Genomic DNA, 72,089 nt, shown 5'->3' on the forward strand with positions numbered 1-72,089 from the left:
ATGTAACAATTTGTTAAAATTTGTGGGATGCAGAAAAACAGGTCTTTTTACTTTTTTTATTATTTTTTTTATGTTTATTTTTGAGAGAGAGACACAGTGCAAATGGGGGTGGAGCACAAAGAGAGGGAGACACAGAATCTAAAGCAGGCTCCAGGGTTCAAGCTGTCAGCACAGAGTCCGATGTGGGGCTCAGACTCACAAACTGTGAGATCATGACCTGAGCAGAAGAAGGGTTTATAACTGACTGAGCCACCTAGACGCCCCTTAATTTTTTTAAGTATATTTATTTATTTTAAGAAAGAGAGAGCATGCACAAGCAGGAGAGGGGCAGGGAGAGAGAGAATCTCAAGCAGGCTCCACACTGCTGGCATGGATCCCAAGGGCTCAAATCCACAAACCATGAGATCATGACCTGAGCTGAAATCAAGAGTAGGATGCTTATCTGACTGAGCCACCCAGGCGCCCCATGAAAAAACAGATCTTAAAGGAAAATTTTATATAACTAAATGCATATATTAGACAATAAGAAAGATCTAAAATCTATAATATAAGCATGCATGTTAGTAAAATAGAAAAACAAATTAAATCTAAAGTAAGGAGAAGAAAAGGAATAATGAGATAGATACAGATATTTAGATAGATATAGATCCCTTGACATGTAGATGATAGATCTATGGATATATCACATATCGAGATCTGGATAGACATATGGTAAGTAGATGCTAGATTAGATGATGATAGATGACAGATAGAACATACATATATACACAATAGAGATGGAGATAGATATCTAGATAGATATAGATCTATATCTAAATATAGCTATAAATTTGTCATATAAATATATCACATATATATTGATAAATGATAAATGATACATACACACATACATACTAGACATATTTAGGTAGATCTCTATCTAGATACACATATATGTATCATATAGATATATCACATGTATATATTGATAACTAAATGATAGATAATAGATATATGATATCACATTTTCTTTATCCATTCATCCATTGATGGACACTTAGGTGATTTTCATATCTTGGCTATTGTGAATAATGTTGCAATGAACATGAGGGTGTATGTATCTCTTTGAGATACTGATTACATTTCCTTTCAGTATATACCCAGAATTGAGAATGCTGGATCATATGGCAGTTCTATTTTTAGTTTTATGATGATGTTTGTTTGCACAGGTGCAAATGGTCTTTCCATCTTCTTCATCTTCTGTGATACTCCTCTGGAAAAAGAATTTATGATAGGTTTACTCTCAATCATCTTCCCAGGTGTAGTTCCTCCCCAAAGAGGGGAGTGTTGGCAGACTGATTTCCCAGAAGTTGCTGCTTTTAGTCATACAAAGGAAGCTCTGAAAAGGCTTCTTTCTGTTGAATTTATGAATATCAAATCTCTTCAGCTTAAAAAAACCTTCATACCAATTTTGTGGTCCTGAGTGGGCCCATACTTCCTTAAAAAAAAAGTTTAGACATAAAGATCCCTCAACTCCTTACCAGCTGGCATTTTCTCATCCTCAGCAATGTGAGGATCTGACCTCAGCAGCTGTCCTCACTATTCTACCTAGCAGCAGCAACAGCCCTGAAGTTTGAGCTGAAATCCTGTACATAATTGAAGTTCTGTTAACTCCATTTGAGGCATTTCTTCCAAAAATCCTCTCCTGCCTATTATTTTTCCCTTTATTTTTGAGATTCCCACCTACTTCATACCTGGAAGAGAACCAGGAGGACTGCACCCAAGAGGCAGGTGGATTGGTGGCCTTTATATACTTCATCCTTAATCTGCCCAGTCCCAGCGACATAGTCCATACCCTCTTGAAGGGCTTTTTTTTTTTCAACTGTCTTCTCACAGAGACTGTCACTCTCCTTGATCATTTAAGTAGTGTGCCTATGGACAACCTCCAAGACTTGTAGTAGAGGAGAGCAGATGTTTAGAACAGGGAGACAGAGGGCTGATGGAGCCATGTGTCCCTCCGTTACTTGCTGTCCATCTGGGAAAACAGGCAAAGCAGTGTTCTCTCAAGGACTCCTGGCCTGTTCCTCCTATAACCTTCACCACATCTTTCCACCTCTGATATCATTTCCACATCAGTGATTTTAGAAAAATAAATTCTCCCCTCCTATTCCCCAGGATCCTGCACAAATCAGAAGAAATGATAAATGTTAAATCAATATGATAAGTCAAAAAACTTTGTGCAAGTGGTGAGGAAAGTAGGTTCTAGATCAATGGTTCTCAACCAGGGTGCAGTTTTGCACCCAGGGACGTTTGGCACTGCCTGAGACATTTTTCACTGTAATAACTTAGAGTGGATACTACTGGCATCTAGCAGATAGATGCCAGAGAAGCTGCTAAACATCTAACCATGTACAGGAAAACCTCCCACAACAAAGATCTTGTCTAAAACATCAACAGTGCCAAGACTGAGAGACCCTGCTTTAGACCCAGATTTCTTGGGCTAGATCCCAACTTTGCCCTGACTAGCTATGTGACAACAGGAAAATTATTTAACATCTCTATGCCTCATATTCCTCATTCAAAAAATATGGATATTAATACTCATGTGTAAAATAGGGATATCATTGTGTTAATAAATGAAGATGACCAAAATGAGAACAGACAAAAGTTATTTATTTAGAGCTTGCTATAGCAAGGGAGTTTGCCAGCATCACTTATATTTTGGCAGGTCTCAAAGACAGGCAGAAGAGTGGAAGAGATTTACAATAGAAAAAAGGGAAGGCTTCAGATATGCCCTGGTTGGATCTTGTTGACATGAGGGAAGCTTGAGGCAGGATAACTAGACATGTGTCCTATGTGATTTGGCTTTCTCTGGTTGGTCCTAAGTTGAAAACAAGAACAAAAATTAGGGAAGCTCTCAGCTATTGACCAAGTCTTATTTGGGTCTTTAATTCTACAGAGGTTGTGCTTTGGCTTCCTGGACTGATATTCTGCAGACTTTCATTTTATATATAGTCTAGCCATTGTTTACATATTCAGTGACTTGTTATTATAAGTCCTTGAGAAAGTAGTAAGGAAGGTTTTAAAAATAGGTCATATACAAAGATGCTATATGGTATCCAAGGGCTGAGGAGAGAATTTAAGAAAGAACACACTTAGAAGAATAGCTCCTTTCAAGGCTGGAGTTCAGGCCTCATTGGGGAAGATGCAGTTACCCACTGGAGAACAAAAAAAGTTCACTGTTTTTCCCAGGCCTGAGCTAGTCTGCAGTCACCAGGAAAGTAGGTAGCAACTGGGACACAGGTGAGCTGCTGCTGGTTGACAAAACATGGACATGCAGGGGGTGTTGGGGCCTGGAGCATGTGGTGTCTATATTGGGAGGACTTCCAAAAGGCAATCACCAGACTGGGTTATAAAGTTACTAGGGGACCACCAGATGTTCTCCCATACACACCACTGAAACCTTCCTTCTAGAGGGCCCTCCAGCACCCTGTGCTGAGAAAGGTTAACATCACACTCACTCTCAAAGGAGAAATACTTAAAAGAATACATCCACCATCACAAAGCACGTATTAAGGAATAAATTGAGGGCGCCTGGGTGGCTCAATTGGTTAAGTGTCTGACTTCGGCTCAGGTCATGATCTCACAGTTTGTGAGTTCGAGCCCCACATTGGGCTCTGTGCTGACAGCTTAGAGCCTGGAGCCTGCTTCAAATTCTATGTCTCCCTCTCTCTCTGCTCCTTCCCTGCTCATACTCTCTCTCTCTCTTTCAAAAATATATTAAAACATTAAAAAATTTTTAAAAAAAGAATAAATTGAGAGCTGACACATTGAAGAAGCAGTAAAGGGAATAAATACATATTTGTGCATATCCCTTAGGGTTATCATAAGAATAAAGTTTAAAAATAAAAAAAAAATCTTGCTAACCAATCAAGTCCAAGCTCCTTATGCCAGCATTTAGTGAAACCCAACACATCTCCTGCCTTTTTAGGTATAGCATTTAGGATCAGCCTGGAGCACAGTGGGCAGTCACCATCATCAGGAATGGCCCCTCCCCAAATATCCATCACCCCTAAGAAGTCTTAACACCCTGGCTACTTCTTATTTGAAAATCACTCACGCTACCTGTCGCTCATGATTCAGGTGGGAAGCTGTCTTCAATCTCATTAAGGTAGGACAGCTTCTTTACCTCTGTATCTTCCAAAGATACCCAGCACAGCATCTGAACAAAGCATTCACTTAGCCAAGATTTTTTGGCCAAGAAAAATAGTGAGTGACTCCTAAATTCAGTGCAAATAGCACTTTTTCATAGGCTACAGTAAGTGTGTTCCTGAAAGTTCATTCAATATAGGAAATTATCACAAATATGGTGGAAGAGGTTGGAGTATAAGGGACTCTAATGAATGCAGACACTTTATGAAGTAAATAATTACTTCTGCTTAAAAAATTGGAAATTGTCATTTTTTTGGGTGTGAAAACCAACTAATATATTCCCACATTATATGATCTTAAGTGAAACATACATGTCCATGTAATTGTTTTGCTCTTTAATGAAAGGTGGGGGAAGAGTTGTATGGGCAGCTGTTTTATAGAAATGCCCATTTTGTTACCTTATTTTGTTTAAAATCCTCTAGCAGCTTCCTACATTCTTCAGAGGACCATCCAAAGTCTTCCCAATGGCCCAAGGGGCCCTTCCACACCTGCTTGGCCATGTTACCCATTCTCTTCCAATTATGTTTCCACCATCTAACTTTATACTACTGGCTCTTCTGCAGCCATGCCAGGCACAGTGTCGACTTGGGGTGTTGGCATTCATTGGTCTCTCTGCCTAGAGGCTCCTCCCTAAATACTGCCATATATTCCTCCTGTCCTTAGTCCCCACTCAGTGAGGCTTCTTTGATCTGACACATGATGGGGCAGAATTCTCCCTGATTGGAACTCTAAACACCTTGCCCTGATTTCTTTCTTTTCTTCCCTAGCACAAATCATCTTCATAAGCACCATATATTTCCTTGGTCTTTTGTTCATTGTCTCTCACTCCTATAAGAAAATTAGGTCTATTGGGGTGCCTGGGTGGCTTAGTCAGTTAAGTGTGTGACTTCAGCTCAGACTGTGATCTCGCCATTCATGAGTTCGAGCCCCACGTCAGGCTCTGTGCTGACAGCTCAGAGCCTGGATCCTGCTTTTTCACATTGTGTCTCCCTCTTTCTCTGCCCTTCTCCTGCTCATGCTCATGTCCTGTCTCTCTGTCTGTCTGTCTGTCTGTCTCTCTCTCTCTTAAAAATAAATAAACATTAAAAAAAATTTTTTTAAAGAAAATAAGATCTATGTTGGGAATAGTTTCACTAACTACTATATCTCCAGTGCTTAGAATAAGCACTTCAAACATAATACTTTTGCTTAAAATTGTAATATATAATATTACAAACATAATAAATATACTATATATATTACAGTATATGCAGTATACATGCATATATATATATATGTATATGTATATATTTATAATGGGGACATTGGAAGCCTAAATGTTTGATATTAAGAAATTATTGTTCTATTTTAAATAAAAAGAAAAATAGGAAGTCATACAGTTTTGACAGCTGAGACTCATGTAACACACACATGGGAGGCAGTAGAGAGGAGAAGAGCTGACCTTTCAGGGAAAGTGGGAGTGCGGTGCTCAGGAGACCAAGGATACACAGAGGGGCATGCAGGGACAGGTCTACAAGAGGACAGGGGGTGAAATGAGGGCAGGCCCTGGGGGGACAAACAGTAGAGGCAGGGTGGACCCTGGTGTGGGGAACACAGGTGGCAGCCTTTCCTACAGGCAGCAGCCACTGCAGCACTGGCCATTGGTGCCCCCTCCCCCCCTGAAACAAGGTCTGCAAAAATTCCCACAATCTGCTTCTGCCCTCTGATCCTGTCAGTGCCAGAAGGCTACCCTGAACAATGAGGGTCTGAGCTGTGCCTATACACTGTATATTTGTGCTGGCCTGGAGGTCCTCCGTTGGTGTGGGAAAGATCACAGGAGGGTCTCTGCTGGTCACACTGCACTGTGGCACCACCAGCTTGTCCTTGAAAAACCCATCTGGGATAATGTGGGCAGATGATGGAGGTCACTCTAAGAACCCTTTCTGCCCACTTATGGCCTCACCAAGGCAGGAAGTGTTTTCCATTTCAGCCTCAGCTCTTTCCTCCACAGCAACCTCAGACAAAATGTCAGAGACCATGAGCTGCTGCAGAGCCACTGGGTCCTGGTCTTCATCCCCACCCTCATCGTCCCACATGAAAGCCGTCCTGGGCTGGGGGGAGGGGAGGTGTTTGAGGTGCAAGGTCCTCTGGTCCTAGGTGAGGCTGGAGTACCTGTCAGTGCCACTCCCCAGTCACACATTCGGAATCTTTTTGGGTGTCCACTCTATTTTCTGGTGTTAGAGTGTGTCATACATAAAAGAGAGGCAGGATCTCCAGTGTCTGCTACAGCTCAGATTCCTACTAAGTTCTTTAGGTTAATATGCTTCCCAATAGGAGACCAGTAGAACTCTAGAGAACATTGTCTGCCTGTCCCCTCTGGCTCTCCACTGAAGCTTCTCCTAGTTAAGCACAATGGCAACACGTTCACCCCAGCCCTCCTGACCCCAGCTTTCTTTGGGTCCTAGACAGTAATATTCATCTTATTTTTCAAATGAAGAGACTAAGATGCAGAGAGCCTAGAGACCTTCCCACGATCATGTGGGTGGGAGATGGCAAAGACAAGGCCTGAGGCTGTGGGTTTTACTTCTAATGGGACCTTTTCAACCAGAGCAGGGAGCCCAGGACCAATACTGACAATGCTGGTAGGTTTCATCTCGTGGACCAGTAACTCCACACTAACAGATCTGAAGAAAGGAAGGTCCAGTGTTACAAGTGCAGGCTCTGGGAAAATCATAGGCAGTTTATTTTACTCACTCTGCAGGAAGTTTTTTCATTGTGCCTACACCCTAGACTGGGGTCATTATGGCCCTGGGCTGTCTTTCAGCATGTCTTGCTGAGCTGTTGCAACCTACTGTCCCTTCTCCACATCTTCTAGATCCCAGTCCAAGACCAGGATAGAAACAGTGTTTAGAGAGTGAAGCCTGCTTGAAGCAGGAACAAAAAGACAAAGAATAATCATCTGAATACCCATTCCCACCTTAGCCTTGAACAGGTTGCAAAATATTCTCTCCATACATTGTCCCATTGGAACCACTGGCTGCTTTTTTCCCTTTCTTTCTATTTTGAATCTCTATAGCACAAAAGTTGTGTGACTTACTCAATTCAAGGCAAAACTAGGTAAGACCCCTTTTAGTTTTATTCTCTGATCACCCTTCATCTCCCTTCCTTTTTTCTCCATCCATATTCATCTTTCTTAGTGTATTTAATATAGATCCTTACAATCAACCTTCCACACAGTAACTTAAATTTTCCTTGAATGATATTTAGTGTTGTGTGCATTTTTAATTTGTCAAAATATCATTGCTTTTTTAGTTTCTTACTCAGTGCTACATCCGAGATTTGTATACGCTTCTGTGTGTAAATCTAGTTCACCATTTCTTACTGTGGTAACATTTATCACCCTTGACTTCTCCTTCCCCTGAATGATGGGCATCAAGGCTCCTCCAGTAAAATTGGCATACTTGTCTCCTGATGCATTTGTGGGAGAAATTCTCTAGGCTACACATTCCAGAGTGAGACTTCATGATTAATATTCCCATCACCAGATTGTACCAGTCTGGTTCTGCCATATCCCTGCAAGCACTAAAGCCAGAATTTTAAATTATACTAAATGATTATGTGGTTGTATGCATTTGCTTTTCTCTGCTGATAAGTGAGGTTTGCAGAGGCTTCCTGACCTCCAATAGATTGGTCAGTTCAACCATGGAAGCTTATTTTACTTTCCTTTTTGCAAATAGTGAATATCAGTTTCCTCTTGGTTTAGTTGAGAAAGCTTATCTTCTTCTATATTATTTCAGTGAATGGTAGTGAGGAAAAATTCAGGCTTTTTTTTTTCTCTCAGTTCTGTGTGGATGGGAATCAAATATCATCAGGAATGAAAAATAAATGGTACAGTCTGAGTTCTATGTCATGGCAAGATGCACAGGAGGCTTTTGGTCAGTATTAGTGTAGCAACTGGGGGCATCTCTTTTTGCAGTAGGGTTGAGAACTTTTCAGAGTAGAAGGTCTACATTACTCCAATCTTTAGACCACATTTCTCTATGTGAGAATTTTAAATATTTGCAGATTTCAGATATATGGATTACAGATCTGTCTCTATCAAATTATGACAAAACTCCTCTGTCAGGCCTTTAAGGTTTTTTTTTAATTGTCATAAAATTTACCCCTTAACCATTTTTAATCATTATCCTATACAATTGAGTGGAATTAAGTACATTTACAATGTTGTGCAACTATCACTACTATCCATTTACATAATTTTTTCATCACCTCAAACAGAAACTATACCATTAAGCAATAACTTCTGATTCTTCAATTTTCCTAGCTCCTGGCAATCACCATTCTACTGTCTGTCTCTATGAATTTGACCACTCTAGATAGTTTATGTAAATGGAATCATAGAATAGTTGTCCTTTTGTGCCTGGTTTATTTCGCTTAGTATAATGTTTTCAGGGTTCATCCATGTTGTAACATGTATCAGAGTTTCATTCCTTTTCAAGGATAAATAATATCCATTGTATGTATTTACTATGTTTTGTTTATCCTTTCATCTTTTGATGGACCTTTAAGCTGTTTCCACCTTTGGACTATTGTGAATAACAATGCTATGAACATTTACATACACATATCTGTTTGAGCGCCTGCTTTTAATTCTTTTGGGTATATACTCAGAACTGGAATTTCTGGATTATATAGTAACTGTCAAACTGGTTTCCACAGGGGCTACACCATTTTACATTTCCACCAGCAAGGCACAAAGGGTTCCAATTTTTTCCCATTCTTTTTAAAAAAACATTTCATTTTATTTTTTTTAAGAGAGAGAGAAAGTGAGGGAAAGGACAGAGAGAGAGAGAGAGAGAGAGAGAGAGAGAGAGAATCTCAAGCAGACTCCATGCTCAGTGTAGAGCCTAACATAGGCTTGAACCCATGGCCCTGGGATCATTACCTGAGCCCAAATCAAAAGTCAAGCACTCAACTGAGCCACCAAGGTGCCCCAACTTTTTCATGTTCTTACCAACACTTGCTATTTTCTCTTCATAATAGTCATCTTAATGGATGCAAAGTGGCATCTCATTGTGACTTCGGCTTGCACTTCTTTAATAACTGGTGATGTTGAGCATCCTTTCATGTACTTACTGGCCATATGTACATCTTTAGCGAAATCTCCAGACCCTGTGCCCATTTTTTAAATAAGGTTGGTTTCTGTTGTAGTTTCTATGTTACTATTGTTGAGTAATGAGAATTCTTTATATATTCTGGATGTTAATACCTTATCACATATGTGATTGGCAAACACTTTCTCCCTTTCCAAGGGTTGCCTTTTCACTCTGTTGATAGAGTGCTTTTAATGCACTAAGTGTGCTTAGTTTTTATAAAGTCCAACATATCTACTTTTTCTCTTGTTGCCTATGGTTTTTATATCATAACCAAGAAATCATTGCTAAATCCAATATCATTAAGATTTCCCTCTATGTTTTCTTCTATGAGATTTATAGTTTTAGCATGGTCCTTAATCCATATTGACATAATTTTTGCATACAATGTAAGGAAAGAGTCCAGGGGTGCCTGAATGGCTCAGTCGGTTAAGCATCCGACTTTGGCCTATGTCATGATTTCACAGTTTGTGAGTTTGAGACTGCATCGAGCTATGTGCTGAAAGCTCAGAGCCTGCTTCGGATTCTGTCTCCCTCTCTCTCTGCCCCTCCCCCACTCATGTTGTCTCTAGCTCTCATTAATAAATAAACTTATAAAAAAATTTAAAAAAAACAAAAAAAGGAGAGTCCAACTTCATTTTGTTACATGTGGATATCTATTTTTTTAAATATTATTTGTAGAAAAAACTATCCTTTTCTCATTCAATGAGTCTTGACACGCTTGTTAAAAATAAATTGATTATGTACTGGAGGGTATATTTCTCAACTCTATTCTATTCCAATGTTCTATATGTCTGTCGTTATGCCAGTACAAAACTATTTCGATTATAGCTTTCTAGTAAGTTTCAAAATAAAAAGTGTGAGAGTTTCACCTTTGATCTTTATCAAGATTGTTTATGGAATACTTTGGGTTTCATGTGGATTTGGGGATGGGTTTTGATGGGTTTTTCTATTTCTACAAAAAAAATGCCATTGTGATTTTTATAGGGATTTCATTGATTCATTTTTTTAATGTTTATTTATTTACATTTGAGAGAGAGAGAGACCAGGGGAGGAGCAGAGAGAGAGGAAACAAAAAATTCAATTACCTGTCCCCGCGCTCCCAGTATGGGGCTCAAATTCACAAACTGTGAGATCATGACCTGAGCTGAAATCAAGAGTCAGACACTTAACTGAGCCACATAGGTGCCCTGGGATTTCATTGATTTAAAAGGCTTTGTCTGCAGGAAATAATGATCCAGAAATTATTCTTAGGCAACTAAGTTCTTTGTTTTATTCTCCCTGCTTGTGCCAAACTTGCTAAAAATTGTGGTTAGAGAAAATTTATAATAGCAAGGGATTTCACATGTGGAAGCTAGCTTCATCCTTTTGTTTACAATTAGGAAACTGGCTGAAAAAAGTCAATGACTTTCCAGGGTATCCACTGAGTAAGTGGATTAAAATCCTTATCTCTTAATGTTCAATACTGAGATGTTTCATCATCATGTTTGATGAAACATCATCATAGGATGTTTCTTCAAACATTGTTGCCTTATATTCCTATATTCTTCATTTTCAAAGCATTCAAATGTAGTATTTTTTTTTTCTCTATTGATGAAAGCTCTCCACTTCTGCACCACGGGTTGAATGTAACAGGAGAATTGTAGATTGGGATTTGATATTGCTGGATTTGGCTTATATTTCCAGTGAGGTAAGGATAGAGGTGATGTGCATACAGAATTGTGGTTATCACGCAGAAGAAACCAGACAGAGGAACATCATGAGGAATACTGAGAAAACACTTGGTGAGTGTAGGGCAGCTGCTCCACCATGGCAACCTGAAAACCTTTCATGTATCCACTCCATACAGTGTGTCTGAGCTGAGTCTTAGCAGAACATCTCATGACCCTCCTATAGCAAGAGAATGTGGGAGTCCTATGGGAAGCTGCTTTGAGGTGGTCTCTCAACCACCTCCCCACTTTCCCTGGGAGGTTGTCACAAGATGGTTTCTCATTACTTTTCCATTTTTGAAATGGTCCAAGGTCTCCAGTAACACCCTCTTTAGGGTACATCTGCAGATTGGCATGGGCCCCTCAGCAGCAGAGTGCCTTGTTATTCAAGTTGTGGTGATTAGGCTCCTATTGTTTCCTTGTCATCCTTGGAAGGGCCACAGGGAGCTGACACCTTTGGCTGATCTTTTTGCTATGTAAGTCATAAATTGAATGTAAAAAGGGCCATTTCTTTGCTGGCTAAACCTGCCAGTCCTGGTCCTTCCTTGTCCTTGACAGTTAGAAACCATGACCCATTCACTCATTATTTAGCAAATCCCAGAACTCTTAACCTGGGAGTTCTCCTTACTTATTAGAAAGGGTAGTTTTAAACCTAAATTATGCATATTCCTCAAGCAGGCCCAAGAAGTATTGAGATAGATAGCAGGGTTTCTAGAGCCACGTGGAGTTTTTAAGGCACTCCAAATATTTTACACATAAGGCTTCACTCTGGCAAAAAAGCATTACCTGCTCTTCCCCTTGGAGGTTCTGGGTATACTTTCATAGAAACTCTACCTTAGAGAAGAGGACTTGTTAGGTACGAAAACTCTCAGAAGTGTTTTTACTTACAGTGATGTGATGCCAAAAAAGATGGTGAGGAACTTTTCCAAGACATAAGAGGTTATCCCTTTACAGTGGTGATGAAGGTGTGCAGGCCATTCTTACATTCAGAGTGCATCACAGAACCATCCATCCCAGCCCCGAGATTTCTGAAGTAGGTTTCATGCCCAGTGCAGAGCCCAGTGTGGGACTTGAACTCACAACTCTGAGACCAAGAACTGAGCTGAGATCAAGAGTCCCACGCTTAGCTGACTGGGCCGCCCAGGTGTCCATGTTGTGTTTTTTTTAATCATTCCCTTACAGTGCGTGTGTCTGTGTATGTGTGTGTGTTTGTGTGAGTGTGTTTCATTCTTTGGTTTATATGTTCTGAAAGTAATCAAATTTTATTTTCCACTCATCTTATACGTCCAGGTAGCCTGTGGTGAGCATCTATGTCCCATCTCAAAGATTAGGGTTTTTCAAACTTTTTTTGAACCGATCCACAGTAAATACCTTACAACATAGGACAGTCATATGAGTCGCTTTATGTTTTGGTTGTATATGTTATATATATGTTTCTATCTTGCTTCCCAGGGCTACTCTTTGACCATAACTCCTCCTATCTCTTGTGGAAAACTCTATTCTTTTTGAGGATCCAACCGTTGGCTAATCCACCCTCTGCATGCCCTTGTCAACATCAGCTATTGAGCTGATTGATATAGCGAGTATTATAGCAACTACTTACAATCTTTCTTCCCACCCAAAGTCCTACGGTGATTCTGGATATCTGATTTAGGATCCTTATGAGTTTTCCACCAAATATCCCAGTCTCGAGTGATCTTTATAATTCACTTCAGTCATTGCCTTCCATGGTCATACTAAAGATTATGCCATGACCAAGGATAATTTCCTTCTGAAATATTTCCTTCAGACACCTCAAATAAAATCACTGGGAGCATCCATTTTCTTAACTAACCTTGTGTATAGTATGTTCAAATAAAGCCACCTGTCTTTCCAAATACATGGTGTTTTCAGGACTGTTCTTCCTCCTCACTACCATAAGTTCCTGCTTATCTCATGTTTCTACTTACTGCAGTTAGACTCTTAAGCCAATTTTTCCCACAAGATAGCTAGGTACTGCTATAAACAACTTTGTTCTGTGCTATTTAAGCTATACTCATCTAAAAAACAAAAACAAACAAACAAACAAACAAACAAAAAAACTCCAACCCTGCACTAAACAGTGTTCTAACTTTCTCCCAACCATACCTGGCTACCAAACTCCACTAGGGAAAAGTCACGCAGTCTTTTAGCCAATACTGGAACATTTAAATAGCCATCACATAAAGCTTCAAGTGGGAGGCTAACATTCCTTCTTCATAAGTCTTGTAGATTTTCCTAGTTAGAAGTCTTGTAGATTTCCTTGTAGATTTTCCTAGTCTTGAAGATTTTGTCTCCCATTCTAAAAAAGCATTACCCAGTTCCAACTTCCAATCCTACCATTTCCCAGTTCCTGTTAGATTGTACCCAAGATTCTTGATTACTCATATATACACACTGCATAACATCCTCCATATGAGGGTCAACAAAGCCTGTGAGTTTGATGAGATTATCAACACTCTAATTAGGTATTAAGCAAGGTGATTATATAGTCACTCCCATGATTATGTGATGTTGTACATGACTTCATCATAGCAGACTAGAGATTATCCTGAGGCTCTGAAGAAGTCATTGGCATGTTTGAGAGTGTCACATACCTAGGACATAAGGGTGTCTTCCAAGAACTAAGAGTAACCCCTAGCCATCAGGCAAAAAGAAAACAGAGACCTCAGTCCTAGCAAGAAACCAAATTCTGCCAACAACCAGAGTTAGCTTGGAAAAGGACCCCAAACCTCGAATGAGACTGCAACCTGATCAGTACCTTGATTTCACCCCAGTAAGGACCCAGCTAACTGGTGCTGGACTCTTGCTTACAGAAACTGTGAGATAATAAATGTATATTGTTTTAGGCCACTAAACTTGAAATGATTTCTAAACAGCAATAGAAAACTAGTACAGAAGACTTAACTTCTACTTTATCGGAGCACAAACCAGCCAAAGGAATCTTTTTTTTTTTGTTTGTTTAACTTATTTCCACTTACTTTCAACTTTCACTTTTCCTCCTCTGTCCCATATCCTATTTAAATAAAAGGCACACTTCTCATACTCCTTACAGGCTTTCTCAAATACTTAAACATGCCCTCATCTGTCTTAGTTTAACACAAATTCCTTAAATCCCAATTCTCCATCCAGTTTCCTCCCTTTATTTAAGACACAGTCAAGATTTCTAAATTTGGGACAACCTAGAGTCAACATATTCCCATTATGGAATATATGTACATAAAATTGTAGCACATATTTGCCATACTGAGGTAAATTTGTGAGGCTGCTTATAGGTGGAGATGACTTGTTTAAGTGTACCACACATCCCTGGCAGTGGTCCTCCATGTGTGTTTCCTTAATAAGAAGCATCAGCATCACCTGGAAACTTGTTAAAAATGCAAAATCTGGGGTCCTATTCTGGAACTGTTTAGTAAAACTCTGGAATCAGGGCCCAACAGCCTGTGTTTAACAAGCTCTTCAAGTGAGTCTGATAAATCAAGTTTGATTTTGAGTAAACCCAGATTTGGGGCAGTGAGAGAGGGAGAGGATTGGTATCCCCCCTTATCTGTAACCCATTTTTAGTACACTGTTTGAGAAGCACCAGACCACTGAAATTATTATTGCTGTAATTACCAGTAATTATCAGATCCAAGGGACACAAATTAGTTCCAAATTAGGCACATTTTAAGTATTCCATATTTGTCATAAGAGATTAACCTGGTTCAGTTTAGCTCCTAAGAGTTTTGTGATGGGTGAAAACAAAAAAAAAGGGCTGGAAATTTGAACTCATGATGGACTTCTTTCTGGAAGGAAACAGTCTCCATTCTCCTTATTTGCTATGTTCTCTGGCTCACCAATAGAGATATTCACTAATCCTTCTTGGTCATCTTTTAAAAGAAATAAACATCCTTGAATATGTATGTAGTACATGTTACCTATAATATAATAGGAATCATTAGATGTTGTAGTTCTTGGATTGAATGTAGATAATGATGTTTAAATATCAAATGGCTGTTGGGATTATTAAGGGTCCAGAAAAAGTATGCTGAGAGGAGGATCTCAGGGGGGACATGACAAATGTTGGCAATGTTGGAAATATGCTTTGATGCCTAACAAAGATCACCAGGAACACATTTGTAGCCAACAAGGGTAGGTTTATTTATTACTTTCTGCAACAAGGAACACAGTCACCACAAGGAACCATGGGAAGTCTCACAAAGGATGAATTAAGGATAGAGTATTAATAGAGTTATTTGTAGGAGTTAGTCATAGGACAGTAGATTGATCTGAGTTTGGAAACCAGAGAATTGCTGACACCGTAAACAATCATATCTTTAGAACACTTGTATACAGTTACTGCTAGATTTGTTTGTGTTATCTTGAAATACATGGATCTGAACTCAGTGGTGTTAAAAAGACCTTGAGCTTGGATACTCACTGACAGTCATGATGTTTTGAGACAGTGTATCTGCTTTGCAAGTCATAGTGCAGTCCATTTTCAAAAACTCTGTTTTTTTCTTCAAGTGGTTTTCCCCTAATAACCTGACAGGTGGGCAATTTTCCACTTTATTACATGTGTATTGGAAAACTGTGCCCAGAATACCTGGGGACTTATCTGAGTAAAGCCAGACCTATGAAAATGGTGAGGTATGGAGATCATAGACACTAAAATCCAATTTACAGTTAATTACAGGTTTCTTGGGGGATTGGAACAGAAAGAAGTTAGGACAATAACAAAGTGAAGTGAAGAAACAACCAATGGGACAAGTGGAGCCAACTATCAAACTCTTTAATCACAGTCAATGTAATGGTCAGATACCAAGTTGGGATGAGGCGGTGCCCGGTCTCTTGATATGAGAATGAATCCAGCAGGCCTCAACTAGACTTGGAGTCTGGACTGGCACTGACCCTCCTATGTCCTCATTACCCTATGATGATCTGTCAGTCTCAATAAATCATTTGATTCCAGTCTTACTAGGTAGTCTCACCTGAAATTTTTGTATTTCCTCTCTTCATTTATTACACATAGAGTTTCTACTCATAAAATGCTAAAGAGGCTCTTTACAGTAGCTATTAACCATATGTGACAAGTGCTTCTAAGGACCTGATTTTTTATTTTATTTATTTAGTTTAAATTTAAAAATGAACACTTTACTCAGTGACTGGGAAAATTTTTAGTATGTTTCAAGCATCTTCAGCATGTGAATCTCCCTTTCAACCATAAATTTTACAAGATCAAAATACAGATTAAGGATTTCCCCTGAAAATTAAATGCTCCCATGAAAATTGAAATGTTTTCTATGTGTAAAATACTGAACTTTGAAGACTTAGCACAAAAGGAAAGAAGTTTAAACTATTTCACTAGTATTTTATATTTGATCACATATTGAAATGGTAATATTTTGGACATATAGGGTTAAATAAAATATATTATTAAAGTTCATTTCACTTGTTTCTTTTTACTTTTCTTAGTGAAGCTACTGGAAAATTTTAACATACAAGTGTGGCTTACATTGCATTTCCATCAGACCCTGCTGGTCTAGATTACCAAAAGTCCAGTGGGATATTTACCTTAGAAATTTTATATTTTCTCCCTTGTAAGGTGGTATCTACTGCTTCACTTAATATTTTATGTATCGTCACTTTAAAAAAAAAAAATTTATGGGTATTGAGAGGGCACCTGTTGGAATGAGCACTGGGTGTTGTATGGAAACCAATTTGACAATAAATTTCATATTTAAAATAAATAAACAAAAAAATTTCTTTTTTGAAAATAAAGTTAAAAGCTCTCCTTTCTTACTAAAGAGAAGAAACAAGAAGTGGTCCAAGTGCTCAAACATAGTCTGATGGGAAACAGGAGTGAAAATGTTGGAGAGACCTGGAGTGAGAGTTAAAGCATTAGTAATGGCAAATCCTATTCAGGGACCGCTGTCTGGGAGTTAGGAATTTTATTGTGTGATTGTGTGAAACTAGAGTGCAGGCAAAGGCACAGTAGATCAAATCAATATGATAGCTCCAGAATTTGGGCTATTTAAGTTTATTTTTTAATGTTTTATTTATTTTTGAGACAGAGAGAGACAGAACATAAGCAGGGGAGGGACAGAGAGAGAGCGAGACACAGAATCCGAAGCAGGCTCCAGGCTCTGAGATGTCAGCACAGAACCCGATGCGGGGCTCGAACCCACAAACCATGAGATCATGACCTGAGACGAAGTGGGACGCTTAACTGACTGAGCCAGCCAGGCGCCTCTGGGCTATTTAAGTTTAAATTAATTAAAATTAAATGTTCAGTTTCCCATTCTAACTAGCCACATTCCAAGTATGCGATTACTTGATTACTTCAAGAACCAAGTGGGTTACTTGTATTATTTTTCTAGGGCTACTGTAACAAAGTACCAGAGCCTGAGTTACTTAAAACAATGGAAATGTACTCTCTCATAGTTCTAGGGGCCAGCAGTGTGAAATTGGTTTTGGCAGGCTGTAGGGGAGAATCTGTTTCTTGCCTCTTCCAGCTTCTAGTTGCTGTCAGACAACTAGGTTGGTTGTGGGGACATTACTTGGCTTGTGGGGATATTACTACAACCTCTGGTTCCATGGTCTCATAGCCTCCATTTTTCTGTGTCTTCTCTTTTGTTTGTCTCAAAACTCTCTCTGCTTCTCTGTATAAAGATACACGTGATTGGATTTAGGCCCACCCAGATAATCTAGATAATATTCCTCTTCAAGATCTTTAACTTATTTACATCTTTTGCCATATAAAGTAGTCTTCACAGGTTCTAGAGATTTGTATGTGGACATATCTTTGGGGCCACAATTCAACCCATTATAATATGTATTGGCACAAATATATAACATTTTCATCATTGAAGAAATTTATTTTTCACAGGAGGAGAGTTAGAGGAGAGTTATGAATCAAGAGTCAAAACACTTGATAAATTGTCAGAAGTAACCCAGTAGCTGGTGAATCTGTCACAAAGAATTAAGGCAGTAGAGGCAAATGTCGAAGGAATGTGAGTATTTTAATTATAGTAAAAAAATAAATAAACACATAAAATTTTCCAACTTAATCATTTTTAAGTGTGTGTACAGCCCTGTTAATTATATGCACATACTTATACAACAGATCCCCAGAACTTTTTTATCTTTCAAAATTGAAATTCTATACCTCTTGAATAACTCCTCTTTCTCATCTCTCCTAGCCGCTGTCAATCACCATTTTACTTTGTTCCTAAGAGTCTGACCACTTCAGTACCTCATATAAATGGAGTCAAGCTGTATTTATCTTTTTGTGACAGAATTTCTTTTTTAAGGCTGCATAATATTCCATTGTGTGTGTGTATACCAAATTTTGCTTACCTATTCATCCTTCAGTGAGCATTTAGGTTGCTCCCACAAAGAAGTTGGGTTTCTGCAGCTGCTGCAAAAGCAAGTCCTGAAAACATAGATGAGAGAACAGCATAGTTATTCTCAAAACAGTTATTCAACACATACTGACAGTGCATTTATGTCCTAGATGCAGTGCTAGGGAGTCAAGATACAGTGAATCACACATGTGCACAAAATCTCTGACACTCAAAGTGCTCAGAACCGGGTTTCACTGTCAAGGAGGTTTGGCACGGGTTAGAAAATGTTCTGAGGTGCCAGAATCACTCCAGATGCATTGATCACTTGGAGGGGAGGTTGGCAGCTCTGGTCAGAGATTTAAGCATCTAGATACCTTCTCCTCAGAGTTTTTTAGAGTAGGTAAGGAAGGTGCTTGAACACCACAGAACCAGGAAAACAAGTATTCCAGTCTTTCTGGGTTTTCCCAATTGTTTGAACTGCGGAACCGTCTATCAGACATTTTCCTGTCACGTGGGACCTCAAGTATCAGCATCTCATTGGCCAGGACTCTGGGTGGGCGGGAAGACCAGGAGAGAACAATGGGGATGGGCCAAGTGGGAAGCGGAGGCTGTGCTCACACGCATGCGTAGTGCCCTTGTGCTGACCGCAGGAAGAGCTGTGTCCTGGATCGCCGCAGCGGGTGTGGGTGTGGGGTACCTGTGTGCTGGCTTGCCTGGCTACACAGCCAACCTGCATTCCGTGGAAACTGGCAGATAGGCCAGTATCTGCCTCAGGCTTGCAAGGATAGGCCATTTCAGAGTCACAGGTACCTCCAAGACCCAATCTCGTGGCAGTCCACTTGGCTCTAAGGGGCTGAAAAGGCTTCACAGGTGCCGGAAGGGCCCTTTGGGTGAACGGCGAGCCTGGGTGTCCCGGCTATAGCTTCCCACAGACCTTGACTGACTGGCTCTCGTTTTTCACAGAGAACAGATCGTGGCCTCAGCCATGAGCCCAGCAACTTCAAGCAGTCTCTTCTTGGCCTGCAGCCTAGCATTGGCACCATTGTTTGCAGGTGAGAGAAGGGGTGGGCCCTGGCCATTCCCCCATTGTTCCTGCCCAAATTACTACACCCTCCACCCCCCTCGCCTCCCCCCCCACCTCCCCCCCCCACCCCTCCCGTATTCCCAAATTCCGCCTTGCATTCCCGCATTGCTCCATTCTGAATTAGGTTCCATAGACCTTCAGTGACATTTTCTTTGCCAAGGCCTGCTCTGCATGGCATCCAAAGTGAACGAGCAGACGTGGTTCCTGCCCTCATAGCTCTTACAGTCTCCTGACTAGTACTGGGCACAGAGTCTTGATTTACTCAGTTGGGCAAACATCGAGCGCATCCTTGTCTCATGTATTCTTATGCGAGAACAGGGAAAATTAGTTCCCTATTCTTGGAGTTGTGAGCAATATGGGACATAGTGAAGTGTTGGCACTTAATTAGCTTTTGTTAAAGGATAGCTTTTTGTCTGTTTTTCTCCAGACACCACCTCATATTGGGGGAAAGGAGAAGAGAAAATGTTCACCACTAAAATGCAAATCATGGGCCCTGTGGAATTGTCAGATACTGTATGAACAGATACTGTATGAACAGCCACTAAGTACCCTTGATTATTCACCACATGCAGGATGTTCTGTATCCTGCATCAATTAGTGGGCAGGAGTCATTCAGTTAGTGCCGTAAAATATTTTTAAGTTTATCAGTTATGGGATGTTCTCAGGAAAAAGCACAGTAAACAAGGATAGGGTTGTTATGCAGATTTAAGTCATCTTCTTATCCATTGATAAGAATTTCTACAGATCTGGAGTCATCTCCTTTCTGGTAGGTGGGAGACACCCTTACAAGGGTGTCTTTTTTTTTCTTAATGTTTATTTATTTTTGAGAGAGAGAGAGAGACAGAGACAGCATGAGCGGGAGAGGGGCAGAAAGGGAGACATAGGATCTGAAGCAGGTTCTAGGCTCTGAACTGTCAGCACAGAGCCCGATGCAAAGCTTGAACCCATGATCCGTGGTATCATGACCGGAGCAGAAATCAGATGCTTAATGGACTGGGCCACCCAGTGACCCCTTACAAGGGTGTCTCATAAAGAGATTTCCCTTATAAATACAATTTACGTATTTCCCATATAGATGTCTCTTACAGAAGAGTAACTTCTACTTGGTTTTCAGAGCTTCTCCTATGTTTGCAGTTTCTACAAAAATAACCTAAAATAGTCTTTATACAGAAGAGATTTTTTTTTTCAAGTAAACTCCACACCCAACATAAGGCTCAAACTCATGATCCCAAATCAAGAGTCACGTGCTCTACTGACTGAGCCAGCCAGTCATATTTTGGAGTGGCAAATTTTGCTTTCCTACAGTAACTTACCTCACTTAGTGTAATGGCCTCAAAGTCAATCCATGTTGTCACAAATGGAAAAATATCCTTGTGGTTATTGTTGTTCTTTTTTAGATGTCTAAATAATATTCCATTGTGTATGTATATACCACAATTTCTTTATCCACTCATGTATTGATGTACACTTAGGTTATTTCCGTGTCTTGGCTATTATAAAAATGCTGCTGTGAACATGGGGGTGCAGATGTCTTTTCAAGTTGCTATTTAGGTTTCCTTTGTATTTTTTTATTGTTTTTAATGTTTGTTTATTTTTGAGAGACAGAGTGTGAGCAGGGGAGGGGCAGATAAAGAGGGAGACACAGAATCCGAAACAGGCTCCAGGCTCAGCTGTCAGCACAGAGTCTGACGTGGGGCTCAAACCCACAAGCTGCAAGATCATGACCTGAGCTGAAATTGATGCTTGACTGACTGAGCCACTCAGGCGCCCCAGATTTCCTTTGTATATATTCCCAGAAGTGAAGTCACTGGATCATATGGTATTTTCAAATATATATATAAAAATATATATATATAAAAATATATATATATAAAGTACATTTGAAGATCTAATTGGCTTTATTAAATGTTTCATGAATTGGGCAGCATTCATTCCAAGAAGCACTTGGGAGCTCCACTGAGCTGCAGAAAAGGAAAGGTTTTTAAAGGCAGTGAAAATGCATTTTAAAAAGGGAATTTATGGGGCACTTGGTTGGCTCAGTTGGTTACGTGTCTGACTCTGACTCTTGGTTTCAGCTCAGGTCATATCTCATCTTCATGAGATCAAGCCCCATGTTGGGCTCTGCACTGACAACATGGAGCCTGTTTGGGATTCTCCCTCTCTCTCTCTTCCCCTACCCCACTCATGCAGGAGTGGTCTCTCTCTCTCTCTCTCTCAACAAATAAATAAATAAATAAATAAATAATAAACAGTAAATAATAACAAACAATAAATAAATAAATAAACTTTAAAAAATGAGGGAATTTATTAGCAAATAATGTATTGTTTAGGCAAGGTCATCTTCCTAAAGGGAAAAGAAAGACTGTTTCAGGGAATTGCCTCCTACAATTGAACAGGAAATTTTTTGGCTAGTTATAGGTTACATTTATGAAGGGTTGAAACTGTATAGTTAGATTATGTATTAAATCTTGGTTTACTGATGTGGAGCCTTAAAGTAAGTTACTCCATTTGGGGCCTATGGGGTTTTTTCACAATTCTTCTTTTGATCCCATGCTTAGCTGAGAGATGTGACCAAAATTTAAGGCATTAATGCCACTCTCAGCTACCACTTTTTAGTTTTCACAGCTTAGGTTGATCCTTTTTGTGGTATTCACAGGTCATGACATTTTTGTTTAATTTCTTTGGTATGCACGGGTTACTTCATGCTCACAATTTTTAAGTCATCATCTTCTTTTTTGTTTTTTTTTTCTTTCCTGACAATTCAGTCCTAGGGAGTTCATTTGGTTGGTGCTTAGTGGCTACAAACATGCTTTGAAAGCTTTTGAGAGAATATAATGCACAAGGGAGATTTTTATGATTATGGTAAGCAAGATAATTCCCAATATTTAGAGTGCACTTTGGAGCCATGGTCTCGAAGGCTCAAATAACCAAAATCAAATAAGATAAAGAAAGACTCTGTGGAATAATTCTCTTTTTTAAGTCAAGTTGCTTGTTCTGTGATCTTATGTAATTGAGTTTCAATTTCCCTAAAAGCATCAATCCAAGTACAACAAATTGTGTTGGCCACAGTATCGACACCTCCTTAGTTAAAAGACAACTAAGAGTGATGTGGTTTGAAGGAGTGGGGTTCAGAGCCAATGGCCAAGAAAGAATTCTTGAGATGTTTTTGGGGCAAAAAGGTATTTTTATTATAGCACAGGGACAGGAACTGTGGTCAGAAAGAGCTGCTCTGGGTTTGTGAAGAGTTACTGATTATATATTTTCTATCCTTTGGAGGGGAGGTGACATTAGCGCTCTAGAAAATTGAGTCTACAGGTTTCTGAAGATTGCTTTTTTCTTATAAATCATTAAGACAGTTGCAAGATGGAGACTCATGTCCTGCATGACTGTAATCTCTATCAGTTAGCCGTTTGTTTTTCACTTTCCTTTGTTCTTGGGCAGCCAAGGAGTACCTGAGGAATGTCACACATACCCCACCTGGAGGGGTGGTGGGTTCCTGGTATTAGCTTGTGCTTTGCCCTCAGCTTGCCTTTTGCTCCCTTATCAAAGAGCTACTCTATTATCAAAAACAACTTTGGCCAGAGAATCTAAGGACCTTTGTTGACTAGCCATTGAGCAACAGATTCTGCAATGTTTTTAAGAATTGAGGAGAGGTGTTTTTTTTTTTTTTTTGTCTTTTTAAAAAAGTATTTTCTTATTTACATTTATTCTTAACCAGGAAAGTTTGGTCCTGCCAACGGAAGCAAATTGTGAGTCATAAGTGCCTCCTGGTAGTCTCTTCCAACTTGATGATGTAAATCCAGGGGAGCTGACCAATGAGATATCTTATTTCACCTGTAAAAAGTTAGGAGCACAGTTAAATAACCTAAGAGGTATTGCCAGGCTCTGTGCCAGCTATCTAGGCATTTATAGACCAAAGAAGAATGATGACCACTGCAAAAGACAAACCGGTTTAGGACATAAGCCACTTCCACTAGGTGACACTGTTAATGGACAGATAGGGTGTTTTGTTTTGTTTTGTTTTGTTTGTTTTGTTTTGCTTTCTAATGACAGATCCAGCAGTCTGAAAGGCAAAGGTTTTCCCCCTTTGAATGTCCTGGTAGATAATATATGACGACATTATCTTACCAGTCCAGTGTCAGAGTAAAGCAAAGAAAGAGAGGAAGGGTTTTGTGTTATAGTATAAATTCTTGATCCAGCACCTTGGACAGAAGTAGTTTACCTCAGTATTTATACCTAGCCAATTTGATTTGGAGGTCTTCAATGCCTGTATAAGACCAGACGTCATGTGGACCCTTTTTCATATGTGAGATTCATATCCAAGTTAATAAATCCCTGAAATTTGGCTGCCATCTGGGTAGTGGATCTCCCTTCCAAGAGATTCAGGGGCTGTTTTTGTTTGTAGCAATTCCAAGTAAGAAGGGTAAGAGAGAATTGGAGACATTGGTTTGGAGAGTTATAGCCACATTTTTTAGAAAACTACAATTCAGGATCCATCCAATTTACAGGAATATAACAGAACTTCAAAAGACAGTTAACAGGATTAAAATCTGATATAAATAAAGAAGTAGACATAATTTCTTTTCTTTAAAATTATCCTCATTTTTGGGGCACCTGGATGGCTCAGTTGATTCAACATCTGACTCTTGATTTCAGCTGAGGTCATGATCCCAGGGTCTTGAGATCCAGCTCTATGTAGGGCTCTCCAGTGAGGGTGGAGCCTGCTTAACGATTCACTGATTCTCTCTCTCTTTCTCTGCCCCCTCCCTTGCTCGTGTGCTATCTCTCTCTAAAATAAAAAATTAAATAATAGAATCACCCTAATGTTTAAAAAAATTTTTTTATGTTTTATTTATTTTTTAAAGCAAGAGAGACAGAGCATGAGTGGGGGAGGGACAGAGAGAGAGGAGGAGACAATAGAATCTGAAACAGGCTCCAGGCTCTGAGCTGTCAGTACAGAGCCCAACGCAGGGCTCAAACTCACAGACTGTGAGATCTTGATGTGAGCTGAAGTCGGACACTCAACCCACTGAGCCAACCAGGCGCCCCTATATACATCGCCTTTGAATATGATATTCCAAAGTTTTGTCCTGTTATGAAGAGAACAGATTCTCATTGAACTTACGTAAACAGCTAATTATCTTGCCATAAAAAGAATAGTCAAGTTTTTGAATTTTGGAGAAATCAAGAAGGGAGAGAAAAAAAGTAAATGTTTCATCTTTGTTCACACAGTATATCTTACCAAACTGTTGATAGCTTAAGAGAAGAGAGAAAAACATTTTCTAAAATCTGCAATAACAAAACATTAGAGAGTCATCAATTTTTAAACAAGTCATAAAATAATAAGTCATTGGGGCGCCTGGGTGGTGCAGTCGGTTAAGCGTCCGACTTCAGCCAGGTCACGATCTCGCGGTCCGTGAGTTCGAGCCCCGCGTCAGGCTCTGGGCTGATGGCTCAGAGCCTGGAGCCTGTTTCCGATTCTGTGTCTCCCTCTCTCTCTGCCCCTCCCCCATTCATGCTCTGTCTCTCTCTGTCCCAAAAATAAATAAAATAAATAAATAAAATAAAATAATAAGTCATAAAATAAGATCATTATAATTATCTTCTTCAGTGTATTTAGTCCCCTGTTATTAATTTTTAATCTGTTTGAATCCAGTTTTTCCACTAGTTTTAGAAATTTTTACCCAGTTCAGTTTTATGAGCTGGAGTTATCAGAAATCTATGTTCTAGAGTATTTATCAGATTGTTTTTCATGAATTTCTCTGAAGATAAAATACGTTTGCAGAAAGCTTCTGTAAAAACTTCTGAGTGAAACAATAACTGAAAATGATAAAAGACTTAAATATGACATAAAGGTCTGATTAGGGGCACCTGGGTGGCTCAGTCGGTTAAGCATCCGACTTCAGCGGAGGTCATGATCTCACAGACAGATCTCATGTCGGTCTGTGTGCTTACAACTCAGAGCCTGAAGCCTGCTTCTGATTCTGAGTCTTCCTCTCTCTCTGCCCCTCCCCCACTCTCTCTCTCTCTCTCTCTCTCTCTCTCTCTCAAAAATAAATAAACATTATTTTTTTTAAAAAAGGTCTTATTAGAACTCATTACAATGCAGGTGACAATGGAATTTGGTTATTTTTGTGATGTGTAAGGTAAGATAATAACTAGAGTAATGGCTGGTAATATTATATCAGGACATATCACAGTTTTAGATGCTTTACAAAATTTGTAGAATACTTATTAATAGTATTTACCTATACAATGTAAGATTTAGTATCACCTATTTGATAATGCTTCCCATATAATTTAACATAACAAATAAACCTAATTAGGTTAGCATCTTCCTTTTTATAATGAGAAAGAACAATCCTTTGAAATGTTCAGTGACCCTTTGGAAATTTCAAAATTAATTTGTGGCCAAAAGACTTCATTTTAAAATTCGATTTGGGGAAGTTTGTAAAAAAAAAAATATCAAAAGGTTTTGAACACTTGACTAGTAGGGTAATAGGTGGCTGTGAAACAATAGTTGGTTGTCTGTTTAACCAAAGTGACAAAGACTTCAGAGGCAAATATAGAATGTTATATAATTGTGAGTAAAATTTCACTTTTTTAATATTAAAAAGACTTAGTTTTCTTAAAGAACTGATGATAAAGGTATCATGAAGCACAGAATATTATTTTGATAAAATACAAAATGCTTGTTTTCCAGAGAGATAACTTTGAAAGGGAAAAAACAAATTAAAAAGTTTGTGATCTTTTATCAAGAGCAAACCAATAGTTTAAAAAACTGTCCTTTTAGAAAGAGAAAACTACATTTTAACTTTGCACCAGTGTACTTTTGATATTGAAATTCATTCTTCAATAAATTCATTTTATTCTTAGCCAGCTGAACCACATATCAAAATTCCTTTTTAAAGAATCCTTTTCCACAAATTTCCTAAGGTGTTTTTTTTTTTTTAAATTCACATTTTGTCTGAAGTTTTTCCTTCTTTAAATAACCAGCTTTATTTTAGGACAAAATTATTTTTTCATCACCACCCACAAAATGCATTTCCATTTCTCATACCTTCTTTTACTGAAAGCATCTCCTCCTTTACTTGCATATGGAAATGTTTTCCTTACTATTTTTAGTAGTTTTAATTAGAATTCTTAACTCTTAAAAACTTTAATTTCTATCAAAAACTAAGTAGTAAGAAATTGTGACCTGTTACACCACAAATCTTTAATTGGCATATTTATGAATACATGTCATAATTTCTGAAAATGTGCTTTCTTATAGTACAGTTTTTCAATAAAGCACAAAAAAATGTCTGCTAAGAGATCTAAATTTATCCTTAATTTCTGTGTGAATAAACCTGTGTTTAGTAATTAATACTTCATTATCTTATTTGGAAATGATGTAGATTTTCAGTAAATTTAACTAAACTCATCACTTAACTCAGTAAAACTTTAAAATTTCAAGTTGCCAAAAAGATTTAGGAAGCTGTTTTTAAGTAAGTTTTATTATACCAAGTTTTTATTGACAAATTTTATAACAGAGATAACATGAGCTTACTTTAGTAAACCTGGGTAGAATAAGTATTTTATATTTAATGTTGATGACTCTAAAGACAATCCAGTTTTAAGTAAACTGATAAACTAGCTTTATTACCAAATATTGTCCCATATGACATAAACCTGAAATTCACTTTGGTCTTTTTATTCCATTTTTGAGAATTAAAAAAAAAAAAGTTTTATTTATTTAAGTAATTTGTACATCGAACATGGATCTCGAACTCACGACCCCAAGATTAACAATTGCATGCTCTTCCCACTGAACCAGCCAGGTGCTCCTATTTTTGAGAATTTTTATGAATACTAAAATTATGTAAGTGCTTAGTTTTCTTTAAGCTGGTTAAGTAGAATTCTTTCACCAAGTAATTTTAGCAATACCTTAGAGGTAGAAAATGCCATATATTCAAAATAAACACAATGTACAAACAGATACAGAGACCTTATAGTTAGTAATACTTGTGGAGAAGGTTTTTGAGATTTGTATTTGTCCCTGGAGGAAATATTGAGGCTGAGGTCTAGAGTTTGGGTGAGTCTCTTTAGCAGTTTATAGTTTTAAAATGACTCTTTTCTTTCTTTCTTTTTCTTTTCTTTAGTCTTAGGTGGCCTGTGTTTATATTTTACAGACATGATAAGATTTATCAAGGGACAAAGAATACAAGTTCCTCCATGAAGGACTTTGGTTTTCTAAGGCCAATAATTTAAAAACCTTTTGAGATAAACAGAGGAGATTCGGGGTTTGGTAAAGGAATAGGTGGACTTTGAATTGCTTCTAGAGTTGCACTTCTAGTTTTGGAAAGGTTTGTAGGATAAGGACAGTTGCTTTTAATTACTCAAAAATTGAGTTCTAGCCTGGATGTGATGTTAAAGGACTAACATACATCCACCTATGTTGAATTTTTTTCTTTTAGTTTTCCCTTGACTGTTTAAAGGAATGATGTAGAAGTTTATCGGAAAATCCTTCAGTGTCATATCAACTCTAGCAGGGACTTATAAAGTGCCCTCCTTGAAGGGTAGATAGGGGGTGTCTGGTGGGCTCTTGTTTTTGGTCATGCAAAGACAATTCAGAAGATGACTAGAATGAGGATTGAAATAAAGCAGGGATAGAGGGAAGCAGTAAGAATTATAACAATCTTACAGTCTTTTTTATTAGGTACCTCATATATCTTTTAATTTTATTATCTTTTTTTTTTTTTTGTCTTGAAACTTTCAATGAATCTATTTTTGGAATTTTGAAGCCTTTGCTTTTTTTTTAATTTTTAAAATGTTTTTTTATTTATTTTTGAGAGAAAGAAAGAGACAGAGACAGAGTGTGAGCAGGGGAGGGGCAGAGAGAGAGGGAGGCACAGAATCCAAAACAGGCTCCAGGCTCTGAGCTGTCAGCACAGAGCCCACCCAACACGGGGCTCGAACTCAGGAACCAGGAGATCATGACCTGAGCTGAGGTCAGATGCTTAACCAGCTGAGCCACCCAGGCGCCCCAACCTGATGGTTTTTGCTTTTGACAATTTTTGCTTTGCTTTTATACCCCAACCTGACAGTTACCAAGTCAAGTTCTTCAGAACACAAAAGAAGCTTATAGATTGTCATAGCTTCCAGGATCATAGTTCTTGGATACAAAATAAGCAGGTGTGTGAGAAGATGGAAGACTTAACTCTGGATTTTAAGGATCCCATTCTCTTATTATTTATTTGTTATTTTTCTTTTAGCCAAGCCTTTACCTCATGTGCACATTAACAGAAACCAGTAGTACTGAGGAAACAGAAGTGTGGATACTGGTGGTAACTAAAGAACTAGAGACTGGGGAAAGGGTCAAATCAGCATATCTCAAAGAATGGGAACTGTGGACTGTTTCCAAACAAGCAAAACACTGCAGCAGCTCCCTTGCTTTAGGAGTTAATGGCAAATTGGCCAATAGAAGAACCTGAATGTACCACCAGCAATTCTCAGTGTGAACTAAATCAGCAGACTTTAGTAAATGGGGACTAAAGACTGGAACTGGAGAAGGATTTAAATCAGCAAACCCCAGTAAATAACTGAATCAAGGGCTAAAGACTGGCTCTCTGTTAGTGCCTCTTAGCAATCTGAACCCTGGACTGGAAAACCAATTAGATCAGTAGCTTGATGCAAAGAAGGCAGAGGTCAAACAGAGGGGATTACCAATGGCCCTCAGAAACTGTGATAAAGACAGTAACCAACCGAAAAAGAGTTTACAGGGTGCCATGCCTGTTTGTCATGTTCCCTGAGTGCTTTCAGAAGTTTGCTTTGATCCCAACACTGCCACTAACTCTGTTAAGCACGTACACAAATTCAGCTGAGTAAATTTGAAGATCTAATTGACTTCTCTAAACAATTTATAAATCAGGCAGCATCCCATCTAATAAGTAGAGGGGAGCTCTGCTGAGCTGCAGAAAAGGAAAGGATATGATTTTAAAGTCAGAGAGAGGGCATTACAAAAGGGATTATAATATTAGCAAGAGATGTATTGTTTACACAAATTCATCCTCCTAAAAGGAAAGGAGTCTCTAAGGGGGTGGCCTCCTAGTGCTGACCAGAAAATTCCAGTTTGACTAGTTAAAGGTTACATTCCTGAGGTGGTTGAAACTACAGTTAGGTTAGGTATAAAATCTTGGTTTATTGATGTGGAGCCTTCATGTGAGTGACTCCATCTGGAATCTGTGGTTTTCCTTTTAACAGCAGTTCTATTTTTATTTTTTTGAGGATTCTTTATACTGTATTACATAGTGGCTGTGTCAGTTTACAATCCCAACAAAAGTATACAGTGGTTTCCATTTCTCCACATCCTCATCATCATTTGTTATTTCTTGTCTTTTTGATGGAATTTGAGGAGGTATTTCATTGTGGTTTTGATTTGCATTTTCCTAATAATTAGTGATACTGGACATTTTTCATAAACCTTTTGGCCATTCTTATATCTTCTTTGGAAAAATGTCTATTTAGGTTTTCTGCTTGTTTTTTGATTCAATTTTTGCAGGTCTTCCTCTCTCGCTCACACAAGGGCAAAAGCAAATTTTAGAACACATTTTTCCTGTCCTTTCCTTTTGTTTTTATTTATTTATTTATTTATTTATTTATTTATTTATTGTTTATTTGTTTTTAGTTGTATACATTTTTTAAATGTATACAATGTATATATTAAAGTAAAAAATATATGCTGATTCTTAAGTACTAAATATACAAATGTGTACCCAAAGTAAATAATATATGCCCATGGTATAAAATGCAAAAGATAAGTAGTAGAGAGTATATCATGCTCTCCTCTTTAGCCCCCAGCTTTTTGGAGGCAACCACAGTTACCTCTTTCTTGAGTTCCTTTCCAGAGATCATCTATGATCTTTACAAACATGTCCAAATGTATCTTTGTCTTTCCATGGCAGCATTTCATGCCTGATGTTCTAGCTCTTGCTTTTTTTTCTCCTTAAACATACATTTTGAAGAGTTTTCCATGCATGTAGAATAACACATTCTAAATATATCTGTTTCATGGATATGCTAAAGTCCATCTAGCCATGAGCATTTCAGTCAATTCTAACCATTTATTATCCCAGAGAACACTGCAGTGAATGACCTACTGTACATACAATTACATATGTAGGAAAATACCTAGGAATTGCTAGATCAAAGAGTATGTCCAATCTAGACTTTTTATTCTATATTATCAAATTGCTATCTAGAGAAGTTGTACTAATTTATCCACCAGAAATTATGGAAAATGCCTGTTTCCCATATTCTCACCAACACATTTAGTTTTAGTTTGTATTCCTCTTACCACAAATACTCTAGAGCAATGTTATCCAATAGAATGTTCTGCAATGAATGAAATGTCAGTATTCGTACTGTCCAGGACAGTGGCCACTAACCCTGTGGGGCAATTGGGCATTTGAAATAAGACTGATACAACTGAGGAACTGAACTTTTAAAACAAATTTTAATTACATTAAATAGACAAATTGGACAGAATAGCTTTAAGCAGAATGGGGTGTGAAAGAGTTTGGAAGGAGAGAAAAGGAAATATGAGACACATTGCTAAGAAATTATGAATTGGGAAGTCTTTTTAATGTTATTGATTGGAATTTGTTTTTTATGTTTTTTTTTTTATTACTTTTGACTCTGTACTGTGCTTCATCAAACAAGACTCTTTAGAAAAGAGCAGGCCAGGTTAACACTGGATCTCTAAGGTATTTAGTCTGTGGAGAGCTCCAGCCATCTCTGGATTCTGCTTCTTTTTGTCATCATGACAGCACATGGCTTCCAGCCCCCAGAAACCAACCTTCCCAACTCCTGCTCCTGCCCAGGGTTGAGGGCCTGCTGCCCTCACATTTGCAGGGTAATATGGCTCAATATTAAAAAGCTAAAATAATGGTTAAAATAACTTCTATTCCCTTACCTGGACCTAAAAGGCCTGGACTATTCATACTCCTCCAAGTTCCTTGCCAGAGATTTTCAACACTGAGACATCTTCACTCTGCTTCTCAGCCCACCTCCTTTCCCCACCTCACTTTTCCTTCACTTTGAAGGGCATCACGATCACGTGCATGGACACAGCAGTCCTCAAGCCCAAGCTCCTCTCTCCTGTCACTGCTTGATCTGTTTGAGCAAGAAATTCTAGGTTTCTTGGTACCAGGCACGGTTGAGGGAGAGTGTGCAAGCTCTGAGTCGGTTTGTTACCTTGGTATCACACATCACACGCTGCTCACCTTGTGGGAATTGGCAGAGCCAAAGGAGAGCTAGGAGAAGTCCTGCTGGAAGGAGGAGGTAAATTCTGCAGATAAATAGTGTGACTTTTACTTCCTGTTTTCCTTTTGCCCTACCTTTTCTCAGGTTTCTGCCTCTTCACCTGTATTTCCCTCCACTCTCTGCTCTGCTCCAGGACTTTTTTTTTTTTTTTTTTTTTTCTGCAGCAACAAAGTCCAGTCTTTGTCCTCAACAGCGGATAGTATTAAGGACACTGAGATGGAGGCAAAGTGTCAGTGGACATTGTTATGGAGCCCCAAAGACAGAGAATACAAGGAGAACTAAGGCTCCTTCTTGTCAGCTGGGGCCTCTTCTTTAAACCTCTTGTACATGCTACATCCTGTGCTCTTTATTTATAAGACTTCATTTATATTCTGCATAAGCACATGGAAGTAAATCTGTTTTAGGCTTCCATTAAAAAAGTTACCCCTTCAATGCAGCCGTTCCTGTGAATTGCAACCATACCCTACATTTTCTATCCTTTCTGTTTCTCTTTCTAATATTTTTCATTGTCTTACATACTGTGTATTTTTCTTCCTTCTTTCTTTGTGTCTACCTCTGCCATCAGAAAGTAAGCTCTATGAGGGCAGGAATTTTTGTGGTAACTCTTCTGTTGAGTGTCATATGTGGAATACTACAGTGGAGTATAAGGGAAGGTGAAGGGGACAGACCTAAGTCTGCTTTGTGAGCATGGGTACATTTGCTTGCCAGTGGCAAATAGCCAGCAAGTGTTTGTGTGTGTATGTGTGTGTGTGTGTGTGTTTTTAACAGCATCCTGGGAGATTAAGATGAATGATGTAGATGAGAAGGATGTTGATGAATTCAACTCCAATGGCTTCAAGTGCCCAACATGCTTTGCAGTGATGGGAAGAAAGTGTGACAATGAGCTCAAGTGGTGCACAGCAGATAAAATGAAGTGTGTTGAGTTTTCTGGTGTCATAAACACAGGTACTTTTCTTGTTTGCAATATCGTGTAGACACAGTACAAGTAGTACTCTCTCATAACCTTAGGGGCATGTGTCCTAAGGGTAGTGTTGAGGAGAATGCAGCTTTTGCCCAGATTTCTTAGAAATAAGTATATAGCCTCACTCTGAAAATATGTCTAATTGGCTTTCTCACATTCTTTCATTGATTTATAAAATTTTACATGCTTTTGTCAACAAATCTGCTAGCTTTGAGGAAGGTGGTTTGGCATATTGGATGAACCTTCATCCTCTGCAAACTTCAGCTTTTTTAAAAAATAATATTTTGTTGCTTAGAATTTTTTTTAAATGTCTGTTTATTTTAGAGACAGCACAACTGGAGAAAGGGCAGAGAGAGAGGGAGAAAGAGAATCTGAAGAGGGCTATTTGCTGACAGCAGAGAGCCTGATGCCAGGCTCGAGCTCATGAACGATGAGATCATGACCTGTGCTGAAGTCAGAAGCTTAACCAACTGAGCCACGCAGGCACCCCTAATTTTTTTTTAAAAAGCATGAGTAATTTTTGCCCCCCCCCAACACCACTGGGGTTGTTAATTTTCAAAGTAAAAGGTTTGCAGAAAGGCAATGACTAAATTTAAACTTTCTTCAAAGAAGATTGTAAAGCATAATTTACTTGCTTTGAGAAAATCCAACACAAAACTCTAAATTGAAGACACAATGTGAAATGAATTAGAAGCAGTAGTATTGTAGGGGCACCTGGGTGGCTCAGTCGGTTGAGTCCAACTTTGGCTCAGGTCATGAGCTCGCCCTTTCGTGGGTTCAAGCCCCGCATTGGGTTCTGTGTTGACAGCTAGGAGCCTGAAGCCTGCTTCAGATTCTGTATCTCCCTCTTTCTCTGCCCCTACCCTGCTTGTGCTCTGTCTCTCTGTTTCTCTCAAAAATAAATAAATGTTAAAAAAAAATTAAAAAAGAAAAAGAATCAGTAGTATTGTGTAACATGAAGAGCAGTGGACAGGGTTCCATGAGGGTTGGGTTGTTTGCATAGTTATTCTTTACCTTCTCACTTTTTCCTGCTGATTCTGGGAATTTAGCTTTGTTGGAATTCATCCTCAGATAATTAAAGAGACTAGTCATGTCAGTTGGTCTCTTGGATTATTATGTTTCTACTTCCTGTAATTTTCATAACAGAGTGATTCTTTGCTTTATAATAGCAGTCACTGGATATGGCACCCAGAAGAGGCAAAATGAAATTACCAAGAACATAATGTGGCTGCCATGTGTAAGAATGTATCTAAAAGCACTCTGAAAGACAGGGAACACAAGCAGAATAAAACTTTTTTATGGCTATTGTTATTTCTTTAAAAATAACTCAGAGAGTAAAAGGAGATTAGATTTATGTCTCATCATGGAGGGTATACATAACTGAAATTCAGATACATGAAACTCCTCACAGTCATTTGAAGACTAATGAGAACTAAGGACTAAGAACAAGTTCTTACTACCATCTGTATAAAATGTCAATAAAACATACTAGATACCTAAGTGGTAATGTGAATTGGAAAATTTTTTACTTAAAGAAGGTTTGGAAAATATAACAATATTTGATTGAGGTATGTTGTGAGGGGGTTTAGGCATCTGGCAGCTGTGTGTTTGGAGGACACCATTCCAGCCCACTGTCTCTGCCAGAGACAGTTGTATTGGATGACTCATACACAATTATGGCCTGGCTTACAACTTACGTCCAGTTTCAGTGGGTAAAAAGGGGTGTATAAGAAAGGAAGAAGGCAGTGGCAGTCTTCTTTTTGTTTTTTTGTAGGTCTTAAAGACATTGCTGTTGAAATGAAGAAATGCATACAAGCAGACCTATGCAAAGAGATGATAACTTATATGGGTTTTCCAATTGCTAATGAGAGTAAAACCTGCAGATCAGCCATCAGAAATGGGGCCAGAGTCAGACCCCCAGCTCCCATCTTTTTTGTTCTCTTTCTCAAGAAGCTGCTTCACTGAGCTCCTGCAAGAGCCCAACTATCTCCATTTATGAAATAAATGTGGAGTGGTTTTTTGGTTTTGGATTTATGTCTTCTTTCATGTCTATTCATTTCTTGATATGTATATTCAGTTGCCCAGTTACTCAGCTAGGTTTAGGTATGGTGTGTCCAGTTTCCCAGAGTCAATCATTGTTGGATCCCTGCATCTGAGAAGATCCCAGGACATTTAGAGAATGAGGACTTGCATAAGTGAAGTACTTCAAAAGCAATACAAGGAGCAAGAATAAGAGTAATACTTCTGCTCACGTAGCCTGAGGTGATTGCTTTAGAGGCAAGGAAGAAGTGGAAGAGTATGGATTCTACTAGGGAAAGGTTAAGATTTTAGATGAATTTTGAGGAGATATGCAATATTTGACAGCAGGGATAATGTGCATTCGGGCATGGAGTTGGGGGAGTGGGCAGATGGTAAAGTTCATTAGCTAAGCTTAACAATAAGGGGAGTGGGGGAAAGGAAGGTATCAGTAAATATATGGTTCTGGCTGAAAGCCTCTTTCTGTGAGTGACAGAGGTGGAACACAGTAAACTCATTGAACTAAGCACAGCCCTGCTCCCACCATGATGAGAAGCTGTTCCTCTCAGTCCACTGAAGACATGGTCTAGTTCTGTCTGTGGTTCTCACCCCTGACCGCTCATTACAATCACCTGCTAGCTTTATTTTTTTATTTTTTTTTTAATTTTTATCTGCTTGTTAATGTACACTATTTAGTTTCAGATGTACAATAATAGTGATTCAACAGTTCTGCATATCACCCTGTGCTCATCACAAGTGCATCCTTAATCCGCATCACCTGTTTGACCTATTACCACACCCTGCTTCCCTCCCATCTGGGAACCATCAAATTGTTCTCTATAGTTAAGAATATGTTTCTTGCCTTCTCTGTCTCATTTTTCCCATTTGCTTGTTTGTTTTGTTTTTTAAATTCCACATGTGAATGAAATTGTATGGTATTTATATTTCACTGATTTATTTCACTTATTATACTCTCTACCTCCATCCATGTAATTGCAAATGGCAAGATTCCATTCTTTTTTTTAATGGATGAATAGTATTCTGTTATAGATATACCACATCTTTATCCATTCATCTATCAATGGACACTTGGGAAGCTTCCATATCTTGGCTATTGTACATAATGCTGCTCAAAATATAGGGGTGCATGTATCCCTTTGAATTAGTATTCTTGTATTCTTTTGGATAAATAGCTAAAAGTGTGATTACTAATCATAGGTTGTAGTATTTTTAATTTTTTGAGGAACTTGCATACTGTTTCCCAGAGGGGCTGTGCCAGTTTGCTTTCCCACCAGCATTGTAAGAGGGTTCCCCTTTCTCCACCTCCTTGCCAACACCTGTTATTTCTTGTACTATTGATTTTAACCATCCTGACGAATGTGAGGTCATACCTCACATTGTAGTTTTGATTTGCATTTTCCTGATGGTAACTGATGATGAGCTTTATTTCTTGTGTCTGTTGCCCATCTGAATTTCTTTTTTTGGAGAAGTGTTGAGTGTTACAAGTTTTTTTATATATTTTGGATACTAACCAAAATATATTAGATATATCATTTGCAAACATCTTCACCCATTCTCTAGGTTGCCTTTTAGGTTTTTTTTGTTGTTGTTGGTTATTTCCTTTACTGCAGAAGCCTTTTATTTTGATACAGTTCCTACGTTCATTTTGTTTTTGTTTCCTTTGCCTCAAGAGACATATCTAGAAAGAAGTTGTCAAAGAAGTTACTGCCTGTGTTCTGTTTTAGGGTTTTAATGGTTTCTTGTCTAACATTTAGGTCTTTAAACCATTTTGTGTTTATTTTTGTGTATGATGTAGGAAAGTGATCCAGTTTCATTGTTTTACAAGTTGCTGTCCATTTTTTTCAGCATCATTTGTTGAAAAAACTGTCTTTTCCCCAATGGATATTCTTTCCTGCTTCGTTGAAGATTAATTGACCATAAAGTTATGAGTTCATTTGTGGGTTTTCTACTCTGTTCTGTTGATCTTTGTGTCTATTTTTGTGCAAGTACCATTTAGTTTTTATCACTACAGCTTTGTAATATGCATTGAAGTCTGGGATTGTGATGCTTCCCACTTTACTTTTCTTTTTCAAGGTAGCTTTGGTTTTTCAGCTTTTTATGGCTGTACACAAATTTAGGATTGTTTATTCTAGGCCTGTGAAAAATACTAGTGGTACTTTGATAGGGATTACATTAGATGTATAGTTTGCTTTGGATAGTAAAGAAATGTTCACAATATTTGTTCATCCAATCGCTGAGCATGGAATGTCTTTCCATTTCTTTGTGTCCTCTTCAATTTTTTTCATTAGTGTTTCTGGTTTTCTGAATACAAATCTTTTACCTCTCTGGTTAGGTTTATTCTTAGCTCTCTTATTGTTTTTGGTGTAATTCTAACTGGGATTGAATTATTAATTTCTAGTTCTGATGCTACATTATTGGTATAAAGAAATATAACAAATTTCTCCATTTTGATTTTTTATCCTTCAAATTTACTGAAGCCCTTTATCAGGTCTAGCAATTATTTGGTGAAGTCTTTTTGGTTTTCTATGTATTATTATGTCATGTGCAAATATTGAAAGTTTGACTTCTTCTTTGCAGTTTGGATGACTTTTATTTCTTTTTGTTGTCTGATTGTCAAATGCATTTTCTTCATCTATTGAAATGATAGATGGTGTATTATCTTTCTTTTATTAATATGGTGTATCATATTGACTTATTGGTGAATATTTAACTACCCTTGCATGCCAGGAATAAATCTTACTTTATCTGGCTAACTGATTTTTTTTTTTATGTATTGTTGGATTTGGGTTGCTAGTATTTTATTGAGAATTTCTACATCCATGTGCATCAAAGATATTGGCTTGTAGTTCTTTTTAGTGGAGTCTTCATTTGATTTTGGTATCAGGGTAATGCTAACCTCAGAGAAATAATTTGGAAATTTTCCTTCTTTTTTTCTTGAATACTTTGAGAATTATAGATATTAACTCCTCTTAAATGATTGGTAGAATCATTGGTAAAATTTGTCTGTGAAGCCATCTGTCCCTGGACTTCTGCTTGCTGGGAGTTTTTTGTTTTGTTTTTTCACTTGTTCAGTTTCCTTACTGGTTATCAGTCTGTTCAAGTTTTCGTTTTCTTTTTGTTTCAGCTTTTGTAGTTTATATGTTTCTCGGAATTTATCTATTTCTTGGAATTGGTCCAATTTGTTGGCATATAGCTTTTCATAATATTGTCTTGTAGTTTGTATTTCTGTGGTGTCAGTTTTTATTTCTGTCTCTCGTTTGTGATTTTATTTATTTGGGTCCTTTCTCTTCTCTGTAAGTCTGACTAGAGGGTTATCAATTACTAGTTTTTTCAAAGAAGCTCCCAGTTTTACTGATCTGTTCTATTGTTTTTGCAATTTCTATATCATATATTTGTGTTCTAATCTTTATTATTTTGTTCCTTCTCTTGGCTTTAGGTTTCATTTGTTGTTCTTTTTCTACTCCTTCATTTTTAGGTTAGGTTGTTTATTTGAGATTTTCTTCCTTCTTCACTAGGGCTGTATTGGTATACGTGTCTCTCTGAGGATTGCTTTGGCTGGATCCCAAAGGTTTTGGAGGCTTGTGTTTCATGTTCATATGTTTTCATGTATTTTTTTAATTTGTTTTTTTTTTTTTTTTTATTTTCTGGTTGACCCATTCACCTTTTAGTAGCATGTTGTTTAACCTCCATGTATTGTGGTCTTTTTAAATTTTTATTGTGGTTGATTTCTTGTTTCATAGCATTGTGGTGAGAAAAAGATGCATGGTATTATTGCAATCTTTTGCATTTGTTGAGGCCTAAATTGTAACCTAATATGTAATCTATTCTGGATATTATGCCATGTACCCTTAAAAAGAATGTGTATTCTGCTGGAATGGAATGTTATTAACATATCTGTTAAGTCCATCTGTTTTAATGTGTCACTCAAAGCCATTGTTTCCTTGTTGATGCTTCTGTTCTTCCTATTTAGAAGATCTGACCATTGATATAAGTGAGGTGTTAAAGTCCCCTACTATTATTGTATTATTATCAAATAGCTCCTTTATGTTTGTTATTAATTGTTTTATATATTTGGTTGCTTTCATGTTGGGTGCATATATATTTACAACTGTTAGATCTTCTTGTTGGATTGGCCCTTTTATTAAGTTACAGTGCCCTTCTTTGTCTCTTGTTACAGTCTTTGTTTTAAAATTTAGTTTATCAGCAGGAAAGAATATCCAATGGAAAAAGGACAGTCTGTTCAGCAAATGGTAATGGGAAAACTGGACAGTGACATGCAGAAAAATGAAACTGGACCACTTTCTTACACTATACACAAAAATAAATTCAAAATAGATGAAAGACCTAAATGTGAGACAGGAAACCAAAAAAATCTAGAGGAGAACACAGGCAGCAACCTCTTTGACCTAGGCTGCAGCAACTTCTTACTAGATATGTCTCTGGAGGCAAGGGAAATAAAAGCAAAAATGAACTATTAGAATCTCAAGATAAAAAGCTTCTTCACAGCAAACAATCAACAAAACCAAAAAGCACCTGATGGAATGGGAGAAGATATTTGTAAATGATGTATCAGATAAAGGGTTAGTATCCAAAATCTATAAGGAACTTACCAAACTCAACACCCAAAATATAAATAATCCTGTTAAGAAATGAGCAGACCACATGAGTAGACACTTTTCCAAAGAAGACATCCAGATGGCTAAGATACACATGAAAAGATGCTCAACATCCCTCATCATTAGGGAAATACAAATAAAAACCCCACAGAGATACCACCTCACACCTGTCAGAATCATTAAGATTAACAACTCAGGAAACAACAGATGTTGGCAAGGATGCAGAGAAAGGAGAACCCTTTTGCCACTGCTGGTGGGAATGCAAACTGGTGCAGCCACTCTGGAAAACAGTATGGAAGTTCCTCAAAAAATTAAAAATAGAACTACCCTATGATCCAGCAATTGCACTACTAAGTACTTATCCAAAAGATACAAAAATGCTGATTCAGAGGTACATGCACCCCAATGTTTATGGAAGTGCTGTCAACAATAGCCAAATTATGGAAAAAGCCCAAATGTCTATCAACTAATGAATGGATAGAAAAAAGTTGATATATATACGTATATATATATATAATATATATATGTGTATATGTATATAATATGTATATGCGTATATATGTGTATATATAATATATATGTGTGTATATATAATGTATATATAATATGTATATGTGTATATGTATGTAATATATATATAATATGTATATGTGTGTATGCGTATACACATATGCATACACACACAATGGAATACTACTCAACAATGAAAAGGAATGAAATCTTGCTATTTGCAACGTGGATGAAACTAAAGAGGGTGCTATGCTAATAAAAATAAGTCAATCAGAAAAAGACAGATATCACATGATTTCACCCATGCGTGGACTTTGAGAAACTCAGTGTAGGAGAAGTGAAGGAAAAGTAAGATAAAAACAGAGGGAGAGGCAAACTATAAAAGACTCGTAAATACAGAGAAAAAACTGTGGGTTGCTGGAGGGGAAGTGGGTGGGGGAATGGGTTAAATGGGTGACAGGCATTAAGGAGGGCACTTTTTGGGATGAGCACTGGGTGTCATGTAAAAGATGAATCACTAGGTTCTATTCCTGAAGCCAAGACTACAGTGTATATTAACTAACTTGAATTTAATAAATAAATAAAAAGTCTAGTTTCTCCAATAGAAGTATTGCTACTCCAGATTTCTTTTGATATCTATTTGTGTGATAAATATTCTGCATCTCACTACTTTCAATGTGCATGGGTCTTTATCTCTAAAATAAGTATCTTGTATGTACTGAATGGTTGGGTCTTGTGGGGTTTTTTTTTGTTTGTTTGTTTTAATCCATTCTCACACTCTGTGTATTTTGATTTGTGTGTTTAGTCCATTTACATTCAAAGTAATTGCTGATATGTATTTATTGCATTTTTTTTAATGTTTTCTCATTGTTTCTGGAGATTTCTCTGATCCTTTCTTGTCTTTTCAATTTTAGTCTTCCTCTCCATCAAAGAATCTCCTTTAATATTTCTTACAGGACTGTTTAGTGGTCATGAATATCCTTAGCTTTTGTCTAGAAATTCTTTATCTCTCCTTCTATTCTGAATTATATCATTCCTGGATAGAGTATTTATGCCTGAAGATTTTATCCATTCAGCACTTTGAATATATTATGCCACTCCTTTATGGCTTGCCAAGTATCTGTTGAGGAATCTCCAGATAGCCTTAGGGTTTTTCCTTGTAAGTTAATTGCTGGAAGCCAAGCTATCCCAGCCTGAGTGGCAGGGCCCAGCCTGTAGACGGATTGGTGACTGCAGGACGGCCCACCTACAGTGAAGCTTCTTGTACTCCCGCTTTTAGGTAATTAATTCAGCCTTGAAACTACCTGGGGTATTGTCTGTTGGGGAATTTCCCTCGGCAGGGCCCCTGGGAAAAGAACCATTAAGGAAGAAAATAAGGTTCCACAAGAAATTGTGCGCCCTTACGTTTAGCCCTTGCCATCCTCTATGGAGACTCTTCTACTTACAGGAAGGATAGCCTCATACATTTGTCAGCAAAGGAGGCCAATAAAGGAGAGACATGGATTTGAAAGCCCCACTCTGGCAACTAAGGAGTGTACCTCTGGGCACAGATGACTTCAACCCCTAGGCCCACCTGGCCCCTGGAGGCATTCCAGATGATGACTGAACCTAGTCGGTTAAGCTACAGAATGGTTCATTGGTTCCTAGGTGCATTGTCTCTCTGAGAATGTATGAGGCATAAGTTTCTAAGGCTTTTTCAGCCCCTTTCTGGCACCTCGGACTGTGGCAAACACATTGTTCTTCTCGCCTCATGTGGTTAGGAGGTCATGTCCCTGTAACTGTTCCACTTGAGGTGTTGAGAAATGGAGGGCCTTTCACGAGAACAGCAAAGCAAATGCTTTGTAGATTATAGATAAACGCAGATGCATAATGGAATAATGTAAGAAATTAATTTATAATCAAAGGATATGCGGGAAAGTTAGGGGAAAATAACCATGTTATTTCTTAAAGGTTGTCTATACATAGGAACATTTTCAAAATTAGGTAATGTTAGAAAAACATAGTTGACATATGCTACAAGGAAATCACTAGTATATATAATGCCATGTTTACTGCAATAAATCGGCCAGTTCAACACTCTGCTGTTGTCTGTGTCCATTTTTATTTTAGTTTTTTATTTCCCAGTTTTTTATTTTAGTTTTATTTTCACAGATGCCGTTCGTCCTTCGGGAACCCCTGGACCTGCTGGAGCTGGTCTCCAGCAGTTAATGACTTCTTTTGTCTTGCTGCTTTTAAGATTTTTTTATTGGTATATTTTGCAAATTTAGTTACAATATGTTTTGGTGTTGACCTGCTTTTATGATTTTTATGAGGGTTCTCTGTGTGTACTGAATCTGGATGTGTGTTTCTCCCTCCAGATTAGAAAAATGTTTCACCTTTTATTCAAATAAAATTTCTGCCCCCTTTTCTCTGTCTTCTACTTTTGGACTCCTATCATATGAATGTTATTACATCTGATAGATTCATTGAGTTTCCTAAGTCCATTCTCGTGTTGCTCAAACCTTTCTCTTTTTTGTTCAACTGAATAATTTTCCATTACTTTGTCTTATGTCAGTAATTATTTCCTCTGTTTCTTTACGTTTGCTATTCATTATATCAAGCCTGTTTCCAATCTTGTTTATTGCACACTTCATCTCTGATTAATTCTCTTTTAACTCTTTTATCTCTATGGTAAGGGTGTCACTGATGCCGTCTATTCTTTTCCCAAGCCCAGTGAGTATACTTATGATTGTTGCTTTAAATTCTCCATCAGGCATGTTACTTATATCTGTTTTGCTCTTGGCTCTGGCCCTGGCATTATCTTGTTCTTCACTTGGTATAAATTCCTCTGTTTTGCATTTTGTCTAAATCTCTGCCTTCTTCTTTGTGTTAGAAAAGCCACTGATGTGTCCTTCTCCTGAAAATAATGACCTTATGAAGAAAAGCTCATGTTGTAATTTGGCTGCTGTGTCCTTCAAGCCACTCCTTATTTGCTGTGGGCAGTGTTTGCTCCCTACCCTGAATGCATTTTCAACTAGATTGCTCTGGTAGGCTTGTGAAGTGAAACCTGATACCACTTCTACCCAGAACTGAGACAGAACTCTCTGGTCAGGGTATGTGGTATAGGTAGGAGATTGTGGGGGTCCTCTGTTAGAGGGGTCTGCCACAGTGGGACCAAGGCAAGCTTTACTGAAAAGGGAAGTCCTACAAGAGCACATGGTTACAGGGCTTTTTGTAAGAGTGTTAGGCAATGTGGGGACAAGGCTGCTTCCTGCAGGTAGCTCTGTGTTTATGCTGGAGCAGGGGGATGGAAATAGTACGAGCCAGCTGTTTTGTTCCTAGAGAGGTGTCTCCTTGAAAATTCCCTCTCAGAGATGCGCTCTGAGAAGAGCAAATAATCTCCCCATTGTGTTCCCCAGGCATTCTTCAGATTGCTGTTTCCATGCTGTCATTGTGTTGTTGTCTGCCTTCTCTCTAGGAACAGCACAGTGCCTCAGGACTCTATCCCAGCCAAGCCCACTGACCTTTAATACTCCAGGCTTTAAGCCCCACTGGTTGCAAGAAATCATGAAATTCACCCCTCTCATATTCTAAGACTATGGCTTTGGGAAAACATTATCCTGTGCATTCCCTTGTGTGTTTCTTTCTCACTTTCTTCAAACCACAGCTCACTCCCCTCAGCAACAGCTGTGATGAGTTCTCCATCATTTCCACATTCCTCAATGTGGCCACTTGTCTCCATTTAGTTGTGGAGTCTGTTTTGCCAGTCCTCAGGTAGATTTCTGGGGTTTTAGGATGATTTGATAGTGATCTAGTTGAGTTCCTGGGATGAGACTAGTCTAGGATCCTCTTACTCAGCTGTCATTTTCTTCTCCTCTTCTGACTCTTTTTTTCTATTTTAATTTTAATTAGTTAACATACAGTATAATAATGTTTTCAGGAGTAGATTTCAGTGAGTCATCACTTACATACAATACCCAGTGCTCATGAAAATATTAAGTGCTCTCTAATACCCATCACCCATTCAGCCACTCTGCCACCCACCTCCCTCCATCAACCCTCAGTTTCTTCTCTATGGTTAAGAGTCTCCTGTGGTTTATTTCCCTCTTTTATCTCTTTTTCCCCTTCCCATATGTTTATCTGTTTTATTTCTTAAATTCCGTATATGAATGAAATCATATGGTATTTGTCTTTGATAATGATCATTACAAATGGAAGGATTTCATTCTTTTTGATGGCTGAATACTAATAGATATAGATAGATATAGATATAGATAGATATATCACATCTTCTTGATGTATATCACATCTTGATCATCAGTCAATGGACATTTGGACTCTCTCCATGACTGACTGTTGTTGATAATTCTGCTATAAATATTGGGGTGCATGTATCCCTTCAAATCTTTATTTTTCTATCCTTTAGGTAAGTACCTAACAGTGCAATTGCTGGATTGTATGGTAGTTCTATATTTACTTTTTCGAGGAACTTGCATCATGTTCTCCAGAGTGGCTGCATCAGTCTGCAATCTCATCAGCAATGCAAGAGGGTTCCCTTTGTCCTCATCCTTTCCAACATCTATGTTTTCTTCTGTTGTTAATTTTAGCGATTCTGGCAGGCGTGACATGCCACCTCATTGTGGTTTTGATTTGTATTTTCCTGGTGATGAGTGAGGTAGAGCATCTTTTCCTGTGTCTATTGCCATCTGGATGTCTTCTTTGAAAAAGTTTCTATTCATGTCTTCTGCCCATTTCTCAACTGAGTTGTTTGTTTTTGGGTGTTGAGTTTGATAAATTCTTCATAGATTTTGGATACTAACCCTTATCTGGTCTGCCCTTTTCAGATATCTTCTCCCAGTTCATAGGCTGTCTTTTAGTTTTCTTAATTTTTTTTTTGTGTGTGAATTCTTAAATCTCTGTCTCACATTTAGGTCTTTCATCCATTTTGAATTTATTTTTGTGTATTTATGGTGTAATAAAGTTGTCCAGTTTTATGCTTCTGCATATCACCATCCAGTTTTCCCAATGCCATTTGTTGAAGAGACTCTCTTTTTTTTTCCATTGGATATTCTTTCCTGCTTTGTCAAAGATGAGTTGACTATATGGGTTCAGCTTTTGGCTTTGTCCAGCAAAGCCAAGGATGGCAGAAAGGATTACTCCAGATTCCATGCAAGTCAAGAGAGGTGAGAGGGAGTCTAAGGGAAGTCTCCCTGAGCTGCTCTCAAGCTCCTGTATTGTTGAGCATACATTTAGGAAAACAATGAGCTATATGTCAGTGGGCTATGTATCAGTAAGAGCATATAGAAAATGTGCAGAAAAACAAGTTACAACAGGGTAAAATATTCCATGTAATAACATGGCCTAAGGAATTTATGAGTATAGGCAGACCTAACACCTAGATATACATTAACTGGGTAAGTTAAGTGTGTGCCCCCTACATACACATTCACTAGATAAGCAAAGCATGGCCGCTGTTTTCAGCAAGGACAGAAAGCAGTTTTCTGCTTTGCAATGCGCTCCCTATAATCTCCTAACCTAAGACATAGCTATTTGATTTTCCACATGACCATACAGTTGTGAGTCCATCTCTGGGTTTTCTGTTCTGTTCCATTGGTCCAGAATCAGATTGATTCCGTTTCTATTTTTGTGCCAGTACCATACTGTCTTAATTACTATAGCTTTGTAATATAGCTAGAAATCCAGATATGTTTTGTCTCCAGTTTTTTTTGTTTTGTTTTTGTTTTTTTGTTTTTTTTTTCAGTATTGCTTTGGTTTCCCTTTGTGGTTCCATACAAATTTTAGGATTATTTATTCTAGCTCTGTGAAGAATGCTGGTGGTATTTTTATAGGGATTGAATTAAATGTATAGATTGCTTTGGGTAGTATAGACATTTTAACAAGGTTTGTTCTTCCAAACCATGAGCATGGAATTCTTTTCCATTTCTTTGTGACCTCTTCAATATGTTTCATAATTTTTCTGTAATTTTCAGAATACAGATCTTTTACCTCTTTGGTTAAGTTTTTTCCTACATATCTTATGTTTTTTGGTGCAGTTGTAAATGGGATTGATTCCTTGGTATCTTTTTCTGCTGCTTCATTATTGGTGTATAGAAATGCAACAGATTTCATGTTAATTTTATATCCTATGATTTTGCTAAATTCATATATTCTAGCAATTTGTGGTGGATTATTTAAGGTTTTCTACACAGTGTATCATGTCATCTGAAAATAGTGAAAGTTTGACTTCTTCCTTGCCAATTTGGATGCCCTTTATTACTTTTGTTGTCTGATTACTGAGCCTAAGATTTCTAATACTATCTTAAATAGTAAGGGTGAGAGTAGATATCCTTGTCTTGTTCCTTACTAGGGAAAAGGCTCCCAGTGTTTCCCCATTGAGTATGATATTAGCTGTGGGTCTTTCCTATATGGCTTTTATGAGGTTGAGGTATGTTCCATCTATCCTTACTTTGTTGAAGGTTTTTATCAAGAATGTATGCTGTATTTTGTCAAATGCTTTTTCTGCATCTATTGACAGGAGCATATGGTTCTTATCCTTTCTTTTATTAATGTGGTGTATCATGTTGGTTGATTTGCAAATAATGAATCAGCCCTGCATGAAAGGAATAAATCCCATTTGAGCAAAGTGAATAATTCTTTTGATGTACTATTGAATTCTATTTGCCTGTGTTTTATTGAGAATTTTTGCATTCATCTTCATCAGGAATATTGGCCTGTAATTCTCCTTTTTTGTGGTGTCTTTGTCTGGTTTTGGAATCAAGGTAATACTGGCTCCATAGAATGAATTTGGAAGCTTTCCTTCCATTTCTATTTTTGGAACAGTTTGAGAAGAATAGGTGTTAACTCTTCCTTAATTGGTAGAATTCCCTTGGGAAGCCATCTCGCTTCCAGGACTCTTGTTTGTTGGGGGATTTTTGATTATTGATTAAATTTCTTTGCTAGTTATGGATCTCTTCAAATTGTCTATTTCTTCCTTTTTCAGTTTTGGTGGTTTGTGAGTTTCTATGAATTTGTCCATTTCTTCCAGAGTGTCCAGTTTGTTGGCATATAATTTATCTTAGTATTCTTTTGTAATTTTTTATTTCTGTGGTGCGGGTTGTGATATCTCCTCTTTCATTTGTGAGTTTATCTATTTGGGTCCTTTCTCTTTTTCTTTTGAGAAGTCTGGCTAGGGGTTATTCAATTTTGTTTATTCTTTCAAAGGACCAGGTCTTGGTTTCATTCATCTGTTTTACTGTTTTTTGTTTGTTTGTTTGTTTGTTTGTTTCTATATTGTTTATTGCTGCTCTAATCTTTATTATTTCCCTTCTTTTGATGGTTTTAGGGTTTATTTGCTGACCCTTTTCTAGCTCTTTTAGATGTCAGGTTAGGTTGTGTATTGGGGACTTTTCTTCTTGAGATAGACCTTGAGATAGGCAATATACTTTCCTCTTAGTACTGCTTTTGCTGCATTCCCAAGGGTTTGGACTGTCATATTTTCATTTTCATTTGCTTCCATGTATTTTATTTTTCTTCTTTAATTTCCTGGTTAACCTACTCATTATTTAAGTTGGGTGTTCTTTAACCTCCATGTATTTGAGGGGTTTACAAATTTTTCTCTTGTGGTTGACTTTAGGTTTCATAGAGCTGTGATCTGAAAATATGCATGGTTTGATCTCAATCTTTTTGTACTTGAGAGCTGTTTTGTGACCCTGTATGTGATCTATTCTGGAGAATGTTCCATGTACACTCAAAAAGGATGTGTATTCTGCTGTTTCAGGGTGAAATGTTCTGAATATATCCATTGAGTATATATGGTCTGGTGTGTCATCCAAAGTCATTGTTTCTTTGTTGGTTTTCACTGTAGAAGATCTGTCCATTGATATAAATTGGGTGTTAAAATTCCCTACTATTATTGTATTGTTATCAATGAGGGTTTTTTTTTATGTTTAATATTAGTTGATTTATATATTTGGGTTATTCCAAGTTGAGGGCATAAATATTTACAATTGGTACATCTCCTTGATGGATAGACCCCTTAATTATGATATAATACCCTTCTTCATCTCTTGTTACAGTATTTGTTTAAAAGTGGTTTGTCTGATATAAGTATGACTACTCTGGCTTTCTATTGACATCCTTTAGCATGATAGATGGTTCTCCATTCCCTCACTTTCAATCTGTAGGCGTCTATAGATCTAAAATGCATCTCTTATAAGGAGAATATAGATGGATTTTTTTTTTGATCCTTTCTGATACCCTATCTCTTCTGATTGGAACATTTAGTCCATTTACATTTAGAGTGATTATGGAAAGACATGTGTTTAGTTCCATTATGTTACCTGTAGAGTTGCTGTTTCTGGTGATGTTGTCTGGTCCTTTCTAGTCTTTGTTGCTTTGGTCTTCTTTTTTCCTTTTTTTTTTTTTTTTTTCATTTTCTTCCTGAGGTAGACCTGTATTGGTATATACTTCCCTCTTATGAACACTTTTGCTGCATCCCAGGGTTTTTGTACTGTTGTGTTTTCATTTTTGTTTGTTTCCATGTAATTTTTAATTTCTTCTTTAATTTCCTGGTTGACCCATTAATTCCTCAGTTGGATATTCTTTAACCTCCATGTTTTGTGGTCTTCCCAATTTTTTTTCTGTGATTGACTTCAAGTTTCAAAATATGCATGGTATGACATTCTGCTTGTACTTGTTGAGTCCTGATTTGTGCCCTAGTATGTGATCTAATCTGGGGAATGCCCCATGTGCCCTTGAAAAATATGTGTATTCTGCTGCTTTTGGATTAAATGTTCTGAATATATCTGTTAAGTACATCTGGTCCAGTGTGTCATTCAAAGTCATTGTTTCCTTACTGATTTTCTATTTAGATGATCTCTCCCTTTATGTGTGTGAGGTGTTAAAGTTCCCTTTGTTACTGTATTATTATCAGAGAGGTCCTTTATGTTTGTTATTAACTGTTTTAGATATTTGGGTTCTCTCAAGCTGGGAGCATAATTATTTACTATTTTTAGACTTCTTGATGGATAGACCCCTTTATTCTGATGTAGCGCCCTTTTTCATCTCTTGTTACAGTTTTTGTCTTAAAATTTGTTTTGTCTGATATAAGTATGGCTACTCTGGCTTTCTTTTGATACCATTTGCATGATAAATATTTTTCAATACCCTCATTTGAATTCAATCTACAGGTATCTTTAGATCTAAAATGAGTCTTTTGTAGGCAGCATATAGATTGGTCTTATCTTTTTCATGCATTCTGACACCCTATGGTGGTTTGTTTATTTGTGCTTTTGTTTTTTGAGGAAGTGAGAGAGAGAACGAGTGGGGAAGGGGCAGAGGGAGAGGAGAGAGCAAATCTTAAGCAGGCTCCACGCCCATCACAGAGGTCATTGTAGGGCTCTATCTTTGACCATGAGACCATGACCTCAGCCAAAATCAAGAGTCAGACACTTAACCAAGTGAGCCACCCAGGTGTCCCAATTCTATGTGTTTTATTGGAGCATTAATCTATTTACATTCATAGTAAGTACTCATAGATATGAATTTAGTGCCATTTTATTACTTGTTTTGACATTATTTCTGAAGATTTTTCTTTTCCTTTCTAGTCTTTGTTGCTTTGGTCTTTCCCACTCAAATATTTCTCTTTATTATTTCCTGAAGGACTGGTTTAGTGGTCATGAACTGCTTTAGTTTTTGGTTGTCTGGGAAACTATCTTTCTTCTATTCTGATGACAGCTTAACCAGATAGATTATTCTTGGCTGCATTTTTTTTTTTTCCCATTCAGCACATTGAATGTATTATGTCACTCTTTTCTGGACTTCCTAATTCCCATGGCTTGATCTGATGCTAACCTTATTTGTTTCCTCTTAGAAGTTAGGGAGTTCTTTTGTTTTGTAGCATTTAGGATTTTTTTCCTTATCTCTATATTTTACAAGGTAACTACAGTATGTCTTGCTGTTTGCCTGCTTTTGTTGATTTTGTTGAGAGTTCTCTGTGCCTCTTAGATTTGGATGTCTGTTTCCTTCCCTAGATTAGGGAATATTTCAGCTATCATTTGCTCAAATAAACCTTCTGCCCTCTTTTACCTCTCTTCTTTTCTGGGACTACTATGATACAATGTTATTATGCCTTATAGAGTTGCTGAGTTCCCTAAGTCTACATTTGTAATCAAATATTTTTCTTTCTCTCTTCTTTTCATCTTCATTCTTTTCCATAATTTTATTTTCTATGTCATTTATGCATTTCTCTGCTTATTCCATACTAGTGGTCATTACAGGTAGTCATTTTAGAATGTCAGTTCTTACATTTTCATTTTGGCCTGAGTAGTTTTTCAATCTTTTATTTCTGCAGTAAGTGACACTCTGGTGTCTTCTATGCTTTTCTCAAGTGCAGCTAGTATCCTTATGATTGTTGTTTTAAATTCTGGGTCAGGTGTACTACTTTAATGTCTTTATTAGACCCCTGGCCATGACCTTTTCTTGTTCTTTCTTTTGGAGTGAATTCCTCTGTCAGCATTTTATCTAGGTCTCTGTCTTCTTCTGTGTGTTAGGAAAGCCTGTTGTGTTTCCTCCTCCTGAGAGTAATTGCTTGATAAGGAAGAGGTCATATAAGTTCCAGGGCCTGGTACTTCAGGAAGTGTCTCTGTTGTATGGTATGTGCACAGTATGTGCTGCTGTGTTTTAGTTGCTCTTTCCCTCAAGTCAGTAATCTGCAGAGTTTCTCCTTCTCTGCAGTGGGAAGTGTTGAACCTTGGCCAGAATGTGTCAAGTTTTAACTAGCTGTGCTTTGGTCTGCTTCTTAAAAGAGATGTGATGCTGTTTTCACAGGAGCTGAAGCTTTGCAGCACTCCGTGGTTAGTACACTTTGTGCATACTGGGAGTTTGTGCTTGTCTTCTGGTGTATGGGCCCTCTGCCCTGCTTCTCAGTCACACTTAAGAAATGCAGCCCCTGCAGAGCACAGGGGAGCAGAGTTTGATGCCACTGTTGGCATTGTGCTGATTAGTGAAGTTAGTTTAATCTGAGGGATGGGGGAAAGAATTGATGTCAGCCCCCTCTCTCATCCCTGGAGAGGGGATTTAATGCTTGTTGCTGTCTGGAAAATCCTCATAAAAGATTGAGCAATCTCCTCTCATGTGTCTTAGGCATCCCTCACATCATTGCCTTCACCTTGTCTGTGTCTGGGCCTCTGGGTAGTGCAGTGCACCTTAGGGTCTCTCCCAGGCAGGCTGTCTGAGTTTTAAAACTCCAAACTTTAGGGACCTGGCATGGTAGGACCTACAGTGGTCCTCTGGGGGAGTGTCTTGCTGTACTGGGACTGATGCATATTTGCCTCAGAATGGCATTTGCACCAAATTGCAGGGACATGGAGTTTGGAGTAAAGTGCAGCAAAGAGTCAGTGTCCAGATTAGCTGCCCTCAACTGGTGTTTCTGTGCCTATGCTGGGAGGTGGGGGAGGAAAATGGTACCCTCCAGGTCTTTTGTCCAAGGAGAGGTAATGCCACTTCTCCCAGATGTGCTCTTATAAGAAGTTGGAACCATATTTCCCAGTATATGTCAGGTAATCCTCAGATTGTGCCACCTGCACTTCTGGAGTTGTCTTTTGCACTCCTCTCCACAGGAGCACTCTCAGGGATCCCCACCAGCCATGCCAAAGACCTCTAAAACTCCAGTCTTAGAACCTTCTGACTGTAAAACTCAGAAAAACCAGCCCCTCTCATTTTCCCAGTCAGTGGTTTTGGGAAAGTGTTTTCCTTGTATGATCCCCTGGGCACTTGTCCCCGGCCCCCTCTCTCTTGTCCCTCTTCATGACCAGGGCTCCTTCCCCTCCACAGCACCCACAATCCATTTCTCCCCAATCCTTATCTCTGCACCTTTTACCTTCTACCTGGCAGTTTTTTCTGTCAGTCTTCAGATCAACTTGTTGGGTATTCAAAATGATTTGATATTTATCTAGCTGTGTTCAAGGAATGAGGCAAGCCTAGGGTCCTTATACTCTCCACCATCTTAACTCCTCTCCCCATTTTCTATCATGAAGCAAAGGATAAGTCTGTTCTTTCAGGAGGCCCTGACCTCACAGGGGCTTCCTCCTGGAATTCAGAGACTGCTCTCTAGCCCCATATTCTTACCCCTAGAATATGGTGATCGATTGACTGCCTCACTTATAACTGCTGTGCTCTCTTGGAGACATGATAATTGGTTATCTATATTGCTTATTATTCTTAGAGAAAGAAGTACATGGAAATATTAGAAATACTGGGAAATAATTAATTGAAGAATGAAAATAAAATATGGGAAAAAAGAATTGGGAAGATAGTGGGTAGAGATGAGAAGGATGCAGAGAAGAAAAAGAATAATAGGTTGTATCTATTAAGCATATACTGTGTACTGACACTATGCCAACCATTTTCAACTGGAACCATAGCTGAAGAGCATTTCTTGATACATAGAATCATTTACTCTATAACCCTTTGTTATGGGTTGAATTGTGTCCCCCACCAAAATTCATATGTTGAAGTCCTGACCTCTAGTACCTCAGAATGTTGCTGTATTTGGAGACAGAGATTATTTGGATGAGGTCACTAGGGTGGGCCCTAATCAGTCAAAGTGGACTAGTACCCTCATAAGAGAAGATTAAGACACAGATACTATCTTAGTCTGTCTGAACTGTTATAACAAAATAACACATACATGGTAGCTTATGAACAACAGATATTTATTTCCTACAGTTCTGGAGCCTTGATGTCTGAGACCAAAGGACCAGATGATTCAATGTCTGGTGAGGATTCTCTTTCGGGTTCATAGACAGCCATCTTGCTGTGTCTTCACATAGTAGGAGGGATGAGGGAACTCTCTGGAGCCTCTTTTATAAGGGCACTAATGCTACCTCCTAATACGATTACTTTGATGTTAGAATTCAGATATGAATTTGGGAATATGGTGCACAAACATCCAATCTGTTGCAGACACATACATTGTGAAGACACAATGAAAAGACAGCCAAAGAGAGACGCCTCAGAATAAAACACCCCTGATGGCACCTTGGTTTCAGACTTCTAGCTTCTAGAACTGTGAAAAAATATATTTTTTGGTGTTGTTTAAGCCACCATGTTTGTGTTAGTTTGTTATGGCAGCCCAAGCTGACTGTTTCTAGGATATGGTGATCAGTTAAGAGGCACTACAGCACAGAGAATAGGGCACAGTCTACAAATTGACCATTTGTTGCCACTTTTTCTCAATAAATTGTATGTGGTGATAACAGTAACACTGGCCCACTAGAGTTGCTATGACCTCTTCAGGAGTTGAATCAGTACAGAGTTCCCCATTATTACACCAAGAGTTTCCTTACAAAAGGTCTCTTGTGCAAGTTCTATCTTAATATACTGCCTCTCTGGTATTTTGCTGCTGAACCATTTTCTAGCCTACCATTTCCCAAATGGGGACTTGACTTGCATACACATTCCTTCTTCAAAACTTGCCTCAGTTTACCATATTTATATACCAGCATTGACTCTACCTCCTTTTTCCTCCCTAAGCTTTCTTTAATTGTTTGTGCTTAGAATCCCATGCAGTTACATGCAACCCTGTCATTGTTCTCTATGGATTAGCTTCTTATCCCTGAGGGAGGGGCCTGTGTTTATATCACTGTGCTGAGCACACAGTGGGAATGCACATGAAATATGAGGATAATGAGTCTTGGGCAGATAAACCCTATTCCCTGTGTTCTCAAAAGCCTAGGAAAGAGAAAGTAGAAGTAGGATTCAAGAGCCTGTACCTTACTCCCTGGAGAGAATCCCAAGGAGAAGTCAAGGCCACAATCCATCAATATAGATTTCATGCGCAGACAGCCTTATAGAGTTCTGGGATGCAGCATCATGCAGACAACAGATTGCTTCCCAGAGGTAATCACTACATGTGGGGCTTTTGTTTTTTAAGTTTATTCATTTTGAGAGAAAGAGAACATGAGCTGGAGAGGGGCAGAGAGAGAGAGAGGGAGAGAGAAAGAATTCCAAGCAGGTTTTGCTCTGACAGTGTGGAGCCCAACATGGGACTCCATCTCACAAACCATGAGCCAAAATCAAGAGCCAGACTTTTAACCGACTGAGCCACCAAGATGTATGTGGGGCATGCTTTTCTTTTATGTAACTTACTGCACCCTGTAGGAAACTGAATTTGGAGAATCAAGAGATACATCTGAGCAGACTACCAGGTCTCTCAGTTGTGTTCAGCACCACAAAGACATCATACAGTTTGGATCCTGTAAGGGCTCTTCCTGGCATTACATGAAGTATGGCTGTGACCACCCCTGAATTGTGAGGACACAGCCCTCTGGACTCCTGGTACACAAGCCTACCTCTTCTTTGGCATTTAGAATGAACTTCACAGATCACATCTGTCTGTATCCTTCATCCCAGACACATTCACCCTGAGTACATGTTGTGTTTCCCAGGTAAGAGAGAGTCCATTATACTTGGGATTTTACAAGCTGTGGGAAAGGAACTTTCTGAGCCCGAATTGTTTATTTGAAAGCATTTTCCTTAGCAGTGGGCAATTAAGGGTCAACAGTGGAAACAGAATATTAGGAAAAAGGTGTGTTCTGGAGCAAGTGTGAGGGTATGGTTGAGTGACAAAGATGAGATTATAACAATTCTTAGAAATTCTGTCTCAATTTCCTTACTTGCTACTTGGGGTGAAGAAAGAACCCATTAGAGGAATGAATAAGATTTTTTTAACCTAAAGTACTAACGAATGATTACACACATACTTAAGGAAGTATCAACAATTTAATTCTGCATTGTCTTGGGAATGCTGGGGAGCGGAGTCATCTGAGGACTCCAACCTTTTCAGGTTTGTAGGATTATGAGCTTGGTAACACTGGAAACTTCAAAGCAAGACTTGGAACAAGAAGGGATTATTCAAGATTGATGAGGTGATGAACATCAGCGGGGGTCTCCACCACTTTGTTCTACACAGTAGGTACGGATTTTTATGTTATTCAATATACTTATATTCTTCAAGTTGCAGGCAGTTTCAGTAGCACAACCCATGGCAAAAATCAAGAATATAGGGTTATCTGCCAAAAGAAAAATCCAGCAGTTAGTCTTTTTTCTCATCTTGTCTCCCCTTTTCAACTACATCCTATCCTATCTGCCTCTCTTGGATAAGAAAAGGATGCTCAGGATGCCCCAGAATCCCCTTTTGTCTTCTGTGAAAGAAGCAACAACCACAGTTCCACCTCTGTCCAGGGACCAAGCCTATTTCCCTCTGCCTCCAGTATCTCCTCAATTTAAGAGGGATCCCAAAGGGTCCCCACCTGTCTCAGATGCATGGCTGAGACTGGAGCCCCTGTGTCCTGACTAGGGAAGAGATGGCTGGAAGAAAGGAAGAAGGCTGAGATCAGAACTCATGTATTCAGCTAAAAAGTCCCTGTGGTAGCATTCTCCTTACTTTTGTTTCCTGGGGGAAAACAGAGGGAAGCAATGCAGATTCCTTTTGAGACAAGGTCCCTTTTCCCCAAGGCTATGAGTTCAATAGTTGTTATCACTGTGGAACCTCATCACTTGTCTGTGCTTTCCTTGACAAGTTGGAGTAGAGAGACTGCCTCACTTTCAGCAGCCCCATTGTTCCCCTGTATCCTTCATGACATCCCATTTTCCTTACTCATCTCCAGTTCACCTATGCAAGGGCCCCTTCATGTGATAGTCCCAGGCTCTATCTCAAAGTCTTCTCAAAAAAAAGCATAACCTACTTCCATTCTCACCATACTCTCTCTCCCACCATTTAATAAGCTTTTAAAATGCCACTAATTTCATGAAACCTTTTACATGATCAGTAAAGAAGTGACAATACACTTTCTGCATGGTCCAATACTAGGTTAATTTCCCAATTTCTATCTGAATAGTACATGTCCTTCTTATTACGAATATATACTTTCCTCCTACTCAGGAAAATGGTAAAAACTTCTGCAGATTTCAGAATCACATAATTCAAAAATTAAGTGCTTAATCATGGAGTTTTGGTAATAGCAATAATGGTAGTGATGATGAAAACCAGAACTGAGGGGCCATCCTCTTCATAGCCAATAGCTCAAGGTCCATTCCAGCAGATCATGATATGACATGTTCCCAAGTCTCAAATTCTGCTATAGGAAGAAGTTGTGTACTCTTCTCCTCCCCTCTCCTGTGCTTTCTTCCCCTCTTCTCTCTTCTCCTGACAGATAGCTCCCTCTAAACCTTGTAGGGATAGCCAGTACTTGATCCTGTATCAGCCTTTGCTGTACATGGTGGTCAGTCTCTAGGATGTCCTGAAATAGCTCCCATCTCCTAGTATTCATATCCTTGTGTAGTCTTCTCCCATGTTGTACCAAAGTTGATCTATGCAACCAAGACGATATGACAGAAGTGAAGAAATGTCACTTCTGAGATTAGATTACTTTAAAACTGCAGTATCTCCTTCCTCCTTCCCTCTCCTCCTCTTCTCCCTCTCTCTGTCATCACTTGTTCTGGGGGAAGCTAGCTGATACATGAGGACATCCAGGCAGCCCAGAGAGAGACCCATGTCAACAGGAACCAAGCCTGACAACCACATGGGACTAATGATGCAGCAATAGATAGCTAATACAGCTATACCCTTTGATAAAATGAACACCAAAAACCCTGAGGATATATCCATACCTATGCCAATAACTTCCACACACTTTGTCTCTGTACCAGTGCAGGTAAGAAGAACTGGGTCACAGGAAATGTCATGCACATTGTAGCAGGCAGAACATTTAATTCCATTGGGTTTTGAGGACTTCCGAGGCACTAAATGAAGAAAGAAAATTTTCATTTTAAGGACAGGAAAAAAGGAGCTGAGAGCATTATTACCACCCACGGTTATTCCAGGATTCCTCTACCCAAAATCAAAATGATTTAAAATTAGGATACCATGGAGGGTGCGGGGGGGGGGGGGGGGGGGGGGAGAAGTATTAAGTGGGAATATATAGCCAAAAATAATCTTACAGAAATCTGGTTTATCTGCTTCTTTCATGAGATGGCCCTCTCTGCCCTGGCTGAAGAAAAAAATGCTTACATAATAGAAGATAATTTGTGATTTAAAAACTACTATTGAAGAATTATATGGTTTCAGATTTCACATTTAAGACCTTAATATATTTTTAGTTTATTTTTCTGTATGGTATAAAAGAGTGATCCAGTTTCATTCTTTTGCATGCAACTGTCCAGTTTTCCCAGCACATTTTTTTGAGAGACTGCTTTTTCCCCATTGTAAATTCTTGCCTTCTTTGTCATAGATTAATTGACCACATAAGTGTGGGCTTATTTCTCAGCTGTCTATTCTGTTCCATTGATCTATGTGTCTGGGATTTTTGTTTTGTTTTGTTTTTTGGGTTTTTTTCTGTTTGTTTGCTTTGTTTTGTTTTTCCAGTACCATACTGTTTTGATCACTGCAGCTATGTAGTGTATCTTGAAATCTGGGATTATGATATTTCCAGCTTTATTTCTTCTCAAGATTGCTTTGGCTACTCAGAGTCTTTTGTGGTACAAATCTTAGTATTATTTGCTCTAGTTCTGTGAAAGATGTTGTGTTTTTATAGGGATTGCATATCTGTAGATTGCTTTGGGTAGTATGGACATTTTTTTTTTAATTTTTTTTTTCAATGTTTATTTTTGGGACAGAGAGAGACAGAGCATGAACGGGGGAGGGGCAGAGAGAGAGGGAGACACAGAATCGGAAACAGGCTCCAGGCTCTGAGCCATCAGCCCAGAGCCTGACGCGGGGCTCGAACTCACGGACCGCGAGATCGTGACCTGGCTGAAGTCGGACGCTTAACCGACTGCGCCACCCAGGCGCCCCATGGACATTTTAACAATATTGGTTTCTTCCAGTCCATGAGCAAACATAGGAAATAATGTCTTTGACATCAGCTATAGAAACATTTTCTATATATGTCTCCTGAGCAAAGGAAACAAAAGCTAAAATAAACTTGGGACCTCGCCAAAATTAAAAGCTTTTGCACAACAAAGAAAAGCATCAACAAAATAAACAAGCAACCTACTAAATGAGTGAAGATATTTGCGTATTATATATCCAATAAGGGGTTTATATTCAAAATATATAAAAAACTTACACAAGTCAATACCAAAAAATCCACAAATAATCCAATTAAAAAATGAGCAGGGGACCTGAATAGACATTTTTCCAGAAAAGATACAGATGACCAACAGACACATAAAAAGATGCTCAACATTGCTAACATCAGGAAAATGCAAATTAAAACCATAATGAGTGGGGCGCCTGGGTGGCACAGTCGGTTAAGCGTCCGACTTCAGCCAGGTCACGATCTCGCGGTCCGTGAGTTCGAGCCCCGCGTCAGGCTCTGGGCTGATGGCTCAGAGCCTGGAGCCTGTTTCCGATTCTGTGTCTCCCTCTCTCTCTGCCCCTCCCCTGTTCATGCTCTGTCTCTCTCTGTCCCAAAAATAAATAAACGTTGAAAAAAAAAATTAAAGACTGGGGAGCGGTTGGAGGTCACCTATCTTTTCCTTCCTGAAAACAGGTTTTCAGGAAATGACAAAACCTAATTTCACACTCTGAATTCCAGGTCTCATTTTCTATAAGTAACCATGAGCTACTTTGTCTCAGAGACAAAAACATATAAATGAAGCCTGTCCAAGAATCACCTTCAACTTCAATCCAAGTTTCTCCTGCTCAGCCTTTGTCACAACCTCAAGATGAAAGATTAAAATGTTATGTGTTTCTTTCTTTGAAGAGATGAAAAGGGCTATTTTGCAGAGAGCCTGGCTTAACACAATGACAACAAGTTTTGAAGCAAGGCATTTCCCAGCTCTGTGGCCAAGTGTTGTGTGAACCTGGGCACAAGGTTTCACTATTCAGAGCCTCAGTTTCCTACTCTGCAGGGAAATAGTGATGCCTGCTTTGCAGGGTGGAAGTGAAGGCTTAAGGAGAGTGTGAAATGACCATCACTGTGTAAACACAATGGACTTTGCCTCTGTCCACATCAGAAACGTGTAAACAAAAATGTGCAGGTGTTGTTTGAATTTGAAAGAACAAGAGACAATGGGCCTATGGACTTGTTTAAATGTTGTATGTATGTCAATGTGGATATGAACGTCTGAGAGCCAAATCATAAGACAAGTGCATTCCATGTTTTCCCTCTGCCATCTCAACCCACCAGACATCTGACAGATGAACAGACACCCAAAAGCTCCCAGTGGTTTAGACTATGGGTCTGAGAGGTGCAATACAGGGTCCTCTCATGTGTGGATAGGAAGAAACATTGCATCTTTCTTTCCCTATCCTATAACTGAAATGTAGTTTTTCTTTCCAAAAATGGAGTCCACAAACCACAGAAAAACCACCAACCCTTAGAAATTATTGAGGTTTTCCCATCATGTGACATCTGCAGATATATTCTTTGCCCTTATCAAGTACTTTCAGATTATGTCCTTATCAGTCCCCTGCAAGGGCCTGGTGACTGATGCATTCATAAAGAACCACATCTGTTCTATTCCGTACATTAGAGGAGTCTTCTAAGTGTATTCAATACAATTGTAATTTTATAAGGTTTGATTTTTCTCATGAGAAGGGGTTCATAGGTTCTACCATCCTTCCTGGGTCACATATTATGGGAACCAGTGTTGCCACCCCACTTCTGTAAGTAGCAAAAGCACCAACTTCCTCTGAAACAGAACTTTGTATCCATGTCTCCAGGTCCATGAGGGAAGTATAGCCCAAGGCTATACATTTATAGTTCTCAGCCCTTTCTCCTAGTACTACCTGCCCATGAACTCCTGACCAGCTGAGGTGGCTGGAGATACAGGTGGTTTCTGGCAGGGATATGAGGCCAGGAGGTCAAACATACAGTGTGGACTTGGTCAAGATGTTCTCTAGTTTAATCCAAGTATCTGTTGTCATCTAATGACACTAGTCATCCATCCCACCTGACTCACGGCATGCATGGTCTAGGACTTGAAGTGCAGGCTAGGCTCAGGAAATGATGTTCAGATGGAATGAGCCAGGTTTGTCTTCACTGATGGAGAGCTGTGAAGCCATCACTCGTCTACATGGAGTATAGAACATTAACATAGGGGCTGGGACCACCCAACTCTGTGCCAACTTCCTGCTTCTCAGGGCAGGTCCTCAGTAAACCCTTCAGGGCTGTGGTTACTACAGGAAGCTGCCAGAGTGCCACTCAGAGGACACCATTCCTGGAGGAAAGAGAAATAGTGAGAACACCTAAAGCATGGGAGTGTCTGAGGTTATGCCTTTTAGTTATGTCTCCCACCCACCTTCTACCTTCAGAAGTTCCCCCACAGAACCCCTTGCAGTGACCCCACTCTCTTAGATCAGTTTTGCTTATTCTTGTAACCAGAAACAACATTCTGTACCATGCCTGAAATAAAAACCATGTCATGAGGAATTATCCCCATCCCGTCAGCCCAATTCCTGGTCACAGTTCTGAGAAGAACCCGCTCTTTTTTCTCCCTGACATTGCCTGAGGGACAATGGGAAGGGAATAGAGAGGACTGTGGCTAAGCACACACACCTGGGAACCACTCACCAGCTTCTCTGGCTATCCATTCTCCCTCTGTAAAGTAGGGATAAGAACTGACCCCACTTCATAGATTTCTTTTCTGTGAGAGTAACGTGAGTCTACCTATACTCTCTGAGAAAAGCTCCTAACATCAGCACTAACTAGCATCTCTGTGTTCATGTATTTACTTTGGAAGATAAGGTAGCATTCCTTATGGAGCATTTGCTTCCTAACTAGGTTTCTGGACTCCAGGGATCAAAGACTCCATACCCAGACCAGCTGGATACTGGGCTATAGAGCAGCCTCTCACAAGGCCAGTCAGGAGAGGTGGCAGCCCCTTTCTATAGACATGCAGTGGTCTTGCCCTGTGTCCTGAGACAACTTTAGGCTAGAAGAGAATCTTGGATGAACCCTAAGAAGTCTCTTCTTGGAATGGAGTCCTTCTCTTGTGAGACTTCCTCTGGTCAGAGGAATCTGACACCTGATCCATGAGTCTTCAGTGGGTTGAGTTAAATTGGGGGCAGTGGTATGCCCATCACAGGAAGTACCTAATATGCCAGGAAGCCAGGGCTGAGCCCCATGATGACTGGGTAAAGTGCCAATGTTCATACAGAATTCATAGAGGGAGCCTCTCTTCCCTTATAAGTCTGAGCACTCAAAAAGGGAATGGGCACAGTTACCATGCCTCATTCATAATAGTGGACCCTAATAGAGGGCTGGAAAGGAGTGGAAGAAGGAACAGAGCAATGTGGACCAGCCTAGTCAGAGCAGCTGATCCAGGTTGGGGAGACCCTCTATCTTCTGAGCCCAAAATAACATCCTTTTTGTTCAGCCAGGGTCTATCACCCAGTCCCTGGTCAAGGCTTTGCGATTTGGGTCAGAAATGCCCTGGGCAAGTGGAGACAGAAGCAACAGAAGGATGGGGCTTCTGACAACAGAAGGTACAGGGAGAATGAGTAGGCATTGTTTCAGGAAAAGGAACAGATTTAGGACAAAGCAAACATCCTGTCCATGCTCCTTGTTTCTAGGTATTCTGCGCTACTTGAGAACATTGGATGTAACCAGAAGGCATAGGACATCTCCTCACCTCTCTTGATCCTATTTTAGCGTGTGATGCCTCAGAGGTTTATTTGCTGCAGTGTGTGACCTTCTATGGAGAATTACCCCCTGGACCCAGGCCTACTTTACTCCCTGACTACTGTATTTGGTCAGGCAGTATGGACATGGTGTGGGCACAGAAATGAAGAAAAAAATGCCCACTGCTTTCATGGCAGTAACTTGGCAGGAGCCACAGGGCAAATGGCAACTAGGTCAGACCCATTATCCCATACATGGGAGGCCATTGTCATGGTCAAATGAGATGTAAACACAACACTCAGCCGCTGAATGATCTCCTCACTGGCCTGCCCTTTCTCACCTTTACTGCCTTCACTCTCAGTTTTTATTCTCTGGCTTCTCCTTTTCTCAGTTTTTGGGGACCTCCAAGGTGGCATCTGCTATCTTGATTAAAAAAAAAAAAAACTAAAGAATGCATTAAGGGCTCAGAGAGGAGGCCAGCTTTGTGGAGCAGCTGGCACCTACTAAGAGATAAGGTGAAAGTTTCCACACAGTCAACATTCCAGCCAGAGAGTGGAGGACAGAGAGGTCTAGCACTGCCACCTGGGGCCTATTTGACTTTGTACTTACTGGAGTCATCCAGGGTACTTTGTCACTTATGTTTCTTTTGGTGCCAAGAGGACTGTCCTTAGGACCCCTACCTCTGCCTGCTGGCCATGATGTTAGAATGCCCATTTCCTGGTCACACAGCTGGTCATGAGTAGGGTAGGAATGGGAGGCCCAAGTACAGGTGTAACTCATCTCTCACCACTCCCTGAGGAGTACAGTATTGAGAGAGGTCAGAGACCACCTTACTCCCTGGTCTAAAGGCTTCCAGGGCCAATGTGGGCTTTCATCCTCGTTCTGCTGTATGACCCTTGTCTAGTGACTCAAACTCTCCTTCCTCAGTTTCCCCAGTTATAAAATGAGGATAAGATGGGAGTAATCACATGGAGTAGTTGTAAGGTTTTTCATGAGTTAACATATATATAGCGCTTAGAGCAAACAGTGCCTGGCCCAAGGAAGCTCTCACCAAGAATTGCTGCCATTGTTATCATTTATTATCAACTGTGTGCCTGAATTTCTAGGCAACAGTGAATGGGCACAGACCTTATCTGCAAAGAGGGAACGTAAGAGAGAAAAAGTACAGGGAACAGGTGTAGAGGCCCCCTAGATATGAGGAGAATGCTCACCCAGCCCAAGCATTACACATGGTTGGCTAAGCTTGGTGCATTCTGGGGGTTGGGGGGGGCGGGAGACAGAGAGAGACATGGACCCAACTGGACCAAATTCCTGCTTTCAGGTGCCATGTTCCTGGGACAGCACCAGCATAAAGCATGTGCATATAGGGCCCCTGAGTCAGAAACTCTATTAATTTCCCACAGGTGGAAAGAGCAGTGAGCCTTACCTGGGGTCCATGAAGCCTAATGAGGCCCTCCACCATAAAGGAATCAAGAAGGCACCCAGGAAAGTTTCTGTCCACTGTGAGCCCAAGAATGTCCAGTGGCCAGGATGAGATGCAGGCAGCACTGAGACCAGACAGCCTCTGGGGGAGGCCAGAGTTAACCCAGGAGGGGATAGTGTCACTTTCATCATCCAGAATGTAAATCTATGGTTTCCTCATCTGGGTGAAGTGGTTGAAGTGGGGACTCTTGTGGGTGGAGGTACCTTTGGGCCAGATGCAAGAGCTTAGAGAGTGCAGACGGCAGAGCCAGACTCAGGTGAAGCATTGTGGGGACAGTGTGGTCTGCAAAAGGCTTTGCCCCATCTCCACAGTCCTCCCTCATCTACCATTTTTCCTTCTCTCCTTTTATGACTCAGGCATATGGGGATTCACCTGCAGGTTCTAAACAATGGCCTCTACTCCTCAGAAACTGAAAGCCAAGTATTAACACGTTACATTCAGGTCAAGGCAGAGACCAAGTTCTAAAGGGTTTCACTTTTGTTCAAATCCTTTGATCATGTAAATACTAACACTTATATTTTTCCTAACAGTTTGTGAGATATATATATTTTTTCATATATATGATATATATTTTTCATATATAAAGATATGAATCTTTTTTCATATTACTGTTATATGGCTCAGCATTTATTACTTAACATTCAATTTGGGAGAACTTTTTTTCTCATTAAAATACTTTTTTAATTTAATTTCAAGTTAGTTAACATATAGTGTAGTATTGATTTCAGGAGTAGAATTTAGTGATTCATCACTTTCATATAACACCCAGTGTGCATCCCAACAATTGCCCTCCTTAATGCCCATCACCCATTTAGCCCATCCCCCCCATCCACTTCCCTCCAACAACCCTCAGTTTGCTCTCTGTATTTAAGAACCTCTTATGGTTTGTCTCTCCCTCTGTTTTTATTTTTTCCTTTTCTTCCCCTGTGTTCATCTGTTTTGTTTCTTAAAGTCCACATATGAATGAAATCACATGATATTTGTCTTTCTCTGACTGACTTATTTCACTTAGCATAATACACTCAAATTCCATCCACTGTGTTGCAAATGGAAAGATTTCATTCTTTTTGATCACTGAGTAATATTCCATTGTATGTATGTACCATTTTTTCTTTATCCATTCATCAGTCAATGGATATTTAGGCTCTTTCCATAATTTGGCTATTGTTGATAGTGCTACTATAAACATTGGGGTGCATTACCCCCTTTGAATCAGCACCTTTGTATCCTTTGTATAGTTACCTAGTAGTGCAATTGCTGGATCATAGAGGATTTCTATGCCTAAATTTTTGAGGAACCTCCATACTGTTTTCCAGAGTGGCTGCACTAGTTTTCATTGCCACTAACAATGTACAATGGTTTCCCTTTATCCACATTTGCACCAACATCTGTTGTTTCTTGGATTGTTAACTTTAGCCATTCTGACAGGTGTAAGTTGGCATCTCATTGTGGTTTTGATTTGTATTTCCCTGATTCAGAGTGATGTTGAGCACCTTTTCATGTGTATCTTAGCCATCTGGATATCTTCTTTGGAAAAGTGTCTATTCATGTCTTCTTCCCCTTCACTAGACTATTTGGGTTTTAATTGTTACATAGACAAATCTTGTACCTCCCTTTCTGTGAGCTCCATGTGGTGGGATTTCCATCTACTTTGTTTACTCTTGCGCTCTCAGCACTTTTAATGCTAGTAGCTAGTCCTAGTTGGTGAATGATTGTTCTTTTTTTTTTAATTTTTTAATTTTTTTTTTAAATTTACATCCAAGTTAGTTACTATATAGTGCAACAATGATTTCAGGGGTAGATTCCTTAATGCCCCTTGCCCATTTAGCCCATCTCCCCTCCCACAACCCCTCCAGTAACCCTCTGTTTTTTCTCTATATTTAAGAGTCTATTGGGGTGCCTGGGTGGTGCAGTCGGTTAAGCGTCCGACTTCAGCCAGGTCACGATCTCGCGGTCCGTGAGTTCGAGCCCCGCGTCAGGCTCTGGGCTGATGGCTCAGAGCCTGGAGCCTGTTTCCGATTCTGTGTCTCCCTCTCTCTCTGCCCCTCCCCCGTTCATGCTCTGTCTCTCTCTGTCCCAAAAATAAATAAACGTTGAAAAAAAAAATTAAAAAAAAAAAAGTCTATTATGTTTTGTCACCCTCCTTGTTTTTATATTATTTTTGCTTCCCTTTCCTTGTGTTTATCTGTTCTGTGTCTTAAAGTCCTCATATATTTGTCTTTCTCTGACTGACTACTTTTGCTTAGCATAATACTCTCTAGTTCCATCCATGTAGTTGCAAATGGCAAGATTTCATTCTTTTTTGATTGTATATATATATATATATGTATGTATATATATATATATATATATATATATATATACCACATCTTCTTTATCCATTCATCTATTGATGGACATTTGGGCTCTTTCTACTCTTTCCATACTTTGGCTATTGTTGGTAGTGCTGCTACAAACATTGGGGTGTATGTGTGCCTTCGAAACAGCATAACTGTATCCCTTGTATGAATACCTAGTAGTGCAATTCCTGGGTCGTAGGATAGTTCTATTTTCAATTTTTTGAGGAACTTCCATACTGTTTGCCAGAGTGGCTACACAGTTTGCATTCCCACCAGCAGTGAAAAAGACATCCTCTTTCTCTGCATCCTCGCCAACGTCTCTTGTTGCCTGAGTTGTTAATGTTAGCCATTCTGACAGGTGTGAGGTGGTATCTCATTGTGGTTTTGATTTGTATTTCCCTGATGATGAGTGATGTTGAGCATTTTTTCATGTGTCAGTTGGCCATCTGGATGTCTTCTTTGGAGAAGCGTCTAGGTGAATGATTGTTCTTGATCTAAGAACACCATTTTTTTTAAAGAAAATATTTCATACCTCTTATATAACTTTTAAAATGTATGGGAAACAACATGTGATGATAGAATTCACCTTTACGGGCCACATTTCTTGAGTTTAGCCCCCTTTTTTGTGCTTTAATATACTTTGATATTTCTCTAAAAGAAGTATAAAATACAATCAGTATCCTGAATCAAAAGAGCTGATATTACTTCTTTGGCATTCTAAGTAGACTTTTGACTAACTAGAACCTGGGCTGTACCCACTGTAGACATGACCCAGGCTTCCACTTAACCTGACAGCATCATAAACACAGAGCTGCTCAGCTCCAAAGTACTCCATGGCCATCTCCAGCCTGAACTTCCTCAGGAAACACCTTTCCACACCTCTGATAGCTAGGTTTCTCATATGGTGAAGCAAACACACAAATATAAAATCAATCTCTTTTATTTGGATTCTGGAATATCTAAACAAGCAGGTGCCATCCAATTCCTGATGGACTCCAAAAAACCTCAGATACTGCATAGGAAGACTTCCTTCCACAAAGATATAAATAAGCAGAGGCAACACACACTTCCACATGCATTCACACACAGGCACATTCACACTCAAATATTCATATACATTTAGAAGATAAAATAGAAGTCCTTGAGGAAGTCAGGGCAAATGGGCCTTATGAAACAGGAAAACTTCATGAAATAAGAAAAAAACCAAAAGCAATAATGAGGTGTAGAAATTGTTAAAAATATATATAGGGAGGGCACATTTTGGGATGAGCGCTGGGTGTTGTATGGAAACCAATTTGACAATAAATTTCATATTAAAAAATATATATATGTATATGTATATATATATATGTATATATATATATATATATATATATATATATATATATATAGGAAAGAGGGTGAGATGAAGTATGGGAGCAGAGGGTTGAGAACAAGGGGTGTGGGAACAGAGGGAAGGAAATAGATATCAGGATCACCAACCTCACCTCACTATCATTCTTGACCACACCACCAGCAAAGTGATTGGGAAAAAGGAAAATGCTTGTCTGAAAACATAAATATTTCCACCAAAGCTAGTATTGCCCACTGAATGAATAGGTCCAATCAGGTAAGGTGTAAATGGTCCAAAACACCAAGTCAATTTTCAGGTTTCATGTGTCCTAAACAAAATGTCCTAAAGCACCTGAGGTTGTGGTAGCCAGAAGCATGTTACAGGTGACAATATCCTAGATACCCTTCAGGAGAGTAACCTATTTATGGAATAAACCCAAATGTCTCAATTGACTTTGAAATTTCTGGTCTACAAAATCACATACATTCTCTTAACCTGAACTTGTAGTCCCAGAATGCTGAACACTATAGATGAGAAGGAAATAGAAAAATGGAAGTAGAACTTGAATGTGCAACATCAGTGATAAACAACTACAAAGTGGTCAGTCCTGTGGTGAATTTTTTTTTTCTCAACATGAGCCATAGGCAACACCATTTCAAGTTCTCTGATGCATTAATATTTTTAGAATGTTCAGTACTATAATCTGGATTTCATTGAAGCAAGTAAGGAATCTAGCCTTTGAAATTCCAGATTCAATCCCATTATAGTAACCTCAGCCCCAAATATCTCAACTAGCCGTAATGTCCCTACATATTTGTACATGGATGGTGTCCCTCCATCTATATTACCAGTCTGCAAGGTAATTTGACCTCTATTCAGCACAGCTGTGTAGATCTAGCAGCATTCTAGCTGGTGTTTCAGTTTAATTTCATGCACCTCAACAAGCCCATCCACTTTCCAGGCTTGTCCTGCATCTAACCCAGCAATCCAACAGCCAGAGCAGCAAGGCCACCAACTCACTAGTCCACAACTACCAACAGTTTATCCATCTGGTAGCTCACAGTCATCATGTATTAGCCAATATAGCATTCAGAATATTTCAACAGAACCTCAAAAAACTAATTGAAATCAAACTTAAACCCCTACTGAGAAATATTTCTTCAAAATAGCATTTACCCGGCTTTGAACCTCCAGCACCTCCTCCTTCATTAACAGCCAAACTATAATAGAAATCAGTGCATGATTACATGTCCCCCAAATACTAATGCGGCAATGTCCTACAGTGAACATAGTATATATATCAAAGACACCAAGAAGATGAACAAATCATGCAGAGTCAGCCTTCATTTCTCATATCTACAAATCTTGGAGCATCTGCTGCCTCCAAAAGTATGACCAGGCAAGTGATTATATACTCCGCTTTTATTTGTTACCACTCTGCCAAATATAAAGTAATAGGCAACAGCTCTGCCAAGTCTCCTCAAGCAGTGGTCTTTCATCTCAACAAAATATCCATTCAAAATTTTCAGGTATATAATATAAAATTTCACTAAATGGGTGTCGTCATTTTTTGAACTTTCAAATCTCCTAACCTTCCTGACTGTTGTATAGACATAGTGCATTCAGCAGCTCATGGATCCAACTTTCAAACATGAGAATAGAATAACAGAAGTGTAGAGAGTGAGCATTATTGGTTGTTATAGGCTGAATTATGTTTTCTAAAAAATCAGATTCTGAAGACCTAAACTCATTGCTGATTACCCCAAAATATGACTATATTTGGAGATAGGGCCTTTAAAAGGATAATTAGGTTAAAATGAGGTCATTAGTGAGGCCCCTAATTCAATATGACTGGTGTCTTTATAAGAAGAAGAGATTAGGACACAGTTATAGAGAGAAGATCATATGATGATACAAGGAGAGCGGTCTCAGAAGAAAGGAACTGTCCAATCAGTTCTTTGATCTCACATTTCTAGTTTATGGTACTTTACTATGGCATCCCTAGCAAACTAATACATTGGTAGATTAAAAAAAAAAAAAGAATAGAATAGCTTCAAAGAGAACTTAAGATTTTAAAAAAGTTCTGGATAAGCTAAAATCTAGAGTCAATGAAAGAAAGAATAGGCTAAATGGAATATGTTTGAAAAAAATAAAATTTCATGTCACAAAGACTTGCTGTAGTGGTAAAGCTACACCACACAACTCCAGATTGACACTGGATACCTCAAGCAGAGACTGGATTTTTCAAATCTCAAGACCACATTTTAATCCCCATGACAAGTTTGAATTTGTAGGTTCTGTGCCACCAAAACCCAAAGAAAAAAGACTGAGCATACAACCATAGAAGACTCAAGCCATAGATGAGCAAAGGGATTCATTGAAATTGTGCTGTGTCTACCTATTTGCCCACCCACTCTCAGTTAATTTTGAGCAGTGAGAACTGCCAAGGAATTTCTGAGCCAAAAGGCTCAATATATTCTCTGAACCCACATTCAAAGCTTAGGAGGAGTGACATCATCACCATGGCAGAATGAGAGTTTCTATTTTCCCCACAAAGAATGCTGATTTTAACAATCACCCACAAAAAGAATGCTTTTGTACAATCTGATAGTCTAGAAGAGAAGTTCCAGCACACAATTGGAGCCAAAAATATCTACAATTAGATGCTTTGAAGAGGTTAAGAAGAACAGTTTCACCTTGGGGATTAAGGAGTGCACTTGTGATGAGTACTGAGTGATGTATAGAACTGTTGAATCACTATATTGTATATCTGAAACTAATATAACATGGTATGTTAGCTAACTGGAACTTTTTTAATGTGAAAAAAAAAATCTAAACACACACACACACACTCAAGAACAGTTTCAGAACAGTTTCACTTTACCCACATCATCCATCTCCCAATGGCACAGTGCCATGAGAGAACTGTTCTTTCTACCACAGGGAATGTGACAGTGTGTCAGTGAGTACCTAGCTTCCCCAGTTATGAAGATGCTGCCCAAGAGGCCCAACTATTTCTTACTCTATCCAGAATACTGAATCACAAACTTAAAGATAGTGGGCAATGAATAGCTGGAAAAACAGAGCAAGGGCATGGAATAAAATGTATCAAGTGAAATGCAAATCCTACTAACCCAAACTCCATAAAGAAGCCTGCCCACAAGCTACTGAGGATCCCTCCAACTGGCCCATGAGCACTCCAACACACTCTGTGCCTCCCTTACATATCCATTCACTCCATGATTGATATCTTGTGCATCCCTCAGATGGTTAAGGGGCAGAACTTGGCCAAAAGTTAGTAGGCATACATGGAAAGCCAACACAACTGTGTTGGATAAAGGACAAAAACCTGAAAATTCAACACCACCCTAGGAAGTGAGCAAATGGAAGGTTGTCAGCACTGTCTGGGTATTGCAGGATCAAGAGGAGGCATAAAATCTTAAGAGAGTCATCATAAAATGAAACAAAAAGTGTCTATAGATGTATCCACAGAAAAGATCTGAGAAATCCCTATAAGCCCTAACAGAACTAAAGAAAGGTGTTTTTCTTCAGAAACCAGTCAGTAAACAGTGGAGGAGATCATTTTTTTTAATGCAAATAAAACAACACAAAATGTTAAGGAACTTACTTAAAAAAAACAAAAACAGAAAAAGACACAATAACAAAAATGAGAACTATAGAGAACTACTATGTTACCTACTACAGAGAAAGAACAGAACTACTATGTTATCTATGAATAACATAGATGCAAAAACTCTTCAACAAAATATTAGCAGGCCGAATCCAGCAATACATTAAAAAAAAAAATCATTCACTGCAATCAAGTGGGATTTATTCCAGAGATGCAAATGTGGTGGTGTTATCTACAAATCAATCAACATGATACATCATATTAGCAAGAGAAAGTATGAAAACCATCTAATCAACTCAAGATGCCAAAAAAGCATTTGACAGGGAGAGGTTTTGGGGAAGATGGCAGCATAGGAGGACGCTGGGCTCACCGCGTCCTGCAGATCACTTAGATTCCAACCACACCTGCCTAAATAACCCAGAAAATCGCCAGAAGACTAGCAAAATGGATTCTCCAGAGCCAAGCATAGACAAGAGGTCCACGGAAGAGGGTAGGAAGGGTGGAGAGGTGGTGCATGCTACACAGACTGGAGGGAGAGAGCCGGGGTGGAGGGGCAGCCCGCCAGCAAAGCAGAGCCCCCGAGTCTGGCTTCCAAAAACGGAGGGGTCGGATGGAGTGTGTTCTGACAGCAAGTGGGACTTAACATCTGGAAGGTTGTAAGTTAACAGATCTGCTTGGAGAACGGGAGGGCTGGAGGACAACGGGAGGGAGAGTTGTTGAGCTCCGGACAACAGAGCACAGGTTTGCAGGGAACAATGGCGCTTGCCAGTGCCATCTCCCTCGCCCATCCCCCAGCCAAAATCCCAAAGGGAACCATTTCCTGTCAGGGAATATGCTTGCACCACGCAAACACCCAATGCTGCGCTTCTGTGGATCCATTCCTCCAGCGTTCTGACTCCCTTCCATTGCCTCAGGGCCCCTCCCAGAGCAGATCTCTGAAGGAAAAGTGAGCTGAGCCTGCCCTTCCCACCCCTGTACACATTGCCGATCCACCCCAGCTAATAAGCCAGATCCCCAGCACTACAAGCCTGGCAGTGTGCAAGGAGCCCAGATGGGGCACACCACCCTACAGTGAATCCCGCCCCTAGGAGAGGGGAAGAGAAGGTACATACCAGTCTGACTGTGGCCCCAGCTGTGAGCTGGGGGCACACATCAGGTCTGACTGCGGCCCCACCCACCAACACAAGGTATTCAAGACAGCACGGGGAAATGCCCTGCAGTTCCTCAACACTCCAGGGACTATCCAAAATGAGGAAATGGAAGAATTCCCCTCAAAAAAACATCCAGGAAATAACAACAGCTAACGAACTGATCAAAAATGATTTAAACAATATAACAGAAAGTGAATTTAGAATAATAGTCATAAAATTAATTGCTGGGCTTCAAAACAGTATAAAGGACAGCAGAGAATCCATTGCTACAGAGATCAAGGGACTAAGGAACAGCCAGGAGGAGATAAAAAATGCTATTAATGAGCTGCAAAATAAAATGGAGACAACCACAGCTCAGATTGAAGAGGCAGAGGAGGGAATAGGTGAACTAGAAGATAAAATTATGGAAGAAGAAGAAGTTGAGAAAAAGAGAGATAAAAAAATCCAGGAGTATGAGGGGAAAATTAGAGAACTAAGTGATGCATGAAAGAGAAATAATCTATGCATAATTGGTATTCCAGAGGAAAAAGAGAGAGGGAAAGGTGCTGAAGGTGTACTTGAAGAAATAATAGCTGAGAACTTCCCTGAACTGGGGAAGGAAAAAGGCATGGAAATCCAAGAGAACTCCCTTCAGATGTAACTTGAATCAATCTTCTGC

General features: G+C 39.1%; 1 long non-coding RNA gene across 1 annotated transcript; it reads left to right on the plus strand.

Moving 5' to 3' along the window:
* The first annotated feature begins 18,986 nt into the window (after positions 1-18,986).
* On the plus strand, positions 18,987-34,753 carry LOC102899961. Its single transcript, XR_006597089.1, has 3 exons — positions 18,987-19,181; positions 19,339-19,427; positions 34,498-34,753. It is a non-coding gene; the product is annotated as an uncharacterized LOC102899961 (long non-coding RNA).
* The last annotated feature ends 37,336 nt before the right edge of the window (positions 34,754-72,089 follow it).

The sequence above is a fragment of the Felis catus genome, chromosome A1 (assembly GCF_018350175.1).
Source record: "Felis catus isolate Fca126 chromosome A1, F.catus_Fca126_mat1.0, whole genome shotgun sequence".
Taxonomy (NCBI): Eukaryota; Metazoa; Chordata; class Mammalia; order Carnivora; family Felidae; genus Felis; species Felis catus.